The sequence below is a fragment of the Miscanthus floridulus genome, chromosome 4 (assembly GCF_019320115.1).
Source record: "Miscanthus floridulus cultivar M001 chromosome 4, ASM1932011v1, whole genome shotgun sequence".
In the NCBI taxonomy this organism is placed as follows: Eukaryota; Viridiplantae; Streptophyta; class Magnoliopsida; order Poales; family Poaceae; genus Miscanthus; species Miscanthus floridulus.
This window is the reverse complement of record NC_089583.1, coordinates 3,254,618-3,326,706: the sequence shown is the minus strand read 5'-3', so window position 1 is coordinate 3,326,706 and position 72,089 is coordinate 3,254,618. Positions and strand designations below refer to the sequence as shown.

The following is a 72,089-nucleotide window of genomic DNA, read 5'->3' as shown; positions in this document are numbered from 1 at the left end:
TCTTTAAAAATAAAAACATCTAGCACTAGTTTCTTGTAAAATTCGGTATTCTGAGTTTTCAGAAACTGTTTTTACTTGCCTCCAAGTTATTTAAAGAAAACAAACATGGTTTTCTGGATAACAAAATAAAAATGGGATTTAAGGATTCCGGTTTTCACAAAACTTAAGATACATACAATCCCTAAATTTGTTATTAGAGCGTGCAACGGATCTGCCTAACTCGCTAAACCGATGAGCATGCACCCCACGCTCAGGTTTACTGGAGCCCACAACAAACCAAGGACTCGAGCTTAACTCAACTTAAAAGACTGGCATGTTAGGTGAAGGCTACCCCTACCATATATGTTTTGTCCTCCCCCACCAAATATCGATGTGGGACTAACACTACTACACAAAAGTTTTGCGAGGCGGGCATTTCGGATTAACCGAGGCGGTTTTTCCAACCGCCACCGATGAAAGGTCATGGTTAATCATGCCTTAACAGAGGCGGTTGGCCAACCGCCTCGGTTAATCGATTAACCGAGGCTGTCGGAATAAGGTAACCGTCTCGGTTAATGAATTATTTTTTTTTAAAAAAGCCCCGATCCCGCCGGTCAGCCTGTTTCGGAGCCCACCGGCGAGCTCACTTGCTCCGCGCGGCACAACGCCGCCACATCCCCGTGCGCTACCGATGCGTGCCGGATCCGGCGTCCCCGTGCCAAGTCGCCACCAGATCTGGTCAGGGGAGGAGGGAGGTGGCTTCCCCGCACCGCCGCCGGGAGGGAGCAAGGAGGTAGCTCCCCCGCGCTGCGCGCCACCAGATCCGCATCGCCGCCGGGAGGGAGGAGGGAGGTGGCTCCCCCGCGCCGCGCGCCACCAGATCCGCGTAGCCGCCGGGAGGGAGGAGGGAGGTGGCTCCCCCGCGCCACGTGCCACCAGATCTGCACAGTCACTGGGAGGGAGGAGGGAGGTGGCTCCCCTGCATCGCACGCCGCCAGATCCACGTCGCCGCTGGGCGGGAGGAGGGAGGTGGCTCCCCCGCGCCGTGTGTCACCAGATCTTTCCAGGGGAGGAGGGACGCCACAGCCGGGGCCACGAGCGCCACCGCACGCCGCACGCTGGGAGACGGGGCCGGGACGCCGCACGCCGAAGCTAGGAGCGCCGTCGCAATCCCAGGTAGGACGCGTGAGCCGCACGCTGCCCGCCTGGGTTGGCCGGTATGCTGGTTGTTCGTGGTTCATCGAGAGAGGTGAGGTTGAGAGAGAGGGATAGGAGGAGGCAAGTGAGAGAGAGGAGCTTGGTCGGGTGAGAGAGTGGGAGGAGCCACCGTCGGATGCGGCGACGTGAGAGGGAGGGAAGGAGTTTGGATCGGTGTGAATGAAACCCTAAGTGTGGTATATATACGCTGAGAGCGATATCGGACCGAGATGGGCTATCTGGGCTCTTAGCTGGGCAAGTATTTATCGAGGCGGGCCTTATAGTGTGCCCGCCTCTGTAAATGGATTTACGGAGGCGGCTGCCTTATAAAAACCGAACCGTGGTGGGCATTGTAACGTAACTGCCTCAGTTAATACATTAATCGAGACGGTTATCCTAACACAACCGCCTCGGTTAATAAATATTAACCGAGACGTTACAATGCCCGCCTCGGTTAATACATTAATTGAGACAGTTATTCTAGACGATTGTTTTAGGATAACCGTCTCAATTAATGTATTAACCGAGGCGGGCATTGTAACGCCTCGGTTAATATTTATTAACCGAGGTGGTTGTGTTAGGATAACCGCCTCAGTTAATGTATTAATTGAGGCGGTTACGTTATAATACCCGCCTCGGTTATGCATTAACCGAGGCGGTCGAGGTGGGCAACCGGGACGCCCTCCTCCGAGGCCATTTTGAAAATGCTGTGCAAAAGATTTTGTGTAGTAGTGCAAACCTGACAATCTATCCCGTCACACATCGAGCTCAACTCTTCAGATCACACAACTCTATGCGATCTCCGAAAGATGTAATCTAGGCTTTGAGTCAAACGCTCCATGTTACACACAAACCTTGTGATCCTCCAAGAGGTTAACGAGCTTCCCCCGTCACCATTTAACACCTGAGATTTTCTTGGTTTAATGACCATGGGCTTTAATACCACTAGTTAAATTGGGAGCAGATTTAGCCCATCTTGCTATACCCACGAGCTAGCAACTCTCAGTCGAGGTTAACAAACCAAGGCCTCGTGCCCGACCCAACCCAAAAGATTATATGGGTGTATGGCTTGTTGAATATGCTATTAAGATTCATCTCAACAAATATTGCGAAAATGCAATATCATAGCCGGATGCAATAATATTCCAGGGGTATAGAAGGTCATCAACGCTGAATCAAAATTATTTACTGGTGGTGAAGTAATAGTGATCACCACATGCAAATGAATGATATGATGTTGATCAATTGTTCATCATCGCCGGGTTGAACCACTGACTTGTGGTGACCAAACAGTGCACATCCAACCAGCAGTGATCGAATGGTCGTCACCACCGGATCATACTATAAAGCGACAACAATTACAAGATCTGCAACGTCGGTTCAAACTCCAAATGGATGATGACCTAGCCGTTGTCACAGCTAGATAAAATGGTGAACCGGCGGAGATACCAGATTACCACCACCGGTTTTGAACCGGCAATGATATCCAAGGCTATCACGGTTGACACCTTCGAGGGTCAGTACAGGCAGCAGTGGAGGTTTCCAAACCGGCAATGGTGACCTTTTTGTAGTACTGCACATATATACACACATTTTCATACTTAATCCATTTTGAGAAAGATTATGAGAAAGAATGTTCTCCTAACAAACGAACCCTATTGATAATTCATTTAAAATCATATTAATATATGCACCCTATGCCAGTAATAATATAATACAACTACGCATAAAATAAATGGTAAATTAATTTATGACAACTAGATAGGATTGTCGAGTCTCATAATCACCACTGAACTTTTAATACTCATATGTAATTAACAAGATTCTAGGCAGGAGTATGGGTTGATTAACCAGTCATAAAGAATTAGTTTGCCCAGGAAGGTTCCATCCCTCCGATGCATCTTATAAGCAATGCACGACCTGTGACTAAAAAACTAATGCCGATGGAGCTCATGGTGTGTTTAAGTCGTTGTCAGCAAGATAGAGGCATATTGTGATCAGCTAGACATTGATAAATGAAGTTATTTCATATTACAAAAAAGATATAGTAGTTATATTATACTAAAGCATGCACCATATCGTCATCCGGCCGGCTGGGCTCTCTCTCTGAACGTGTGTGAACGTGTCATGCCGTGAACTATGGATCGTGCTATGCAGGGCACTCTTGCATGCATTGTGCGTTCCACGTTCATAGATAAGCTGTCTTACCTTTACTATTTAGAGATCCTCTATGAGCCGTGATGCATCTTTATTGCAAGGTAGGTTTGCAAGCACTTCCCCCTCTTTGAGCCGCGTGATCCTCGTGCGAAGCAAAAGTTTCCTGCCCCCACGTTTAATTATTGTTAGATGGTGCGAAATGCTGGAGCAGAACCATTTGCTAACTCGCTCCACAGCTTGCCATATCAGCAGCGGCACGACGGCCATGGTCACCACCACCATCTTTTTTAGAGAAAAGATTTCCCCCTCTTTATTATGCAATTAGAGCTTGATTGACTGCTTTCATATCCACCTCAATTCACGTGTGTTGCAGTAGATTGGGGTAGAAATGAGAGACACCCCATTTATTAACATGTATTCTAGACACGACTGTAATGTATGATTAGAGACACGTGTTTATGGAACATGTCTCATATGAGTGGTTCTAAACGGACAGTAGACATAACGTGTATGTGATGACTGCACCTCACATATGCATGCGTTTCAATACAATGTCTGCCGCTATCAAGAAAGACGACATGTCCCAATTAAACGTGTCTGTGAGATAATGTCATCACAGATGTGTTTTAGTACAATGCATCTCTGATGATTAGCGTAGTCATCAGAGACTCATTTTAACTTGACGTGTCTATGATGTAAGAAGTCACCTTAGACACGTGATTTGTAACCCACATCTCTGATGTCTACCTGCATGTATGATTACAGGGGGCAGTATGGGGCCACAACGAGTAAGGAGGCATTGTGCGCTGCACTGTTCCAATACAGGAGCCACCATCCGCTGCCGGCCAATCAGTGTGTTGCCACTATTCATACCATTGTCATCGTCCTTGGGACCACACGCGGCAGTGCAGATCTTTGCCCTGCCCCCACGGGAGCTCCTCGGCTGCCGGGTGGCTGAACCTCCTTGCTCCTGGCCACCATCACACTATTTTGCAATTTCTATGCCCAGAGATCGATAGGTACTCTTCTCCTACCCTTATGCTCTCTCCTTACATGTAGGACTCAATGCTAATTCCTCATGGACACGCTTCTATATTTAGGAGCACTCCTCCGCTATCTTGCCAAGATCAACAACCTGCATGGATCATTAATAGAACACATATCTAGCTTATTCTGAAGAAGCCTGCTTAGAGATCAGAGGTAGACATTGTTTATTCATGCTCTCATTTAATATGGATTATTTGCTCATCAGATGCTTGAATATTGTTGAATAGTCATTTCTTTCATTGTCGTTTTTTGAATTATTCTAGAGTATGGAGGATTGGCGGTGGTGTCTTGTGACGACACTTTGATGGGAAAAAATTAATACCGGGAGAGGTCCCACCGGGCAGCTATATGGTCGCGCGTCACAAGTCACGTAATTTTTCACGCAAAAAACATGAGCTTTGCGGCCACCGGCGCTCGAACCCCTGACCTCCTGCTTCGCGTCTTCGGCTCCTAACCGCTCCACCTGCAAGTTGTTTGTGTCCAAATGAGATTTTCTTCCTAGCCATTTTATGGTCTTAAATCATTGATCACAGTTGCAAAGGTGGATATGTTGAATCAACACAAAACAACTCTGTGTTGTCTATGCTATGATTGTGTGAATGAACAACAGTAGGGCCCCTCGCTAGCGCTTGCGTGCTGCAGCATGTGGCACCATCGAGTGACCAGCCTCTCGGTCGGTGCCCTTAGCCGAAGCACGCATGCATGAGACAAGCCATGCCAGCAACACGACTCTATTGACCGGCGGCGAGCTCGCGCAAGGCCGGAGGGCCATAGTCTGCTGTAACAAAATCATATGAAACATCCCCGAACGCAGAAAGACTCATCGTCACTACATCCTATGTGTACAAAGGAGACACCTCATTTATTATTGACATGTATTCTAGACGCGACTGTAATGTATGATTAGAGACACGTGTTTGTGGAACATGTCTCAATTGAGTTGTTCCCCACGGGTTGTAGACATAGCCGCGGCGGCCGTAGCCCGCTGGGCGCTTGCCAGCAAGGAACACCTCGTATGTGCCTTGACCTTCCTTGTCCGTTTGCTAGCGAAGTAGCATGGGAGGCGCTAGTATTGAATTAGCAGAGCCAAACAATCATTTTGGTTTATATTTAATAAAGAACATATCATTATTCCAAGAAAGGGGAAAAGGAGAAAAAACATATAGAGCCAAAAGCAATTATACAGATTTATTATTGTTTTCAAAGGATCATATAAGATCATGGAGCATGGCTGTTTTTAGCATTAAACCGGCTGAGGATTTGACGTGCCCATAATTTTCTGCCTCATTTGGTGATCCCTCATTCTCCAAGAGCAAAGGCAGCGGCATCGAAGGTCCTGGAGAGGCCGTTGCTGGACTTGAAGGTGACCTTCTCCGGCAAGGTCTCTGGGACGAACACCTCATTGATGCTAATCCACAGCATCATCGCATTGGTCTTGATGCCAGTGATCTTCCTCAGCTTGCCATTCTCGATGAACGCCGTAACCTCTGCGTCGTACGACACCTTCTGCATGATTTTCTTGAAGGTGTGCTCCACCTTCTTTCCCTGCACCAGCCAAATGAAGCCCGAGTCGCGGTTGTACCCAAACTCCTGGATGTCCTCCAGTGGAAGGAGGCCCTTGGGCAGGCCGAGCTCCTCCAGCAGCTCCACGGACTTCTTCCTGCACGTGGCATCTCCGGTGAAGACCTCTGCACCAGCACGGTGGCACTCCATTGTCAGGGACGCCATTGTTTCTTTGCTATCTGCTTTTACAGATGGAGCTGTGAGTAGCGGCCGGCAATAAAGAGATTGTAGTTGCAAAATGTAGCTGGCAGCTTTTAATAGGGATGAAGTGGTTTTGTGTGATGGGAGATGGAGCAACAGCGCATATATATAGGCACGCAGCTTGTACAGACAGAGAAGCAGTGCAAGACGACGTGCACTCTTGTAGGACGACGTTGATAGCCCACGGAATCATTGGCTCAGGTGAGTCGACCACTCACTAGTCTTGTCGACCACGGTCGAGCATGACTGAGACTGTCCGACCACACACACTATGGCTCGAGATTGAAGAAGAGGGAGAACAGAGCATACACACAGTACACGACACTAGTATTGGCCGAAGCCATATATGAGAGATGGCAATCTGAACTCTCTTTACTGAGTTGCCGTGGTAGTCTATTTATACAACTATATCCATCTAGTCCCTGCATGTGGCTACAGTGTGGTAGGTGAGCCATTCGGCGTCTGCCTCTGCAGCGGCTACAGTACTACAGCATGGGGGCCTTTTCGGCACCGACTTCCCTTGATGTGTGTTCACACAAGGAAGCAGTAGTTTATTCTAATAATTCTTCCCCTAATCCTACTGCTATCCCTTGTACCCACTCCATGCCGATCATCTCCTTCAGCTCCGTGAGTCGAAGACATCCAAGCGGTTTGGTGAGGACATCCGCGAGTTGCCAACCAGTTTCGACGAACTCGATGACGATCCGCCCTCCATCAACACAATCTCTGAGGAAGTAGAACTTCACGTCGATGTGTTTGCTCCGGCCGTGCAGAACTAGATTCTTCGCGAGGGCGATGGCGGGATGATTGTCCACCATCAGTGCTGGTGGGTGAGCTTTCACGTCGGTCAGCTCGCCCAGTAGCCAGCGTAGCCACACAACTTGGCACGCTCTGTGACCGCCGCTACGTACTCTGCCTTGCCCGTAGATAATGCCACCACCTTCTGTTTCAGTAATAGCCATGAAATTGGGGCCAACTCGAGGAAGACGAGCATGTCAGAGGTGCTCCGTCGTCCGTCGATGTCCCCCGCCATGTTTGCATCGCTGAACACAGTGAGCTACAACCTACTCCCACCGGTCTTTGGGATGATGATCACATGATCTACCATCCCCTTGACGTAGCGTAGTAGCCGCTTCACCGCAGCCCAGTGATCATCTCTGGAATCCTCCATGAAGCGACTGACGTAGCCCACGACGAACACAATGTCCAGCCTCATGTGGACTGGGTAGCGCAGACCATCGACGATGCTCTGGTAGAGTGTTGCATCCACCTTGGCCACGGTGCTGGCCTTCGTCAGCTTCAGCCGCTCTTACATCGGAGTCACGCATGGCTTGCACTCAGCCATGCTGCTCCGCTCCAACAGCTTGGACGCATACGCGCTCTAATCGAGCGTGAGTTCCTCCTTCCCCTGTCTCACCTCGATGCCAAGGTAGTAGGAGAGTGCATCGAGATCGCTCATTCGAAAATGAGCTGTCATCTCACGCTTGAAGCTGTTGATGTCCTCCGTGCGCGCGTCGGTGACGATCAAGTCGTCCACATACATGCCGACGACGAGCTCCTCCTTCCTCGTCGCCGCGTGTAGAGCGCATGCTCAGTTGCGCACCGTTGAAACCCAAGCTCGCCCAGCGTGGCGTCAACCTTGGCGTTCCATGCTCATGGGGCTTGCCATAGCACGTAAAGCGCCTTGTGTAGTCAGAGCACCCTATGCTCCTCTCCCTTGACGACGAAACCTAGAGGTTGCCTAACAAAGACCGTCTCCGCTAGCTCGCCGTTGAGGAAGGCCGATTTAACGTCCAAGTGATGGATGCGCCAGTCCTTTGCTGCTGCCAAGGCTAGTAGCAAACGGACCGACTCCATGCGTGCTACTGGCGCAAAGACCTCCTTGAAGTTTATGCCCTTGCGTTGAACAAAGCCTCGGGCAACGAGGCACACCTTGTGCTTGACAATGGCACCGAGCTCATCCCGCTTGACCTTGTACACCCACTTCAGGCTGATCGGACGGCATCCTGTAGGTGGATCGATGAGCTGCCATGTCTCATTTTCCTCGATCGCCTTCATCTCCTCTAGCATCGCCCGTCGCCAGTTTCTGTCACGCTCGGCCAACGCGAACGTGGGTGGTTCCTCTGGGCTGATGAGCCGCATCTCTTGATCATTGAGCAGCCGACCAGCTAGTGTTGAGGGTCCTGTGCCGCCGACGATGTTGTCCAGCCTATGGAATCGCACCTCCTCACCTTTGTGGAAGGTATCCACGAACTCAGTGATATCACTTGGAGGTGAGGCAAACTCGATCGGCATCGATGGAGTTCCCTGTTCCGCCAGAGTGCTCGGCACCCCAGTTGCATTGCTCGGCACTACTTCTGGACAGCTCATCACTACTCCTGCAATGCTCGGCACCACTGTAGGAGTGTTCAGCCTCAGTCTTGGAGTGGTTGGTACCATTGCAAGCCCTCTTGGCTCTACCACAGGAGTGCTCAACACCCATCCTGGAGTGGTCACCACCACTACAAAACCTCCCGGTGCCACTCCTGGCGTGCTCGGCATCCCTCCAGGAGTGCTCGGCATCCCTCCCGAAGTGCTCGGCACCGCCCTAGGAGTGCTCGGCTCTGCCGCTGGAGTGCTCGGCATCCCTTCCGGAGTGCTTGGCACCTCTTCCCCAGCGTCTTCACCACCGTGGATGACCAGGTGCTCAATGACAAAGGTGCTGGTGAAGTTGCCAGCTTCCCCCATGCTCGGACTAGTCCAATCCCAAGCCGCCTTCTCGTCAAACATGACGTCGTGCGAGACAAGCACCTTGTCTCCACGTGGGGCGTAGAGCCGGTATGCCTTGGTACCCTCCATGTAGCCCAGGAACACCATGGGTGTGCTCCTATCCTCTAGCTTGGTGAGGTTCGGCTTCGTCTTCCTGACGTGGCCGATGCAGCCGAATGTCCGGAGAAAGGACACACTTGGCTTGCGCCCATACCAAGCTTCGAACAGCATCTTGCCCGTCAGGGCCTTGGTCGGAGCGCGGTTGAGGATGAACACCGCCGTGGTCACTGCCTCACCCCAGAACCTTGCCGGCATGCCTTTGGCCTTTATCATGGATCGGACCATGCTGACCACCGTCTGGTTCTGCCTCTCCACCATGCCATTCTATTGTGGTGAGTACTGCACGGTGTGGTGTCGCACCACACCCTGATCCACGCAGTACGCAGTGAATTCACTGCCGCGATCAGTCCACAGCACCCAGAGCTTCTTGCCGCTCTCGGCCTCCATGCGCATCTTGAACTTCTTGATCGCCGCCGCTGCTTCGTCCTTGCTCATCAGGAGTTGTAGTCACATGTAGCGACTGTAATCATCCACAAGCAGGAGGAAGTACCGCCGACCACCGTTTGTAGCTGGCGTGATCGGCCCACAGAGGTCGTCATAGACAAGCTCGAGAGCGTCCTTCGTGTGATACATGGCTGCCTTTGGGAATGGTAGCCTCCTTTGCTTCTCAGCTAGGCAGCTATCACACAGCTCGCCTCCTTGCTTGATGTGGGGTAGCCCTCAAACCATCTTCTCCAGCCGACCAAGCGCGTCGAAGCTGAGATGTCTGAACCGAGCATGCCACATCCACGGTTCCTCGATGTGCCTTGCCGCCAGGCACACTGGCTGCTCTACCTTTAGGTCAAGTAGGTACAACCAGTTCAGGGACCTCTTCACCTTGGCAAGAAGTCCCTGCTCCCGGTCCCTGATCCTAAGGACTCTGTCCTTGATCAGTATCTCGCTACCGTGCTCATCCAGCTGACCAATGCTGATGATGCTGGAACGCAGCTATGGGATGTAATATACATCCGTTAGCGTGCGGTGCTCCCCATTCTGACACCTGAAGATGATGGTGTCTCGCCCTTGGATAGCCACCCTTGAGCCGTCACCAAACTTCACTGTACCGGTAACATCGTCGTCGAGCTCGAAGAAGGATGCCTTGGAGCCCGTCATGTGGTTACTGGCACTAGAGTCTAGATACCACCGCTACTCCTGGTCAACGCCCACACATCCGAGGTGGACTTGGGCGCATGGTTCATCGAGGTTGACAGCCTTCATGACCTTCCCAGGTCCTTCCACCGTCATTGCCTCTTCCTTCTCCTTGGCCTCGACGTCGTGCAGTGCACATAACATCGTCATCAGGATAGTGGCCTCATCATCATCATCAGCGTGCGCTAGATGAGACTCAACCTTCTTCTCCTGCTTGCGATTTGGGCACTCCCGTGCCCAATGGACCATCTTCACATAGCGTCGGCAGGCGTTGGAGTCGACCTGCTTCTTCTTCTCCAAAGAAGCCTTGACGTGGCGCTCGCCATCTCCACCACGGCTGGAGGAGGCTGCCTTCCCGTAGTTCTTGCGAGCAGCCCACTCCTCTTCCGTCAGCAGCAGTTTGCCACTGTCCTTCATTGCTGTCGCTTGCTCTAGGCGCTCATCCACTGCCCGCAGATGGCCTGTCACATCCTCAATGGTGAGGGTGGACAAGTCCAACATTGTCTCTATAGAGAGAGCGATCTGGATGTACTTTGCCAACACGGAATGGAGGTACTTGGAGACCGCCTCCTCTTCGTCGATGGTGACGCCAGGGCTCTTCAGCTTGCTGATGAGCGTCTGCAGGCGGAGGGTAAAGTCCTCCATTATTTCACCATCCTTGAACTTGATGATGGCGTACTCCTGCTTCAAAAGCTGGGTTGTCGCCTTCTTTGCGCGGTCGGAACTGACGCGCATCGCTGCAATAGCCTCCCACGCCTCCTTAGCAGAGCTCTTCGTCCCCAACGGCTCCTTGTACTCCACCGGTACAGCAGCGAGGATAGCCTCCAATGCTGACATGTCATCTTCCTCATTGTCGGTGCCCTTGTCAACAACATTCTAGAGCCATCGGGCTCTGAGCTTGACCTTCATGGTCACCGACCACTCTCCATAGTTGGTGCGAGTTAGCGTCGGCCAACTGGTGCTGCCGACCTCCCGCACCGTGCGAACAACGACCTCTGGTCGTGGCTAGGTAGCCACAGTAGTGCCACTGCTGTCGCCTATTTCCGAACCACCCGTCATCGCTAGCGGTTAGTCTGGCGACGGCACTTGTACGACTCTGATACCACCTGTTAGCTCACAAAATCACCAGCTCAGGTGAGTTGACCACTCACCAGTCTTGCCGACCACAGTCGAACATGACTGAGGCTGTCCGACCACACACACTATGACTCGAGGTTGAAGAAGAGGGAGAACAGAGCATACACACACAGTACAAGACACCAGCGTTGGCCTAAGCTCTATATGAGAGATGGCAAATCTGAACTCTCTTTACTAAGTTGTTGTGGTAGTCTATTTATACAACTCTATCCATCTAGTCCTAGTACAACGCACATGCTGTAATAGTAACTAGATAGCACAGCACGACTGACTTCTGTGCCTATCCCTGCATGTGCCTACAGTGCGGTAGGTGAGCTATTCGGCGCCTGCCTCTACAGCGGCTACAGTACCACAGCAGGGGGGCCTTTTCGGCGCTGCCTTCCTTTGCTGTGTGTTCACACAAGGAAGCAGTAGTTTATTCTAACAGACGTGCACTCTTGTATTGACCATATATTTCTTCCCACATCCAGCTGCAATAAATCAATATTTGTAGGGTTAATTTTAGCCACAGAATGCAATTAAAGACCTTCGAAGTAGTATGATTTAGGACCTGCTGCCCATGAAAACGTGTCAATGATGTTAAGTGGTTGTTTAGGTATCATCATTTGAAATCTGTTTTTAGAAAATAGGTTTTACCATGAATTTTAGGTTGACCTGCTTTAAGTAGGTATTCTGTTATTTTTTAGTTATATATTATGCTTTTCTCTTTAAATCAAATAACTATGAATATGTGAGATTATGGCAGGAGAAACAGGCTATGCTTTCCAGTTTCTATAAAAATAAAAACATCTAGCAGTAGTTTCTTGTAAAACTCGGTACTCCAAGTTTACTAGAAACTGATTTTACTGGTCTCCAAGTTAGGGCCTGTTGAGATTCCAAAAAATTTTGCGCAGTACTCGTCACATCGAATCTTGCGGCACATGCATGGAGTACTAAATGTAGACGAAAAAAAAAACTAATTACACAGTTGGTCGAGAAATCGCGAGACGAAACTTTTGAACCTAATTAGTCCATAATTAGACACTAATTACCAAATACAAACGAAATGTTACAGTGAGCCAAAATCCAAAATTTTTTGGATCTAAACGGGGCCTTAGTTAAAGAAAACAAACATGGTTTTCTGGATAACAAACTAAAAATGGGATTTAAGGATTCTGGTTTTCACAAAACTTATATAAGATCCAAACAATCCATAAACAGCCTGTTCGGAAGGCCGTAAACGATCGTGGATTATTTACTGCTGGCTGGTTTGGTGTGAGAGAAAAACACTGTTCCTGGCTGGAAATTTACGATCGTTTACGAGCAAGCGAACAGGCTTAAGGTGCGCAACAGATCTGCTTAACTCGCTAAACCAACGAGTGAGCACCCCACGCTCAGGTTCATTGGAGCCCACAACAAACCAAGGTCTCGGGCCTAACTTAACTGAAAAGACTAGCGATTATCGATGTGGAACTAAACCTGACACTCTATCATGTCACACATCGAGCTCAACTCTTCAGATCACACAATTCTGTGTGATCTCCGGAAGATGTAATCCAGGCTCTGAGTCAAACACGCTCCATGCTACACACAAACCTTGTGATCCTCCAAGAGGTTAACGAGCTCCCCCATCACCATTTGACCCATGAGATTTTCTAGATTTAACAACAATGGGCTTGAATACCACCGGTTACAGTCCAGAGCAGATTCGGCCTATCTTGCTATACCCACGAGCCCGCGCCTCTCAGTCCAGGTCAACAAACCAAGACCTCAGGCCCAACTCAACCCAAAAGATTATATGTGTATGGCTTGTTGAATTTGCTATTAGGATTCATCTCAATAAATATTGGGAAAATGCAATATCATAGCCTCATGCAATAATATTCCAGTGATGTAGAAGATCATCGATGCTGAATCAAAATTAGTTACTGGTGGTGAACTAATAGTGATCACCACCTGGTAAATGCATGATATGATGTTGATCAATTGTTCATTATCGCCGGGTTGAATCACTTACTGGTGGTGACCAAACGCTAATCACCACAAGAGTGCACAACCAACCAGCAGTGATCGAATGATCGTCACCACCGGCTCATGCTATGAACCAACAACGTACAGGATCAGCAACGTCGGTTCAAACTTCAAACCGACGATGACCTAGCCGTTGTCACAGCTAGATAAAATGGTGAACCGGCAGTGGTAGCAGATTACCACCATAGGTTTTGAACTGGCAGTGATATCCTTGGCTATCACGGTCAACAGTTCACCGCCGAGGGTCAGTACCGGCAGCGGTGGAAGGTTCCGAACCAGTGGTGGTGACCTTTTTGTAGTAGTGCACATATGTATATATTTTTCTTGCTTAATCAATTTTGAGACAGATTATGAGAAAGAATGTTCTCCTAACAAACGGACTCTATTGATAATTCATTAAAAATCGTATTAATATATGTACCCTATTCCGATAATAAAATAATACCACTACATATATAAAATAAATGGTAAATTAATTTATGACAACTAGATAGGATTGTCGAGTATCTTAATCAGTTAAATTAATCACTGAACTTTTAATACTCATGTAACGAGATTCTAGGCAGGAGCATGGGTTGATTCATTCGTACCCTATAAAGAATTAGTTTGCCCAGGAAGGTTCCATCACTCCGATGCATCTTATAAGCAATGCACGGAACTATGACTAAAAAAACTAATGCCGAGATGGAGCTGATGGTGTGTTTAAGTCGTTGTCAGCAAGATAGAGGCATATTGCAATCAGCTAGACATAGATAAATAAAGTTATTTCATAACAAGATATAGTAGTTATATTATACTAAAGAAGCACGCATCATATCGTCATCCGGCCGGCCGGCCTCTCTCTCTCCGAACGTGTGTGAACGTGTCAAGCCGTCAACTACGGATCGTGCTATGCAGGGCACTCTTGCATTACTCGATTATTCACGGGCTTCGTACATGGGCTGTCCTACAGAAGCCAACTTCGCAAGGTTTGGTTGTAGCGGCATCTTAACATTTGGCGTAGGTGGCCAAGGAATTTTTTACCCGGGCACATGGGTGGCAGTCTAGTCTTCGGATTAAGCGTTATTAGTGTGCCTTTTTGTTTTAAGATCTTTTGTAAGGCTGTGTGTATCCTTGTTATACAGAGGCCGGAAGTGTTTCAAGGTCTTTGTATCATCTTGATGTAACGATCTTGAAATTAATAAAGCTTTCCTTATCAAAAAAAAAGGGCACTCTTGCATGCATTGTGCGTTCCACGTTCATAGATAAGCTCTCTTACCGTTACTTTTTAGGGCTTGTTTAGATCCAACTCAGGTAAAGTTTAGCTTGCTCCAGCTAAAGTTTAGCTAGCTGGAGTGTTTGGATCCATCAGCTAATTCAAATCATTAGACCATGCTACCCCTCATTTACACCCTAGTTGCCTCTCATTTCTCTCCAGCTGTTTTCTCTCTCCTCTCATACTGGTGGCGGTCGTGCCCCTCCAAGCCTCCTCAATAGACGGCGAGATCCTGACCCCTTCGCCGATTTCGACGACTGCTCTGGTGGATCTTCCTGCCACGGCGGCCACGACGTTTCTTCCCCACCTGATGGCATCCATGGCGCACTCCCCGAGGTGGCGCACGGGCAGCCTAGGCGGCGCATCCGAAGCGCCGGACGTGCACATGGCGGCGGCGCCCCCCGCGGTCCTCTCCCCATACACCAGCAATGACACATCTGGGCGCTCCCTCTCTCCTTCACCCATGACGGCTAGTGCATCGGCGGTGCCCCTCACTCCCCCAATAGCGTCGTCCCCTCCCCCGCCCTGACGGTGGCTGTGACCGTCCTTCTCCACCTCGACGGTGACAGTGGCGACTCCCCTCCGCCGGTGGCGGCGACCATCTCTGGTGGTGCCGACCTCCCTACGGTGGCGCATGGAGAGCCCAGGCAGCGGATCTAGCATCCACAGCGTGCGGATCCAAAGTTCCAGATGAGCGAAAGGGAAGAAGCGAGCGATGTGAGCCACCACCACCATCGCCCCTCGTGGTCCTAGCTCTCAATCCACTGCCGGACAATCGATGTGTTGCAACCATTCATCTTGTCGTCATCATCCTTCGGACCACACGCGACAATGCAGATCTTTGCCCTGGCCCCCCATAGGAGTTTCTCAGCTGCCGACTGGCTGGCCCTCCGTGCTCCTAGCCACCATCACGCTCTTCTTCTATTGTGGTTCCACGTTCATAGATAAGCTTTCTTATCATTACTATCTGGAGATCCTCTATGAGCCACATGATCCTCGTGCGATGCAAAAGTATCATGCCCCCGCGTTTAATAATATTGTTAGATGGCGCGTAATGCAAGAGCACAACCATTTGCTAACTCGCTCCACAGCTGTTGACATATCAGCAACAACACGACCATGGACACTACCGCCACCATCTTTTCTAGAGAAAAGATTTCCCCCCTCTTTATTATGCAATTAGAGCTTGTTTGGCTGCTTTCATATCCACCTCAATTTACGTGCTTGAAGTAGATTGGAGTAGAAATTAGTTGATTTTTCACCTCAATCCACCCCCAATACATGCGGATTGAGATGCGTTGGAGTGCAGCCAAACAAAGCCTAAAGCTTTTAAGATTTTCATATATCACTGGAAGTTCAAAACGTATCTTAAGCATGCCCGCCAAAGCTAGATTAAAACCCATCCACATTTTGCATTCATGAGCTCCTTGTAGCTGATGCTGAACTTGCCAGTACTTGCAAACGTAGTATCCACGTAATAGTTTACCAATAGGTTGTTGAACCACTACATGACATAAATACACAATCGATCAGAACATATAGAGAGCATGCACGATATAATAGCACACACGACTTTTGATATCTACCGAGAAGTTGTGCCTGACTTTTATTCTGTTGCCATTCTTCTTCTCGGATCTTAAATCGAGGGATTCTAGAATCTCGAAGTACATCTTGTAAACACTATACGAAAACCACGGGAGTCAATGACAAATTTAACATGTACCCTTCTTTTGGAGTATCCAAATAGTCATAACAAAATGGCCGCTCCAAACTAAGGATACATTTGAAATGCAATCTAGTGGCCCATGACACCCTCGCTGCACCATTCAAACAATACAAGTTTCAGATCTTCAAATATGAAAAGGGGTGATCCTAGTAGCTAAATATACGCTTGAAGTAGCCTTTTTACTTACCCGAACTGGTGGGCGGCAAGGACATAAATCCTTCGTCTTTCCCATGATGTCTAGCAAGACGTGAATTGTGCTTTCGAAGACATTCTTCTCCAGGTGCATGAGTCGATAGCATGGGGCGTATCCAGCTACTTCCAGTACGACAGTTACTTGAAAAAACTTGACTTCTTGAAAGGAACGATGACAGGTAGTTCCTCTATCTTATCCAACTTTCTCTTCCTTGTCGTGTTCCCCTCTTTTTTATTCTTTTTGAACTTGACCTCTATGTCCTTCACCATGCCAAACACCCGTTCCCCATACCTCATCTTTTCTTGCATTGGTTTGGCAGTTTGTGGCTCGTCCTTGTTGTCGAAGTACTCATTCATCACACCTGATCAGTACCAATGCCCTCTAACGAGGAATTGCATGTGCCTCATGTGCACCATCTTATTGGATCCCTTAAGGTAAGCGTAGCAGGTACCATCAAGGCAAACTGCGTAGCCGAACTTCCCTTTGATCTGCCCCAATAGTGAAAAGACTAGGGTAATCGATGATGGTGACAAACATGATGACTTTGAGAGTGAATTTCTTTATTATTTGGGATGCATCCATTATCTCAAGTCCTTTCTCCAATAGTAGCTTCATGTACTCCATGCTCTAGGAACACATATATATCAAAGCTGGGCTACTTCGGTCTGGAAATAAGCATGGTCAGCAAAGGATACCTGTGCTTCTGACACAACCAGGGAGGTAGGTTATAGATGATAAGGATGGCCGGCCAAGTGCTATGCGAACTGTTGAGGTCACCGAGCGGATTCATCCCATCGGTACTCATCACAAACCTGACATTCCTCGCCTCCTTGCCAAACTCTGGGAATGTGGCATCAAAACACTACCACTATAGGGTATTGGTAGTGTGTTGCAACTTGCCATCATCCTTCGTGAGATCACCAGATGCATGCCAGGACATCAGCTAGGCATCCTTGGGGTTCTCGAATATACAACGCAGGCGATCGATCACGAGCAGGTACCAAATCGATAGGGCAGGAATTCTCCTCTACGTGTAACCCTCTTCCCCTCATGAGACGAGATCTGCTTCGCATTACTCTTCTTGGCCACCTTCTTCTTTGGCCCACCCGAGGCTCCCTCGTCGTTCGCATCCACATGAACACTGGCATTCCTCTTATATCGACTCAAGCCATAGTGTGGATAGCTCTCCAAGCTCGCATACTGGCCCTGATACAGGATACAGTGGTTAGCGCAAGCTTGGAACCTTTGAAAATTCAGCATCACTAGCCGGATCAACTTCTTTGCCCGATAAGTATTGTTGGGCACCTTGTTATCCTTTGGAAGCACTAAACCAAGGATACGTAATAGGTCGTTGAAGCTAGTGTCAGACCAGCCAAAAAGAGCCTTTGGCATCAGCATTTGGATATCAAAATGCAACGCCCTCCATTGCTTCTGATAGTCCTTATAGAGCGGATCAATTGCCGCCTACTTCATCTCTTAAAAATTCTCTAGCCACCTCAGGCTCCCAAATTGAACATGGCCATTATCAAGGTAGTTAATTAATCCCTCAAAAGGCTCTGCATCCTCGGGCTCCAACATAGCCGGATCACCATCCACTTTTCCCCCACCGTCGACCATGTCTTGGACTAAATCATCCATCATGATGAAATCAGCATTGTTGCCAGCAACGCCGTGCCCGCCGGTTGATGATGATGAGGGTTCTCTTGCATGGTCTGCATTCACTGTCGTCAACGATGAGTTTACTCAAGATGCACTGCCACTCGCATCTACTTTTCCATGAAACCTCCAGACCATGTATTCATAGATGAAACCAAACCTGATCCTGTGAGATTGCACCACGCCGCCTTCATGGGCAAGCTTATTCTTGTTGTGAGAACACAGACATATGATTTCCTACCGCTTCACAATCAGACTATGCTTTCGAGTAGTGTCAACAAACTTTTTCACCCAACCTATGTAGGCCAATGATAGCGTCGATGTCTGGTACATCCATTCTGACCTTTCCATGCCATCGAACCTTACACATGCAGCGAACAAAACATAAGTATAGCAGTATTACAAAGAAATTACAGCAGATCAAGAACTAGATATGTTTTATCTCTCCTCCATGAAGAACTAGTTCTGATGTAGATCACCCAAATCTTCAAAAAGAGAGCAGAATAAGGATGTGGGAATGCATAACAACCTCCTGCGGTGTTCTCCTTCAAGGAATCCAAGAGCAAAACTCCTCCCTCTAAAAAATGGTGATTTTTTAGAGTTTTGGATCTCAAACACGTCAAATAGAGAGTTTGAGCTCATGGAGGAAGAAGGTGGGGGTGGCTGGGGGCTGCATTTATAGCCATCAATTAACGGAGGCAGGCATTATAAGGGCGGTCGCCTCCGTTAATCGCCCATTAATGAAGGCGATCGCCTTAGCTCAACCGCCTCCGTTAATCGGTTAACCGAGGAAGTCGTTCGCCTCCATTAATAGTCCATTAACGGAGGCAGTCTCCTTATGGTGCCCACCTCGGTTATTCGATTAACAGAGGTAGACGTCTAAAGCTGCCTGCATCTGCTAATGGTTAACGCACGCAGGCACTAGCCATGAGCCCTGCCACCAATTAACGGAGGCGGCCGCCCAGTGTAACACACTAAAATTTGTTCTTTTGAAAATAGGATTAAAATAATTTATTTATGAATTTTTGTGCACATGAAATATAGGAAAAAGAGTATTTTTCATTATATTAAAATTCACCATAAGGAGTAGCTACATGGATGTGCATACATGCTGGTGCATTTGATTTATTGCAATGAGTGGTTGAATCCAAAATTCAAAATGAATTCAAAATGCTTTTGAAAATGAATTTGAAAATGGCTTTGAAATAAAGAAAAGAACGGAAAAGAGAATTGGAAAATAAAAGAGTTTTGAAAAGTTTGCAAAAGTTTAGTTTTGGAAACCTCCCAAAAGTTCTCATCTTGAAAAGATATTTGAATTTGATTTGGATCATATTTGAATTTGGATTTGAAAATAGAATCTAGAAAAAGAAAAGAAATAAAAAGAAAAAAAAACAGTCAATCTCTCCTTTCTGGCCCAGCTGGCCCGTTCCCATCTTCTCCCACGTGGTTCACTTCTCCCCCGCGGCCCGCTTCTCTTTTTCCACTTCTCCACAAGGCCCAGTCGGCTGGCACAGCAACGCCACGTCGCCCGCTCCCGCTCCCGTGTGGCCCATCTGCTCACTTCCTCCGCGCACATCCCAGCGTCGCCCGCGCCGCTTTCCCTCTTCCCATGCTTTGTTGCTGACAAGTGCCCCCCCCCCCCCGAGTCAGCACCATCCCTTACCTCTGTCATAGTCGAAGCGGGCTCCGCACTCGAGAGTCTGAAGTTGCCCTGCCTTGTCCGCCTTGCCGTGCGCGCCCAGATGATCCCCAGGCCATAAATAGCAGTCGTCCGCATCGTGTCGCCTCCCTACCAAGCTCTAGAGCAAGCCGCATCCGCCGAGTCACTGCGCCGCCGTAGCCCTAGGCATCGCCGTCGACGTCGTCCGCCATCTCGAGCTCATAGCGCCGTCTCCATCCGCTCCATGCCACCGTTTTTTGTCGTGGTAAGTTCGCCTTGGCCTCCTCTTGCTCTCTGTATCTTTCCCAAGTCGAACCATGGCCCGTAGGCCATTTTTCCGTGCACCGCTCACCGCCGACCATGTCCTGCACCGCCTGTAGTCCTGTTTTGGCCACCTGTCGTTTCCCTCTCCCTCCTTGTTTTAATCTGCACCATCCACTTTAGATCCAACGGTCCAGATCTCACCGTACCCCTTCGCCTACTAATTTTGCATAAGAGCCCCTGCAGTTTCGCGTAATATAACCCGCAGTCCATGGCGCACATCCAGAATATGTTTTCCTATTTCAAAAGCGTAGTTTCTTTCTAGTAGATTCAAAATACGTTTTCTTTTTTCAAAAGCGTAAAATCCCTCCGTTAGATTCAAAATATATTTTCTTCTTTTGAAAACGTAGTTTCTTTGGTTAGATCCAAAATACGCTTTCATCTATTTACAATTTTGCCACTAATCTTGTTTTAGCCATAAAATCTTTGTTTTAACTCTGATTTGACCTGTTCAAGTTGCGTTAGATTCGTAATTGTGTAATATACATATTTATACTACTGTTAAATATATTTCCAACTTTTAAAATTTGAGGTTAAAATTTAATCTATAATTTTATTAAAAAAAATCTTGTTTAGTTCATAACTTTTCCGTTATAGCTCCAATTAGCGTGGTTTTCGCGTCTGTGTGTTCGTAGTAATGTGTAGAACATCTTTAAAACATTTTTACTTGTTTCATATGTTTGGTGTACTTTTCTAATTTATTTCTATTGTTTGCTTCGTATATGATTGCATGAGTGCTTGTGTGGTGCTTTATGATCATGTCCAGTCGGTGAGCTTTACGTGTTGATCAAGAAGGAGTTCCATTGAAGGTTTGAACTAGAAGAAGGATCTGAGTCTAAGGCAAGTATAGCATATGATCTTCCTTGTTGTCCAATTCACTTTAATAATTTAATCATATGCATGTGTCTACCTTGGCGATCATAGTAAGTTTCCTAGCTATTTAATATCCTAGATTCCTTGTTACCTATGTGGTATTGCATTGGGTAGTATGATGCTAGTGCTCAAACTAAAGCATGATCTTGTAACTTGACTAATGAATTATGCAATAAACACTAAAAGATGTTTTTTAACAACATGGAACAGGGGGGCTAGAGCATTGGACTATTTTATGGTGCTCTAGATTTCTCTCCCTAAGGACTTATCTGTAAGCGAACATCCGGGACTTACAATACAACTGTAAGGGCTACATGGCTCTAGCTTTAGCTCAGTATGATGACCTTTTTCTAGCTCGTTAGTGGTTATCTTTTTTGGCGTAAGAATGGCTTGCCGAATCAAGTATAGTGCAGCCTCTATCCCCTTGTGTATAGGTTGCACGTCATTGTGCCATCGGGAAGGGGGGCTCTACGTCTGTTTGCTGAGTGAATCTAATGACCCTATCTTGTTAGACGGACCTTTGAAAGGCTTCATAGTGAACCCTACTGACCTTCCTTGGTAGTGGGTCAAGAGGCTGATCACCTCGGGCGAAAGGGTAAATCATGACTTATAGTGAAAATGTACAACCTCTGCCGAGTGTAAAACTGGTATATCGGTCGTGCTCACGGTCACGAGCGGCCTTGGACCCTTACGGAATAGACGATGAACACTGATGATACTGATGATAAAGATGCTCAGTAATGGTTAATTGTTTATGCTATTCATTATTCATGTTTACCTGATCATGTGTTTATATGGGCTTGTGAATAAACTTGTTGCCACCCAATTGCTAAAAGATGACGCATTAAAAGCTAATTGCAGTTAAACCAGTGTCAGCCTTTTGAGCCTCATGAACTCCATGTTATATTTGTTGAGTACGACATGCACTTACACTTGCTTTACTTTTTAAATCTTTGGAAAAATCCCGGATGGGTACCAGATTGCTAGAGTTTAGAGGAATTAGGCTTGTGATCAACCAGTTAGTTGACCCTGTGGAATTGGAGTCTTCACCCGAAAATCTGAGTTGTCTTTCCGCTGTTTGTTGTCCAAGGTTATATTATTTATACGAAGTACGTTATATATTGAGCATTGTCTTTCGATATTACCCTTATTTATAGTTATATGTGAGATTTGACTTCCTGGGCTCACATATGGTGTGTATCTGGTTTTGTTCGTAAAACCGGGTGCTACACCCAGTCTTCTTGCCTACATTAATAAATGAGCAATGCCTCGTGAAATCATTTGTGTAGTAGCGATAATGAAAAATTACTACACATACAGTTCATGAAAAGATAATTTAAATGTCTTGAGAAGTGGGAGAGGTTATTGCAAACTATATGTAAGTATATCTACTTGGCCTTTGAAATTGTTTTGGAGCAAATAATAATCGTAAGGCTTAAATTTTAAGAACCTCCTGAGGTTAGCATCAGTACGCATCCAAGATCTTAGTTCAAGCTCTACTACTGATCTTAAGTGATGTGGTGCAGGTTTTAAATAACTGAATACTTAAGAGTGGAGTTTAGAAACTAAAGTCCTTATTTTTAATGAAATACACAAAAGCAGATTTGATAAAAGATATACCAAGCACAAGAGTTTCAACCTAACTTGAGGGTCAAAATTTTGTAGCAACAAACAATATTAAAATTTGAAAAACAAAATATAGATTCATGGCCTCTTAAGATATGGACAACAACAAAAGCCACAATAGTTTAACTAAACGCATACTCGAGAGACACAAATGTTCCATGTAAAGAGGGAATAAGGCATTGATAGAGGTGCAAAACCAATACATCAGTATATAATAAGTTTGTCAAAACTAGGTAGACACTACATAGTATCTATGATGCTTATTTTTTAGAAAATAAACAATGTGAAAAAACATGCAAATTAATATAATTGATTTTTATTAGTCATATATATTAAACAGTAAAATGTTTATGTCTTCTAAAACGCTAGCCCGTACAGGAGGACGGGTTTATGTACTAGTTACACGTAAAATCATTCATACAGATACAGATATATTACTGTTGTAAAAGCCATATATAAGGGAAATACTAACAAGGCACGACTTCATTTTTCATACAACGCTTCCTCTTGGCAGCTTTTGTTTTTAGCTCTGGGATTTCACTAGCATAAACATAGCTGTAGTAGGGTGGTATCTCAGATTTCCATGCTAGGACCTCAAATTTTCCCTGTGGCTTAATGCTTCCATACACAAGATCGTGGAGTTTTATCTCGGGAACATCCTCTTGTGAAGAGCGTTGATGCTCACAGTGAACAATGAAATCTTCAGAGCGTGCAGCAATTCTCTCGAAACGTGCAGGCCTATTTTGGTTCATAAGATCGATTGGATGATCGCCAAATCTGGAGACATGCTTCTGGTAAGACCCTCTCAAGAATGCCAAAACCTTGCACCAGAAGTGAATGTCAAAGTTACCCCTCAGCACAAGAGAAGTGACGTTTGCAGCAATGAGGGAACCATTCAGTGTCCTGGATATCTCCATGGCTATGCCTGTAAGCCTTGGATGTGTCTTGGGATCCAGGCTTCCAAATGTAAGTGTCTTGAAGAAATACCAATATGCCTCCTGGGATAGATACTTTAGAGTTAGTGCTTGTGTTGTTCCAAACTTTATGATCTTGTCAGACCGACTTGTGACTATGATTTTACTACTGCTTTGGACGCTCCATTTAAAAGCAGAATACAACCTTCCCCATGTATCTTCGTCGAGATCCCCAATTAACTCAACAACTAACAGTCTCCTCTCACTATTCGAGTTCGACAAGCTACTTTGATGCTTCATCCCACATCTTTCGTTGGAAAAAGGATGCTCACCATCTATAAAATCATGTTTGTGCAGGAAGAAGATTTCCGAGAAATGGTTGCGGATTCTTTCATCCTTACACACATGGGCAACAAGGGTGCTTTTCCCAACTCTGCCAGGACCGACAATCGGTAGGACCTCCAATTCTTCAGTACTACCAGACTCACTGTGAAGCAGGAAGTTGATGATGAGTTCTGTCTCCATCTGGCGCCCAAACATGCAGTTCCTCAACAGGATATGCATGCTGTAGGGCTCACGGTACATGCGGGGATAGCTCTCCAAAAAGAGGATCAGCTCACTGGCATCAAGGACCATGGAGCTCAAACTGTCGAGCACTCCATTCATTTCTTCCAAAATCTGTGTACTAGTTCCACTACTGGAGAAACAGAAGTTTTGGGCAGAAATTGCTTTGGAGGATTGTGAAGAGTGACTCACAATGTGATCTTTATCCTTCTCTTTGTTGTGAGATTGGCATCTGTAGGCTTCGATCATGTAATATCCTCGATGCATGGCGTCTCTCAGCATGTCAAGCTGCTGGAGCATAGCTTGGTTTGTGATGCGCCGCCCCATGGCCTCGTCGACAATGACCTTCACTCTCAGCAGGACCTTGTCCAGGCGATCCTCAACTTTGAGTGCTGGTGGCTTTGAGAGTTTTCTGAGGACAAAGTTTATGGATCTTGTAGTAAGCTCACCCAGAACTGCAGAAAGGCAAATCTCCATTTGGGGCTCTATCTTCTTAGGACGAGAAACAGAAGATGGGCAGGACAGCAGGCAGTAAGTTTGGTGTTTCTGAGACTGTGTTTTTCTATGTTTCTTATCAGAACTCCAAGGAGAGCAAAGACATATATATAAGAACTAACCTGAGAAGAAGTCAATAGCCGACACTGGGGCTGCTATGAGTTGTCCGGACATTGGGGCTGCTATGAGTTGTCCGGACATTGGGGCTGCTATGAGTTGTCCGAACATTGGGGCTGCTCAGCCTCAAACTAAATGTTGTGATTGACATTGTCTGTGTCATTGTCAACAACTATTACCCAACCTTTGCTTCATGGGACACTGCACCATCACCATTTATGATCTATGCAATTGGGTTTCCATGCAACATACTGTACTTACGTTGATTCCTTACTCTCCCCTGTTTCTAGTCTTCTATGTCAGGCAGAGGGTCTCGATCAAATACTAACTCAGTCTTCCAGTACCTTCACATATTGGGATGCCACTATCTGCCAATTTTAGATTTTTTGCCACAAAATATTGGTCACACTTCCTGATCATGATATCTCCAACAGTAAAATATTATTTCGAAAGGCTATAGTTCTGCACATATCCCTACACCTAAAAAGCCTTCAGGGAATCGTCCACAGGGCAGAAGCAAAACAATCCGCAAAAACACCGACAGAGAACAAAATTAGAGTCCGATCCGATCTTGTATGTAGATATCCCGAGTCTGCTCCAAATCTTCGATCTTCGAACACCGGTCGATGCACCTGAACACGAAGGGCGCAGCCTCGCCTGTTCACCGCCGCGCTCCCGGGGTCACGCCGCCGCCTATGGGTGCAACCGGCAACGCGCAGCCTCCTGCAGGCGCTCCCTGCCACACTCCGCCTGCTGACGCTGCGCCTGGCCACGTGCCGGCGCCTAGTCGAGCAGCAGGTACCCCAGACACGGCAGACTTGGAGATGGCCAAAAACACTTGTTCAGTTGGTTGATCATCAGAGTGTTCTGCAGCCGGCACAACATCAGGGTCCAACGATTCCCAAAGAGCATCGACCGCATGCAGGACTTCGGGGGCACACCGGTGATCCTTACTCCACTTGGCGTTGCACTTGTAGCATAACCCCAATGTCGATGGTACGCTTTGACAGCAGCCAAAGCACCAGAAGCTGAAGATGTTGCCATGGGCTCGGCGGCTGCAGGCTTCGCCACGGGCTTGTCGACACGAGGCAGAGGTGTGGGTAGCGGCAGCGCGGTCCGTGGTGTGGGCTTAGAAGACCACTCAACGGGTGCCGACGAACAGAACAAAGACGGTGCGCCCGCTTGGCCAGCCACCTCCTCCTGCACAAGAGCCATGCAGATAGCAGCATCGAGTGTTTGTGGTCTAGAAACCAGAATCATAGCTTTGAGGTCGGGCCGAAGGACATCGATAAAGCTCATTGTATAGAACAGGGGATCAGTAGAGGCAGAATAAGATTTGAGGTGATCAATTAACACTAAGAAACGCTCGACATATTCCGACACCGTAGAAGTTTGTTTGATGTGGAATAAATGACGGATTAATGCTTCCTTCTGATCTCGATCAAATCGATCGTGCAAGGCTTGACAGAAGGCTGTCCAATTTGCAGTGGCTGGGGTGCTTTCGATGGATTCATACCAGCTAGCAGCGGCGCCTTCCACATACATGGTTGCGACGCTAACCCAAAGTGAGGGATCTACGGCGTACATGATGAAGTAGCGCTCGCAGCGGGAATGCCAGAGGCGTGGGTTTTCGCCATCGAATTTAGAGAATGGAAGTTTAGGAAGACGTCCAGTTGGATGTGGAAGGTCATGGGTGTCGTGCGGGGTTGGATGGCGAGGAATGGAAAGTGGTGGACGAGGAGGTATGTAGAGCGGAGGGGGCGCGGTTGATGCAGAGAAGGGTGCGGATGCGGAGGAAGGTGCGGAGAAGGGTACGGTGGAGCAGGTGGCCGGTGCGGAAGCTGTGGTGTCGAGCGCGGATGAAGGGGAGGAGGAGGAGGAGGAGGAGGCGGGGGGTCAGATTGCTTACCCATGACTGGGACATGAGTCCAGACCGCCCCGGTCCCGAACCCACCATCCCGGTGAGATGATGCCTCGCCGTGCCCACTGGGCGCAGAGGAAGAAGAGGCGACGACGGTAGGCCATTGAGGCAAAACGTCGAACACCTTAGAGTCGCGACCTTGGGAGAGCTTCTGCATCTCGAGTCGTAGGTCATCGATGAGCGCCTCCATCTCTGGGCGCCAACTACCGAGGTCCGTGGCGGCCACCTCAAGGGCGATGACATGGTCGTCGCACTCATCTTGGAGGAGATCGATGCGGACGGCCTCCAAATCGGCAACGCGACGGCCGATGGTGTACGCCGTGTCGGCGCCCGCGAGCTCGATGGAATCGAGGCGTTTGTCGACGGCGGCGTCGCGGGCGGAGTGGCTAAGCTCGAGATCGGCGAAGCGCCGCTCCCACTGCTCGTTGTGCTCGTCGAAACGACGCCCAAAGTCCTCCTTTGACTTCTGGATCTCCTCCAGGACCAACTTGAGATTCGGCTCCATGGCTCCCAGAGAGCGTTGCAGACGGGTAAAGTGGGTATGATGGGGATCGGAGGCCAGGACTCGAACAGAAATCTGATACCAATTGTAAGGGTAAACTACTAGAAGGAGAAAGTACTAGAAGGAATAACCGAAAGAACAAGCAGTGAACGGCGCGATGGCCGGATTTTCTCAGAAACAAAGTTTTGTTTTGTGTCTATCATCCGTGCCCTCCCTCTCTCCTTGCTGCTACTTAATACATTTACTAGGCTTGCCACATTGGGCCAACAATCCTTGTATTGGGCCGACGCAGTCTCTTAGGCCGGACAGCCCGAGCAGCCCCCTCTTCAGCTTCAGGCGCGTCAGCCTCCTCTTCAGCTTCCAGCGCGTCGTCCTCAACTGTCACAGGCACGGGTAGGGGCAGGCTGCTAACACACCAACCCGGGGCTCTCCCAGCCATGAGCTGCCGCCTAGAAACGCGCCGACGCTCGCGGTCGGTGCCGGCCAACCAGGGCGTGCAACCGGCCACGCGCCACCACCTGGGGCCACGGCCGGCCAAGCACCGCCACCCCTGGCCGCGCTTGGCGGCCAGCTGATGGGGCCGGTGCCCGCGGCGAGGCCGGCACCGAGGGCGCCAGGAGCCCAGCAGCGGGGAGGACAGCGTGGAGCTAGAAACAATGCTATGCAGAGCAAAGAAGAAATATTTCCCCAAGATTCAAGAATGGATAAACCATTTAGACTAAAGAAGAGAGTTATAGTTTCCTCCATTCTCCTTTTCTTTTTCCCTTTCATAGTCCCCTAATCTTTTAGGTGTTTTTTTCTTGGGAACGTATCCTGTGCAAACCAAGCAAGCTGTAGGATCCCCGTTCGATGGCTAGGGAGAGAGGTGGGGTAATTTTACAAAAAAACGCCCGCCATTAGCCTTAGTAATCTCATTTTTTTCAAATGACCCCTCCCTAATCACATTATGTGAGTCGCTTCGTTTCTGCCCCGCCGCCTCTTTGTTCTCCCGTACACGATCGACCCCATGAACTCCGACGGCCGCGAGCCGCCCTCCGCCCTCGACGGCCGTGGGCCGGCGCTCGCCCTCGAAGGCCGTGAGCCCCCGCTCGCCCTCAATAGCCGTGAACCCCCGCTCGCCCTCGACAGCCGCGAGCCGCCGCTGGCCCTAGACGACTGCGAGTTGCCGCTCGCCCTCGACGGCCGCAAGTCGCCGCTCGCCCACGAAGCCATGGACTCTGGCATGCGCGACGCCATGGACCGCACGTACGCGCACTGTGGACTTGGAAGTGGCAGCCCTTCATGGCGTGGTTAGTTTGTTCTTTAAGATTTTCATCTTCATTTTGATAGAAATTGATCTGATCTGATCAGTGATACTGTCCTTGCGTGTAGTGGACGGTGAACATTTGAAGCCTATGGTTGGAATGATATTTGATACACTCACAGATGTGGCGATATTTTATAAATCGTATGCACACGAAGCTGGTTTCTCTGTTCGTGTTGGTCAGCACAAGAAGCAAAATGAGGAAATATTATTCAAGCGGTTTTGTTGTTCAAGGGCAGGGTACAGAAAGGAGATCGTACAAGATGTTAGTGATCAATCCAGAAAAAAAAGGAAGACACCAAATGTGATGGAAACCAGATGTGGCTGTGAGGCACATATTGTTGTCAAGCTTTGCAGTGACAAGAAGTATCGAATACATTCAATGGTTGAGGAGGATTTGTGTCGCCAGATAAAAGGCACTTGCTAAGATCCAACCGTAAAGTTAGTGAGAGGGCAAAGAGTACTTTGTTCAATTGTCATAAGGCTAGCATTGGCACATCCCAGGCATTTCGACTTCTCCAAGTCAGTGACGGTGGATTTCAGAATATTGGTTGCACGCTGAGGGATTTGAAGAACTATTATCGTGACTTGAGGAGCAAAATCAAGGATGCTGATGCACAAATGTTTGTGGGACAACTTGAGCGGAAGAAGGAAGTAAATCCTGCCTTCTTTTATGAGTTTATGGTGGATGAGCAAGGACGACTTGTTCGTGTCTTTTGGGCAGATGCCACATGCTGGAAAAACTGTAGTGTTTTTGGTGATGTGCTTTCGGTAGATTCAACATATACCACTAACCAATATAATATGAAGTTTGTGCCATTTACTGGAGTCAATCATCACTTGCAAAGTGTTTTCCTTGGGGCAGCATTCTTGGTTGATGAAAAGATCGAGTCATTTGTATGGTTGTTTCAGACCTTTCTTAAGGCTACAGGTGGAGTAGCACCTCATCTAATCATAACAGATGAAGATGCGAGCATGAAGGCTGCTATTGCTCAGATTCTACCAAATACAGTTCATAGACTTTGCATGTGGCATATCATGGAAAAGGTACCTGAGAAGGTCGGGCCCTCCATAAGAGAGGATGATGAGTTCTGGCGTACATTACACAAGTGTGTTTGGGGCTCCGAGAATTCATATGAGTTTGAGACTCAATGGAATTCTATCATGACAACATATGGGCTCATGGGAAATGAGTGGTTTTCCACAAAGTTTGATATTCGAGAATCATGGATTCCAGCATACTTTATGGACATACCTCTAGCAGGAATCCTTAGGACTACATCACGATCGGAGAGTGCAAATTCTTTTTTTAACCGTTTCATTCATCGAAAATTGACCTTTGTTGAGTTTTGGCTAAGGTTTGACACAGCTTTGGAGTGCCAGCGCCAAGAGGAGTTGAAAGCCGACAATGCAAGTCTTCACACCAATCCTAAATTGATGACACCATGGGCCATGGAGAAGCAATGTAGTGCAATATATACACATGAAATTTTTAGTAAGTTTCAGGAACAACTCATAGTTGCAAGAGACCATTGCATTATTCAAGGGATTTCGGAGTCCGAAGATATGAAATTTGTCACCATTAGCAGCCTATCTGGAAGAGAGCGAGTGGTTCAGATGAACAAGTCAAACATGTTTGGTACGTGCTCCTATAAATTATATGAGTCCTATAGCATCCCGTGCCGTCATATTATACAAGTGCTTAGAGGCGAGAAGCACAATGAGATACCATCGATTTATATTATGAAGAGATGGGAGAAAAAATGTAAAAGGTGAGTTTATACGGCTGTTTTGTTTTGTTCTATGAATGTAATGTTTTTCTATGTGCAATAGTGCTGATCAGATCTTTATTTTCACAGAGAAGTGTTCTTCGACGACGAAGGTAACCTTCGGGATGAAAAGGCTGAAGATCCTAAGGAGGTGGCAATGCGAAAAAAAAAATTTCAGATTCACGCAACAAGTTTGAAGATCTTAACCAAATGGCCAAGAACTCTGAACAAGGGATGGAGTTTTTATATTCTAGTTTATCCAACCTTGTAGAACCTCTCCAAAAGATCATTCCTGCTGCTACAGTTACTAAACAGGATGAGTTTGAATCGTTCCTTGGTAGCAAAATTCCACATGAAGTCGAGATACATCCACCAAATGATATCAAGTCCAAAGGGCAGTGCAAAAGAATTAAGAAGAGCAAGGAGAAGAAGGCACCAAGAAAACGGAAGTGTGGAAAATGCAAGCTAGTAGTGGATCATGATGCACGAAATTGCCCAAACAACGTTGTTGGCTGATTGTAAACACCTTTTTGTACTAGTGCTAATTTTCAGTGTGTGAGTTTTGCTGAGTTTTGCTACAATCAGTATGCTCTTTCTGCGATTATTATGTTCTGCTGTCATATGTACTCCAGGAGGTAGCATGCTGATCACTGTATCAGTCCAAAACAGTTGTGACTGTACTCCAGGAGGGATTGCACAATTGATATGCAACATTCTTGCTTCAGAATCTATCCTATGAATCTTCTGGAATTTTAAACTGAAACATTTGACTGTACTCCAGTATGTTTGTTGATTAAAACTATATCTGATGCAGCAAAAGAGAGATTAGAAAACCAATCAGAAAACAAAGATGAAGTATAACTCTATATGAAAAAGAAAACAAAGAATCTGACATTGGCATTTCACAGGGTTACAAAACAATATGACAAGGAGGAATGTAGTACATATTAGCTTTAGCTTTAGACAAATTGGACATCAAAACATCCTTTTGTTCAGGCATTACACACAGAAGGCACAATTGCCATTGGCATTACATAGCACCGAGCAACTGAGATACAGTTTTTACATGTACTTCATGGTCGCAGAACCTGCACTTTCAGGCAACCCTACGCAACCTTGGCTACATCCAGAGTCCCCGAGCGACGCAGAGCCCGACTCGACGAAGGAGACCCCAGGACCGGCACAGCGCCTCCGACACGGCGTCATGGCGGGCGAGGTGGAGGTGGGTGGCCGTGGCCAGGCGCGGCGGAGCCTGCTCGTGGTGGAAGCTGGAGCCCCGCGGCGTTGAGGCGGGCGTGGCAGAAGGCCATCTCCATCCGGCGAAGCCTGTGCGGACGGCGAGCACGGGAGCGGCGGGCGGCGTGAGCGGGCCGGCGGAGGGCACGAGCGCAAGGGGGCGGCTCCTCTGGCGGCCGGCTGGATCGGAGGACCGTCCCCAATCGCGACTCGCGAGACGGGGGAGAAGAAAGAGGGGATCGGCGCGTTGTGACTGAGGGCGTATGGGGTCTTTTTTGCAAAACGGACTGAGTGCTGGCGGGCGTTTTTTTGTAAAATTACCCCACCTCTCTCCCTAGCCATCGGATGGGGATCCTACGATCTTGATTGAAAGTTTGCAAGTTTGCACAGCTTGCTTGGTTTGCACAGGATACGTTCCCTTTTTTCTTTCCGTGCTTTGCTATGTACTTTGTACTCTGCTCTCTGCTCGCTGTGCTCCTGCTGAACCCTTTTTGGTTTTTTTCCGTTTAATATATTTTCAGTAGGTGCTCCTTGCCCCTCCTGTTCCCTCAAAAAAAACGTGGACCTCCGCCTCCCTTCCTCCGTGCGTTGAATCGAGAGCGCTTGGCCTCCTCCCGTTCGTGCGTGAGGTAAGATAAGGATGGAGCCATGGAGATTTTTTTTAACATTCTTTGTAAACTAATTTTAAATCGTACATTGTTTATTATTTTTTCAACACTAACACTTTTGGCCGCGCCTATTGCCATGGCACGGCGAAACGCCGGTGCCGCGCCATGCCTGGTGGCGCGGCGAGAGGGATGACGTGGCGAAGACCGGGGCGTTGACCGGTGACGTGGCAGGGTTTGCCGCGCCACCGATCTTGGCGCAGCAGGCCTAGGTAAATATCGCTCGCTAGCCACCACCCCTCCCGCCTGCCTAGGAGCTAGCCACCCTCCCGCTTGCCTGCCCGCCGCGCCCGCAACGCCGCCGCCGCCACGCCTGCACGCCGCCCGCCGCGCCCGCACGCACCCGCCACGCCGGCCGCGCCACGAACGAAGGCGTGCCACCCCCTCCGGCCACGCACGCCGGCTGCCTGCCGCGCCACGGACGCCCTCACTACAATTTAACCCTCGCTGAGGTGAATTTTGGTGCCTATTTCTTCATAATCAAAACCCTTATACCTTCACTACCCCTTTATATTAATTGTTAGCCATTAGATTGAGAGATTCTTTTAAAATATACTTTAGCCGTTAATTTATCTTATATTGTATTATTATTTATATACTTTAATTGTTAATTTTCTTATCGTGTATTATTAATTATAGCGAAAACAAATATCTAATTAAAAGACACGTGAAATATAAATCTATTTATGTGTTTTTTATGCACTGGACATACATATATATAGGGACAAATTTGGTTGGTTGAGTTTTTATGATTTAAATTGTTATATGCTTGTTTTCTTATATGGAAACATTAATCAAAATGATCATTTTACTCAAGCATATATTAAAAGCACTAGAACCTCCAAAATCATGCACAACATTGTTGATATCGTACTGCTATCAACATACACAAATCGTAAAACTTAGTGACCAAGGAGATAAAATTGTGACTATCCAAGATATCTCATATTTCTCACAGAAACACTGGTGGACAGCATATCCATACATAGAAGTTGCTCGTTTTCCTAGTAAAGTTGTTTAATATATCTGTTAATGTTACTTTGAATATATACATGTGCTTTCATATTGTGTTCCTATTGCATAACAAGTAGTTCAAATTTTACAATGCTACATAATGTTAATTTGAATATCGTTAATTTGAATACTCTAACCCTTTGTTTATCAATTTGTAATAGGATGGCCCCTCCCACGGAGCACCCGTTGTACCCCCTTCTTGAGGTGGAGTAGGATGAGCCGCACCGAGCACACTTCTTGAGTGACACCGACGCAGAGGTGCCCTTGCCTCTTTTGAGGCTCCGCACGCACACCAGGGCGCACCAGTGGGACCAACGTTATGCGCCGTACATATGGCATGTCGGCTTCCTCGAGTTTGTCCGTGTTGTCAACTACGGTCTTCTGCCCCTTGATCCAGCACTACTTACTGCAGCTGTAGATAGGTGCAAGTGCCTTCATTGTACGTAAACATTCTTATAACAAATTTGAGACAACTAACAGTCGTTCTATTCTTATAACATGTTGAGGCATGAGACCCACACGTTCCACCTATCTTGTGGCGAGATGACCTTGACCATGCAGGACGTGAAGGCTATCTTTGGCCTTCGGTTGGGGGGACTTCCAGCGACAGGTATAGTTGACAACGATCATTGGAGGGAGCTGGTGGCTCAGTTCACTGACTTTCTTCCACCGGACGACGAGGTTTCCAAGAAAAATAAGTGGGCTGTAGGGGACCAGGACGCCTAAGAGGGGGGTGAATTAGGCAACCTAAAAATCTAACCCTAAACTATGGCCACTTTTTCTAATCTTAGCAAAACCTATGCAAAAGATATACTATCTAAATGTGCAACTACGGTTTTGCTAGTGTGTTGCTATCTCTACCGCAAAAGGAGTAATGCAATTAATGTAAATGCGGAAGCTAAAAAGCAAGGTAGAGATATGCAAACTCCCATCGACGACTCCGGTACTTTTACCGAGGTATCGAGAAGCGCGCAAGCTTCCCCCTAGTCCTCATTGGAGCCCCTCGCAAGGGCCAACCTCCCGATCGGGTAACTCCGTGGATAGCCTCGGGCCTTCCACACGTGCAAGTGGGTCTCCGACATGCCTTCCGGCAAGCCTCTCCCGGATGCTCCCCGTCGTCTTCACTATCAAGCTTCCGGCCGAAACACCATGGGCCTTGTTCCCTCCGGTACACGGTGGCGGCCACACCACAAACTCGGTTGGTGTGATCTTGCAAGACTACAGGCCCCTCCGATGTACAACAATGGTGCTCGCAAACATCGAGTGGTAAGAGGTATGCAAACCTCACTAAACACTAGGCCTAAACCTAGAGCAAGCGGTGGTCTAATCAACTTAAGTACTTCGCAAAGCACCTACACTAATCACCTAATGAAACACTAAGCACTATACAAGTGGAGATCACTAAAATGGTGTGTCAACACCCTTGGTTTGTTTCCTCAGCTCCACTCCCTTCATTTGGCCGGTTGGGGTTGTATTTATAAGCCCCACTGGGAAAGTAGCTGTTGGGGAGGAAATCTCGCTTTTCTGCTACTGACCGGACGCTGATCACGTCCTAACCTAACGCGTCCGGTCGTCCCGACCGTTGGAGCCGTGAACAACTGATCGGACGCTGCTAGCGTCTGGTCGCAAGTTTGCCTCTCTGGAACCTCTCTGTACTCGATCGGATGCTGTTGTCCTGCGTTCGGTCGGTTTGCCACCAGCGTCCGGTCACATGCTGAGTGTGTTGTCGGACTGATGAACAGTGTCATCGGTGCGTCCGGTCGATTCACTTGTTCAGCGTCCGATCACTGTTGCTGGCGCCTACTGTTGTCGAGCCACTGATCGGAGCGTCCGGTCACTTTCTTCTTGCGTCTGGTCCAGCGTCCGGTCACTTCTGTGATCTCGTTTCTTCGCGATCTTGCGTGCGGCTTGGTTCCTATCTTCATGCTTGGACTTTGCTTGATATCTTGGGTCTTCTCTTGTGCTCTTAAGGTCTTGCTTGAGGTGTTGATCATCGGATCATCATATCGCCTTTGTCCAAGTCACGTCTTGCATCCTATTGAACTACAAAACAATCACTTGCAAATTCATTAGTCCAATTTGGTTGTGTTGGTCATCAAACACCAAAATCCAAAGTAAATAATGCTTAACTTCGGGACTTCATTTTCCTTGCAATGACACTACTACACACATCATAAGCTTAAAAAGGTGTTAGTCTCAAAGCATCCAACTTGTAGAGTAACCTCCCCCTAAATTTGTGCACACAAGTATGGAAAACTTGTAGGGAACATGCACATTGATTTTAGAATCAAAAACACCACTTGAAAGATGACATCACATGAATGTGAGGGTCATTTTCGAAGGCGATATTCAGCAGAAATTATCTACAATTTGGACTTTGGCACATATTAGATGAACAATTGAAGGATAAGCTATGTGTCGTGCTCCTAAAAAATTAAACCATGTAGGATTGCTCCAAGGAATAAGAATGAAACCGAGCAAGCTTACCATATGAAATACCTAGTGTATGCATGACCAAATATATAAGAATGCAAATGCAAACCTAGGCATGAGGAGTAACTAGATGCTAAAAGATTCCAATTGTAGGAAAATTTAAATCTAATACCAATTGAAGTAAATTGAATCTAGTTACCAAACATGGGAAGGGGAATTTGGGTCCATAGTATTCACTAACCCACTTGGCAATGATTTTGTCCATCATGATGCACCCCATGAAATGCATCCATACTTTGCCAAGTCTCCAAATTCCTCGAAGTCCATTGAACTTCTGACTTCTCTTTCGGGATCCAAACCTTCTTGGTGCTCTTCATGTTGGAAATGATTTCCTTTGACACCCAAAAATGTTTGACCCTTTTGTTGGTTTGCTTGTTCACCTTGATGGCCACCACCTTGTCATTTTTCTTCTTCTTCAAGAGATAAGGTGTGGAGGCCTTCTTGTCCACCTTGTTGGTGTAGGTGTTGGGGAGCTTGCTTGTTTGCTTTTTCTCTTTCTTCTTTTCTCCTCCCCCATTTTTCACCTTGCACTCATAGGACTTGTGACCTTCCTTGTGGCACACGTAGCAAACAATGATTTATCCTTCATCAAGCTTCTTCACTCCCTTGATGGTGTTATCTTGATGAAGTTGGGCTTGCTTCACCTTGCCTTTCACTTGAGTCAAGTCCTTGGTGAGGCGAGCTACTTCTTGCTTGAGTTGCTCATTCTCCTTTGCAACCTCTTGTGTGCATGTGTCTACAATAACTTTCTTAACACAAACTTGGTTGCACAAGGATGAGTCTAAACATAAATCATTACAAGAAGTAGAGGCATATTTTTTAGACATGTTAGAACTTTTCCTTTTAGATGCCTTAGTGGGGGTTGTACTAACGGCTTCAAGATTAGCAACTTTATTAGTTAGCTCATCACAATGTTTGCACATGGTTTTCATTTTAGCAAGCAAACTTTTATAAGCATCTTGTGAGCTAGCTAATTTTTCTTTTAATTTTTTATTTTTCTTTACAAGTTGCTCATCATTGATTGTGCATGCATTTGTTGTTGCAGTAGCCTCAAGTTGCTCAATTTTAGTAGATAGTTGAACATTAAGATTAGCAAAATTCTCATATTGTTCAAGCAAAGTTTTGTATGTTTCTTGTGAACTATCTAGCTTTTCTTTTATTTTCCCGCGCTTCTTTTCTTGACTAGTGCAAACTTCAGCATAATTAAGGTTTGTTGCACAATTTCTTCATAACAAGGCATTTCATCGTCACTATCACTCTCACTAGAGGATGAGCTTTCGTTACCTCGTGCCATAAGGCACACACAAGAAGAGCTTTATGATGAGTGCTTGCGCCCTCGCCTCTTGTGATGGTCTTCTTCTTCACTTGAAGAATCATCCCATGTCCTTATTGATGTGAGGGCTTGTTTCTTACATGCCTCCTTTGTCTTGGGTGTGGGCTTATTTGGACAAACTTCCACAAAGTGCCCTATCTCGCCGCATCCATAGCATCCTCTCTATCTTTGCTCATTTCTTTGATTGGTGAAAATGAGATCTTGAATTTGGATGGGCACAACCTTGACGTTGAGCTTTTGGATCATCTTCTCCACCTTGTTGATTAGTTTGATTGATTCTTCATCAACATCATCATCATCCTCATCTTCTTCTTCATCTTCACTTGAGGAGCTTGAGCTTGAGCTTGTCTCAACTCGCTTGCCTTTCATCTTCTTTTTCTTGCCACATGCAAGAGCTTTGCCTTTGCTTGATGAAGAGGCCTTTTCTTGACCCATCTTGCGTGACATTTAAAATGCCACTATCTTGCAAATGACTATGGCCGGGGTCATGGTGCTCAAGTCCTCCATATTGTGAAGGATGGTGATGATGCTTGCATATTTCTTTTATGGTAGCACAGAGATGATCTTCCTCATGATGTCTGCATCATCTAGCTTTGTTAGTCCTATTTAATGGAGCTCATTGATAGTTAGATTCAAACAAGAATACATATCATGAACAAGCTCATCATCATTCATTGTAAATGTATCATAATTTTGCTTAGCTAGACAATGCTTTTGCTCACAGACATTAGATGTGCCATCATGGAGCTCTTGGAGTTTTAACCACATTTCATTTGCCGTAATTAAGGTGAATACTTGGTTAAACACATCTATGCTAAGAGATTCAAACAAGCAATTTTTTGCTCTAGCATTGAAATGAATCTCTTTTTCATCACTCTTCGTAGGTTTATCAGGATTCTTAATGGGTTTCATCCCATCATGAGTGACTCTCCAAACTCCCAAGTCAACCGCCTCAAGGTAGCAAGCCATTCTAGCTCTATAATAAGGGAAGTTAGTGCCATCAAAGTGCGGAGGCCTAGAGGTATCCATCCCAACCGCTCTAAATAGCGTCGACTCAACGGCGGTTAAGCCAATGGTCCAAATTGAGCCAACCTGGCTCTGATACCAATTGTAGGGGACCGTGACGCCTAAGAGGGGGGGTGAATTAGGCAACTTTAAAATCTAACTCTAAACTATAGCCTCTTTTTCTAATCTTAGCAAAACCTATCCAAAAGATAAACTATCTAAATGTGCAACTACGGTTTTGCTAGTGTGTTGCTATCTCTACTGCAAAAGGAGTAATGCAATCAATGTAAATGCGGAAGCTAAAGAGCAAGGTAGAGATATGCAAACTCCCGTCGATGACTCTGGTATTTTTATCGAGGTATCGAGAAGCGCGCAAGCTTCCCCCTAGTCCTCATTGGAGCCCCTCGCAAGGTATCCCTCGCAAGGGCCAAGCTCCCGGTCGGGTAACTCCGTGGATAGCCTCGGGCCTTCCCCATGTGCAAGTGGGTCTATCAAGCTTTCGGCCGAAACGTCGTGGGGCTTATTCCCTCCGGTACACGGTGGCAGCCACACCACAAACTCGGTTGGTGTGATCTCGTAAGACTACAAGCCCCTCCGATGTACAACAATGGTGCTTGCAAACACCAAGTGGTAAGAGGTATGCAAACCTCACTAAACACTAGGCCTAAACCTAGAGCAAGCGCATTAGCCGTGGTCTAATCAACCTAAGCACTTCGCAAAGCACCTACGCTAATCACCTAATGAAATACTAAGCACTATGTAAGTGGAGATCTCTAAAATGGTGTATCAACACCCTTGGTATGTTTCCTCAGCTCCACTCCCTTCATTTGGCCGGTTGGGGGTTGTATTTATAAGCCCCACTGAGAAAGTAGCCATTGGGGACGAAATCCCGCTTTTCTGCTACTGACCGGATGCTGATCACGTCCTAACAGGACGCGTCCGATCATCCCGACCGTTGGAGGAGTGAACAACTGATCGGATGCTGCCAGCATCCTGTCAGTTGCCACCGAACACGTCCGGTCGCAAGTTCGTCGCTCTAGAACCTCTCTGTACTCGATCGGACGTTGTTGTCCTGCATCCGGTCGTTTATCGCCAGCGTCCGGTCACTTGCTGAGTGTGTTGTCGGATTGATGAACAGTGCCATCGATGCGTCCAGTTGATTCACTTGTTCAGCGTCCGATTGCTGCTGCAGATGCCTGCTGTTGTCGAGCCACTGATCGGAGCGTCCGGTCACTTTCTTCTAGCGTCCGGTGGCTTCTGTGAGCTCGTTTCTTCACGATCTTGCGTGCGTCTTGGTTCCTATCTTCATGCTTGGACTTTACTTGATATCTTGGGTCTTCTCTTGTGCTCCTAAGGTCTTCCTTGAGGTGTTTATCATCGGATCATCATGTCGCCTTTTTCCAAGTCACGTCTTGCATCCTATTGAACTACAAAACAATCACTTGCAAATTCATTAGTCCAATTTAGTTGTGTTGGTCATCAAACACCAAAATCCAAAGTAAATGGGCCTAGGGTCCATTTTCCTTACATGGGCAATTTAAGCCTATTTAACTTGCATTGCTTTCCTGCAACCATCGGGTCTCATTTTCTTTGGTGAATTTTGGGAAAAGTTCTGGTGTTTTGTCCTCATGGATCACAGAGCGCTTTGATTACTTGGACCCATAGGCTGATGAGGCTTAGATCGACAGGTTCGCTAGAGTGTGGCTCTGGCACTTCCTTGGTGCTTTCCTATTCCCAGACGCCTCGAGCAACACCATTAGCTGGATCTTTCTTGACATACTACACCAACCGTGGGATAACATAGTGGCATACAGCTAGGGCAGCATAGTCCTGGCATGGACGTATCGATAGCTATGCATTGCCTGCCATCGCACCTCAAGGTATGTGAAATTAAGGGGTTGCTCCTACCTACTCTAGGTTTGGTGTTGGGAACGATGGCCCGTTGGTAGGCCCCTTGCTACTGGTTTACCGGTAAGTACTTCGGTTCACTATATTCTTCGAGGCAGTTACATATGATTAAATTATTTATGGCTAATTCATTATCGTGTTCAATGCAGCATTGGAATGGGCAGGATACACTCCTTACAGCTCTGTATATCTAGACGCAAGCAGAGTTAGTTAGAGGGAATGCGAGGTGCAAGTACATGGAGTACACGGATGGTCTCGACGTCCTGACATAGCACCAGGTTATGCTATCTTTACTATCATACATGTGTCTTGTTCGATGTACATTATATCACAACCTAACTCAATTAAGTAATGTTCAGGTGCATTGGTGTCCTTGGGATGCTCTGGAGCTCGAGTACTATCTGAGTCCTGTCACTAGAGATGAGTCAGACGAGTATCGCTGCAATGTCCCTCTTATTTTCTTCCATGTGGTCGAGATTCACTTGCCCATCAGGGTTTGCAGGCAGTTTGGAAGAATGACAGGCTACCCACCGCCGCTTTACTCCACCAACCAAGAATTGCATGGGTGCGTTATCGATTAATAACAAAGCTATAATTCAGAGGTGTGTATGGTACAACTAACAATCGTTTTGTTGTAGGTATGACCGCAGGAAGAGGTACAAGACCAAGGATTGGTGCGTGACACACAACGTGTACATCCAGTTGTGGTATGAAGGGGACCGTGACGCCTAAGAGGGGGGGGTGAATTAGGCAACTTAAAAATTCTAACTCTAAACTATGGCCTCTTTTTCTAACCCTAGCAAAACCTATGCAAAAGATAAACTATCTAAATGTGTAACTACGGTTTTGCTAGTGTGTTGCTATCTCTACCGCAAAACGAGTAATATAATCAATGTAAATGCAGAAGCTAAAGAGCAAGGTAGAGATTTGCAAACTCCTATCGACGACTCCGGTATTTTTACCAAGGTATCGAGAAGCGCGCAAGCTTCCCCCTAGTCCTCGTTGGAGCCCCTCGCAAGGAATCCCTAGCAAGGGCCAAGCTCTCGGTCAGGTAACTCTATGGATAGCCTCGGGCCTTTCCCACGTGTAAGTGGGTCTCTGACATGCCTTTCGGCAAGCCTCACCCAGATGCTCCTCGCCGTCTTCACTATCAAGCTTCTGGTCGAAACGCCGTGGGCCTTGTTCCCTCCAGTACACGGTGGCGGCCACACCACAAACATAGTTGGTGTGATCTGGCAAGACTACAAGCCCCTCCGATGTACAACAATGTTGCGTGCAAGCACTGAGTGGTAAGAGGTATGCAAACCTCACTAAACACTAGGCCTAAACCTAGAGCAAGCGCATAAGCAGTGGTCTAATCAACCTAAGCACTACGCAAAGCACCTACGCTAATCACCTAATAAAACACTAAGCACTATGCAAGTGGAGATCACTAAAATGGTGTATCGACACCCTTGATATGTTTCCTTAGCTCCACTCTACTTATTTGACTGGTTGGGGGTTGTATTTATAAGCCCCACTAAGAAAGTAGCCGTTGGGGACGAAGTCTCGCTTTTCTGCTACTGACCGGACGTGTCCGGTCGTCCCGACCGTTAGAGCTGCGATCAACTGATCGGACGCTGCCAGCGTCTGGTCACATGCCATCGGACGCGTTCGGTCACAAATTCACCGCTCTAGAACCTCTTTGTACTCTATCGGATGCTGTTGTCCTACGTCCGGTTGATTTGCCGCCAGCGTCCGGTTAGTGCCAAATGTGTTGCCGGATTGATGAACAGTGCCATCGGTGCATCTGGTTGATTCACTTGTTCAGCGTCCGGTCGCTGCTGCTGACGCCTACTGTTGCCAAGTCAATGATTGGAGCGTTCGGTTACTTTCCTCCATCGTTCGGTCACTTCTGTGAGCTCGTTTCTTCATGATCTTGCGTATGGCTTAGTTCCTATCTTCGTGCTTGGACTTTGCTTGATATCTTGGGTCTTCTCTTATGCTCCTAAGGTCTTGCTTGTGGTGTTGATCATCAGATCATCACGTGGCCGTCGTCCAAGTCATGTCTTGCACCCTATTTAACTACAAAACAGTCACTTGCAAATTCATTAGTCCAATTTGGTTGTGTTGGTTATCAAACACCAAAATCCAAAGTAAATGGGCCTTGGGTCCATTTTCCTTACAATCTCCCCCGTTTTGGTGATTGATGACAACATGACCAAAGCAAGATTATATGACACTAAAAGATACTACTTGTAAGACTACATAAAAACTTATCTTGCCCTTGCAAATGTCCCCATGTGGTATTATGGATTTTAAGCCTTGCTTCCTACAAATTCTCCCCTTTTCATAGGCTAATCCATAATCCTTGCTAGGATTCAATGCAAGGGGCAAGATTATATGATGCTAAAAGATACTACTTGTAAGACTATATAAAAACTTATCTTGCCCTTGCAAATATCCCCATGTGGTATTATGGATTTAAGCCTTGCTTCCTACAAATTCTCCCCATTTCATAGGCTAATCCATAATCCACTATCCTCCCTTTCTCGGACCATTACCACTTGTAGACACCACTTGTAGACCATTACCACTTGTAAATGATCTAGCTTTTGGTCCTACAAATTAATGGTTGCTTTTGGTCCTCTAAATTCTTCCCCTTTGGAATCAAACACCAAAAAGGAAGACATTAGTAGCACAAGGGAGGGTCAAACTTTGTGATCCTTTGTGAGTAGAGTGAAATAGATCATAAAATTTGACTCTCACATTATATAGACTAAGCTCCCCCTTAATATATGCATATATATGGTGGAAGACAAAGCATATGCATAATTGGCAAACTATTGCTCAAGGGAATTTAATCTATATAATGCATGGAGAAAGCATAAAAATATCAAAATGAAATCAACATGATGATATTGGTTTAGAAATACCACATATAAAAAATAATTTGAATTCTACCACTTGCAATAGGTGGTGGATATTTGAAGTATGATGCTTAACTCCGGGGACTTCATTCTCCTTGCAATGAGACTACTACACTCATGATAAGCTTGAAAAGGTGTTAGTCTCAAAACATCCAACTTGTAGAGTAACCTCCCCCTAAATTTGTGCACACAATTATAGAATACTTATAGGAAACATGCACATTGATTTAAAATAAAAAATACCACATGAGAGATGACATCACATAAACATGAGAGTCATTTCCAAAGGAGATATTCGGGAGAGATTATCTACAATTTGGACTTTGGCACATATTAGATGAATAATTGAAAGACAAGCTATGTGTCGTGCTCCTAAACAATTTTAAACCATGTAGGATTGCTCCAAGGAATAAGAATGAAACCAAGCAAGCCTACCATATGATATACCTAGTGTATGCATGACATAAGATATAAGAATGCAAATGCAAACCTAGGCATGAAGAGTAACTAGATGCTAAAAGATACCAATTGTAGGAAAAATTAAATCTAATACCATTTGAAGGAAATTGAATCTAGTTACCTAACATGGGAAGGGGAATTTGGGTCCATAGTATTCACTAACCCACTTGGCAATGATTTTATCCATCATGATGCACCCCATGAAATGCATCCACACTTTGCCAAGTCTCCAAATTCCCCTACGTCCAATGGACTTATCACTTCCCTTTCGGGATCCAAACCTTTTTGGTACTCTTCATGTTGGAGATGATTTCCTTTGGCACCCAAAAGCGTTTGACCCCATTGTTGGCTTGCTTGTTCACCTTGATGGCCACCACCTTGTCATTTTTCTTCTTCTTCAAGAGATAAGGTGTGGAGGCCTTCTTGTCCACCTTGTTGGTGTAGGTGTTGGAGACCTTGCTTGTTTGCTTCTTCTCCTTCTTCTTTGCTCCTCCCCCATTCTTTCCCTTGCACTCATAGGACTTGTGACCTTCTTTGTGGCACACATAGCAAACCACGGTTTGTCCTTCATCAAGCTTCTTCACTACCTTGACGGTGTTATCTTGATGAAGTTGGGCTTGCTTCGCCTTGCCTTTCACTTGAGTCAAGTCATTGGTGAGGCGAGCTACTTCTTGCTTGAGTTGCTCATTCTCTTTTGCAACCTCTTGTGTGCATGTATCTACAATAACTTTCTCAACACAAACTTGGTTGCACAAAGATGAGTCTAAACATAAATCATTACAAGAAGTAGAGGCATCCTTTTTAGATATGTTAGAACTTTTCTTTTTAGATGCCTTGGTGGAGGTTGTATTAATGGCTTTAAGATTAGCAACTTTATTAGTTAGCTCATCACAATGTTTGCACATGGTTTCCATTTTAGCAAGCAAACTTTTATAAGCATCTTGTGAGCTAGCTAACTTTTCTTTTAATTTTTCATTTTTCTTTACAAGTTGCTCATCATTGATTGTGCATGCATTTGTTGTTGCACTAGCCTCAAGTTGCTCAATTTTAGTAGATAGTTCAACATTGAGATTAGCAAAGTTCTCATATTTTTCAAGCAAAGTTTTGTATGCTTCTTGTGAACTATCTAGCTTTTCTTTTATTTTTTCGAGCTTCTTTTGTTGACTAGTGCAAACTTTAGCATAATTAAGATTTTGTTGCATAATTTCTTCAGAAGAAGGCATTTCATCATCACTATCACTCTCACTAGAGGATGAGCTTTCATTACCTCGTGCCATAAGGCACACATGAGAAGAGCTTGATGATCAGTGCTTGCGCCCTCACCTCTTGTGATGGTGTTCTTCTTCACTTGAAGAATCATCCCATGATCTTGTTGATGTGAGGGCTCGGTTCTTGCATGCCTTCTTCTTTGTCTTGGGTGTGGGCTTGTTTGGACAAACTTCCACAAAGTGCCCCAACTCGCCGCATCCGTAGCATCCTCTCTTTCTTTGCTCATTTCTTTGATTGGTGAAAATGAGATCTTGGATTTGGATGGGCACACCCTTGACATTGAGCTTTTGGATCATCTTCTCCACCTTGTTGATTAGTTTTATTGATTCTTCATCAAGGTTGGAGGTGGAGGAGGAAGATTGATCATCACTTGAATCTTCATTATCATCATCATCCTTATCTTCACTTGAGGAGCTTGAGCTTGAGCTTGTCTCAACTTGTTTGCCCTTCATCTTCTTTTTCTCGCTACATGCGAGAGCTTTGCCTTTGCTTGATGAAGAGGCTTCTTCTTGACCCATCTTGCGTGACATTTCAAATGCCACTATCTTGCCAATGACTATGGTCGGGGTCATGGTGCTCAAGTCCTCCATGTTGTGAAGGATGGTGATGATGCTTGCATATTTCTTTTGTGGTAGCATGGAGATGATCTTCCTCACGATGTCCGCATCATCTAGCTTTGTTAATCCTATAGAATGGAGCTCATTGATAATTAGATTTAAATGAGAATACATATCATGAACAAGCTCATCATCATTCATTGTAAAAGAATCATAATTTTGTTTAGCTAGACAATGTTTTTGCTCACGAACATTAGATGTGCCATCATGGAGCTCTTGGAGTTTTAACCAAATTTCATGTGTCATATTTAAAGTGAACACTTGGTTAAAGACATCCATGCTAAAAGATTCAAACAAGCAATTCTTAGCTCTAGCATTGAAGTGAATTTCCTTTTCTTCACTCTTTGTGGGTTTACCGGGATTCTTAATGGGTTTCATCCCATCACGAGTGACTCTCCAAACTCCCAAATCAACCGCCTCAAGGTAGCAAGCCATTCTAGCTCTATAGTAGGGGAAGTTAGTGCCATCAAAATGTGGAGGCCTAGAGGTATCTATCCCAACCACTCCAAATAGCGTCGGCTCAATGGCGGTTAAGCCAAAGGTCCAAATTGAGCCAACCGGCTCTGATACCAATTGAAGGGAACCGTGACGCCTAAGAGGGGGGTGAATTAGGAAACTTAAAAATTCTAACTCTAAACAATGGCCTCTTTTTCTAACCCTAGCAAAACCTGTGCAAAAGATAAACTATCTAAATGTGCAACTACGATTTTGCTAGTGTGTTGCTATCTCTACCGCAAAATGAGTAATATAATCAATGTAAATACGGAAGCTAAAGAGCAAGGTAGAGATATGCAAACTCCCATCGATGACTCCAATATTTTTACCGACGTATCGAGAAGCGCGCAAGCTTCCCCCTAGTCCTTGTTGGAGCCCCTCGCAAGGAATCCCTCGCAAGGGCCAAGCTCCCGGTTGGGTAACTCCATGGATAGCCTCGGGCCTTCCCCATGCGCAAGTGGGTCTCCGACGTGCCTTCCGGCAAGCCTCTCCTGGATGCTCCCCGCCGACTTCACTATCAAGCTTCCGACCGAAACGCCGCGGGCCTTGTTCTCTCCGGTACACAGTGGCGGCCACATCACAAACTCGGTTGGTGTGATCTAGCAAGACTACAAGCCCCTCCGATGTACAACAATGGTGCGCGCAAGCACCGAGTGGTAAGAGGTATGCAAACCTCACTAAACACTAGGCCTAAACCTAGAGCAAGCGCATAAGCGGTGGTCTAATCAACCTAAGCACTTCGCAAAGCACCTATGCTAATCACCTAATAAAACACTAAGCACTATGCAAGTGGAGATCACTAAAATGGTGTATCGACACCCTTGATATGTTTCCTTAGCTCCACTCCACTTATTTGGCCAGTTGGGGGTTGTATTTATAAGCCCCACTGAGAAAATAGCCGTTGGGGACGAAGTCCCGCTTTTCTGCTACTGACCGGACGCTGATCACTTCCTGATCGGACGCGACCGATCGTCCCAACCATTAGAGCTGCGATCAACTGATCGGACGCTGCCAGCGTCCGGTCACATGCCACCGTACGCATCCGATCGTAAATTCACCGCTCTGAAACCTCGCTATACTCGATCAGATGCTACTATCCTACATCCAGTCGATTTGCCGCTAGCGTCCGGTCAGTGCTAAATGTGTTGCCAGATTGATGAACAGTGCCATTGGTGCGTCCAGTTGATACACTTGTTCAGCGTCCGATCGCTACTGTTGACGCCTGCTATTGCCGAGTCACTGATCGGAGCGTCTAGCCACTTTCCTCCAGCGTCCAGTCCAGCGTCTGGTCACTTCTGTGAGCTCGGTTCTTCGCGATCTTGCGTACGGCTTGGTTCCTATCTTCGTGCTTGGAGTTTGCTTGATATCTTGGGTCTTCTCTTGTGCTCCTAAGGTCTTGCTTGTGGTGTTGATCATCAGATCATCACGTCGCCTTCGTCCATGTCACGTCTTGCACCCTATTGAACTACAAAACAATCACTTGCAAATTCATTAGTCCAATTTGGTTGTGTTGGTTATCAAACACCAAAATCCAAAGTAAATCGGCCTAGAGTCTATTTTCCTTACATTGTAGAACACGGACCGACAGCCGGTTGATGCGGGTCCCCCACACGACCAACACACATTCGACGAGTACCTGCGGTGGCTTCATAGGTCTACGAGGACACATATCAAGCCTCCGTACACTGAGGAGGTGATTAACGAGGACGACGAGGAAGATGTGATCGAAGATGTGTACGACGTTGCCACTAGAGATGACACACAACTACAGAGAGCCCCGCTTCAAAGATACGTGGTAAGATACTCGAATGGAACAATTTGTTATCCATTTGGTATTAAGTATGTCTACTAAAACTATCCAACCGCGTTTCTGTACCTAGGCGACACAATTATCAAGGCTGTATAACGAAGCTGCGTTTTGGCTTCATGAGTCTAGAGGCCTGGGGCCAAGCGTTCTCGAGGCTTTTGTGGAGGTAAACATAAACTTTTCCGTTTTAAAAATGTTTCTTTAGTGTATATGCGTTTGGGAAATGCACTAACCTCAACGTCTATTTATGCAGAAGGTGAAGCGGAGCTATAGGAAGCTAGCTCAGAAGCTGAGCTGCATGGATACTCCTTGGGTGGAACCGGCAGTCCTGGCGTGGTCGAGTGGCACGTCTTTTGGCTCTTTGAGGACACCAGCTGGCTCTTCTTAGCCGGTGACAGGTGCCACTTCCGCAGTGCGTACACCACCACATCATACCGCTGAGAAGGACCCTGCAAACGAGGACAACAAGGACGGCGATGACAACGACGACAACAACCCCCTTGGCTTCCGCAGACAGCACCACCAGTGGAACGATTGGCCGCAGCACGAGATCAGCATGTGTCCGCTAGGTGGTGCCCCGCTTGGTACCCAAGGAGCCTCACAGGTAGTAACAAAGGTAGTTTCTTTAAATATGTAGGCTCCATGAACTAACAATTATAAAGATTATAAGTAATCGTGCATATCATATACTTATAGGGTATGAGCCGTACGCACCGGCAACGTGACCACACCGACGTTGGCTACACTCCCAATGTGTTGCCTACAAATCCAAAGAGATAGAGGCGTCCGAGGGATCCTTACACTCCTGGGACTTAGTTAGTTATGTCGAACTTATGTCGAACAAATATTGTCGTCCGAAACTTGCAAACTTATGAACCAATGAAAATGTTATGTGGCAACTTGTCAACTTGCGCACGGACTCCATTTATTTGCTTCATATTCGTTTCAATGCGCCGCGGCAGCACTGCCGACGAGATTAACTAGCAACTAGTTCGGGAACCGGCAGTCCCGGCGTATCTCGCCGCCGGTGGCCGGCATCATGACCTTGATCCTCCCGAGCTTGGTCATCGCCACCACGAAATCGCCGAAGAAGACACCCTGGTTGGACGCGTAGTAGTCGACCGTGCTGCGCGACCTCATGTCAGAGTAGATCACCTGGTCGGAGCCCAGGAGGCCCTTGCCAACATGCAGGTTCCGGTAGAAGGCGTTGTCGAAGCCCACCGGCGAGGGGTCGAGGAAGGCGAAGGCGTTGGAGTCGGAGCTGCAGGTGCCGTTCAGCTGCGACGCGAAACCGGGGTCCATGGTCGTGTCGCTGCCGATCCTCACCGACAGCAGCTAAGGCTGGTCTTCTGTCTGCGTCCAGGTCCTGCTGCACCATGGGCTATGGCGTGTTAGTACCGCACTAAGATCGGTGGCGCGGCAGACCCTGCCACGTCACCAGTCAGCGCCCCGGTCGTCGCCATGTCACCCCTCTCGCCGCGCCACCATGCATGACGCGGCATAGGCGTTTCGCCGCGCCATGGCAATAGGCGCGGCCAAAAGTATCAGTTTTCAAAAAAAAATTAAACAGTGTTAGATTTAAAATTAGTTTACAAAAAGTGTTAAAAATAAAAAAATCGCCATGGAGGATGAGTGCGACCGTGCGTTCGTGCGGTGGTGATAAGGATGAGGATGCGTGTTGTGGAGATAAGAGGTGATAGAAAATAAAATAAAATAAATATAAGAAAAAATATTATTGACATTGTATCGGTTTCAACTATTAGGAAAGGCTATTTTTAACAAATGTTTTTTCTAAAACAACTTGAGCTCCACGAGTGGAGCTGCTCCACCGACCACCAGACAAAGAAAAAAAACTGCTCCACGAGTGAAGTAGAGTTGTACCAAAGATGTTAGCTCGTGAATATAATACTAGATCATGTTAATAAACGCCAAGCTGGCAGGAAAAATTGATTTGGAGAGTGAAAGGGCCGGATCAAGCTTGCTTTAATTGGTTGTCCAGAGTTCCGACCATATAGCTGCACCGGATATCCTCCTAGGCTCCTTTGGCGTCATTAAGGGAAAAAACAACGCCGAACCTCATTATCCTGTGATACGAATCATCCTTTCCTCGGAGCTTACGTGTCCGCATCCTACGTGTTTCCGCTATGAAAACCGGAATCATGTGTCCGCGTTCGATATGATTCTTATTGTTTCTATAAATCCGTTATCGTAAAGTGTCGACAAAAATTGTAATGGTTCCGGTGCAACGCACAAGCATTTATCTAGTAACTAAAGAATTATGGATAGCCATGAGCCTCTTTTCCAAATTTGAGGAATATCTGAAAATTTGATATCTTGAGTCCACTTCTCTAACAGTTCTGCCCAAGAGTAGAGAAATCTTTCTTTACCTAAAAAAGATACAGAGTATGAAGGATTTTTTTTTTAACAAAAGTCGATATGTTTGCTGTGGTCGGCAGATGTTTCTCCTCAACCTTTCAAATCTGCGATATTACTGCCAGATCAGTCTCTGTGTTCAGGTACCCTTTCAGCCTTACCATGAACTACTCATCCATTCATCATAGCAGTAAGGGGTACAGGCCCAAAAGCCTTACACAAAACGGGCCGGCAAGTGGCCACCACAAAGACAATACAGAAGTACTACAACCTTGATTTTCTATTTCTTTCCCCTTTATTTCTCTTTTTTGTTTCTTTTCCCTTTCTCTTTTTATTTTCTTTATTTTTATTCTATTCTAAGGATTTTAGTTTTGTTTAACCTTTATATTTTGATTCATTTGATCCTAATTATTTTTCCTTCATTTATTTGTTAGCTTGTGCATTTTGCAATGTTCCTATTGTACTCCTAATATGTTACATGCTATATTTTTTGTTGTTGTTCGCACGATATCCATAAGAGATTCCAAGTTGTACTTGATTTTGTTCACGCAATATACATGTTATATTATATGGCATTGTGAGTTGTTCACATAATATCAATGAGATGTTTCTTGAAGATATTTTCATTGTTCATATAGTGCGCATGGCATTTTTTCTATTTGTTTTCCTTTTTATTTTTGTTTGTTTCTATGTCTTTTTAATGCCAACGGAAGCTAGTCCGGTTGGTCTAGCTCTCCTGCGACACCCTGCTGGCCGGGGATCGAGCCCCCTCGGGGGCGATTTATGCTGGTAGGTGCGAAAAAATCCCCTCACCTGCCCTGCGTTTCCCAAAGCACATGTTGTGGACAGGACCACTCACAGAGTTATTGGCCCTAGTGTGCGGCCAGGGTAACGGGGTTCGGGGGTTTTTCTCGACCTGTGTGAGAGGTCTCCTTCTTAAAGCGCAAAGCTCTGGGGTTGTCTAGTCATTCGAGGGTTGAATTTTTTTATTTGACTTTTTAATGTTATTTTTATTATGACTTGGGCCCATGATCATGGTGCCCAGCTATGTTTTTGTCCCCGGACTAAAAATATATTTTGCTATTTTTGGCCTTTTTGTTTGGTAAAACTCGTTAATAGATGTAGATTTCTTAAGAACACCACCTCTATAAATGTTACCCCCTCCATCTCAAAATAAGTGCACATCTCGCACTTTAAGAAGTTAAACAATTTTAAATTTGACCAAATATATATATATAAATACTAATGTTATGACATCAAAACATATATTATTAGATTAACCATGTCATATATTTTCATACTAAATCTTTTTAGAGATTCAAATGTTAATACTATTTTCCGCTAATTCGGTCAAATATAAGATATGTTGATTCCTCGAAGTACAAGATGAGCACTTATTTTAGAACGGATGAAATACCGGCCTCTCTAGTTGGGCCACTGCATATATCTCATTTACATAAGACCATTTGGCAGAGTCAGTGTGCCAGTACCCATCTCCGTATATTAACAAGCACCACCTTTACATATAGTTCCTGTAGTAGTGCCATAAACCTTTAAATTAGTGCGGTTTTGAAAAAAAAATAATGTGCAATTTAGCAGCTGCTTACCGTGGAAACAATTTAGGATAAAGACAATGAACTTGCACTCTCAGTTGAAAGGAGTTCATGATTTCACACAAGCACACATGGGGCAACAGAGCAGGCATCAAATTATAAAACTGCAGCACTAGTACAGTACAGGTACTCAAAAAAATTGCATGATTAGGTAATACAGCTAAAATCAAACGGAAATGAAACCATTCAGTTCACCTAACTCAATCTCTCTTTCCAGATCTTTCTGGAACAGTGAGTCGTAGACTTTTGTTGCCACACAGCAAGACGAAGCTGGGAACTTGCCAAACAACCTAGCAAGAGTCACAGCCGACAAAAATGACTACTTCCTTCGGCCAAAAAACTGCACGTGTCGTCTTCTAATTTGACCAGTTTATAAAAAAATATAGTATCAATATTTGTATTCTCAAATAAACTTACTATAAAAATATATTGCATGATTAATCTAATAATATTTATTTGAATCATATATATTAGACTTTTTTATGATTTTGTCAAGTTTTAATTAGTTAATTTTGCAAAACAAGATGTGCACTTTTTTTGTGGGACAAAAGGAGTAGCAGACTAGCAGGGGTTCAGCTGGAAACATAAAGAAAACACAAGTCGTCGATCTGAATGCCCAGATCCTGAGGCTTCTATCTAGAGTAGTAAAACCAACGCCAAGCATTTCATTTTATCTAATGTAGAGGTATCCCTCAACATCATGTAAAACTAAAAATACTCCGGGTTGGTAATTTGCGACATCCTATCAACACTATCAGATATGATCCTCCTAAATTAACCAGAATTTTTTAATGAAAGCTTTATTAATCTTAGAGAATTACGTCAAAATGGCAAAATCGTATTAAGACCACTTCTGTCTCTGCAAAGCTAATATGCATGCTGCATATAATTATGACAAAAATAGAGAAAACGACATGACACCAAATAATACGCACCAATACTTTTTTGTTCCTGCGTAACAGACCAAGTATAGACATAACTATAGTATGGTGGAATCTGGGACGACCTTAGTAGGATATCAGAGTTTTCAAGAGTAACGGTTCCAAACAACACATCTTTCATTGTTGTCTCAGGGATTTCCTCCTGTGAAGAGCGTTCATATTGAAGACAACCAAAAAATGATTCAGAAGGTATAGCCATTCTTCCAAACTGTGCAAATCTATTTTGTCTCAGAAGAGCGGATGGATGTTCTCTAAATTTGGAGATATTCTTCTGGATCAACCTTCTCGTGAAGCTACGAATCTTGCACCAAAAGTCTATATCAAAGCTTGCTTCCGGTTTGAAAAATTCTGGTTGCGTCATCCTGGCTTCCATGCTGCAATCTGTGCTGCTTGGCGCTCGCCTAATCTAGCCTCAGGCGGCCTTCAGCTCACCCGACGGATCAAGGCATGTCGGCAGGAGTGCAAAGCTTGGGCAAAACGCATGAAAAATCCTGATCAGCGGGAGCTAGACCTTCGGGCCTTGGTCGACGCTTTGGATATTTTGGAAGAATGTCGCCAACTCCACAGCTCAGAGCTTTCCTTGCGAACAGAAGCCACCTCTGCCATCCAAGGAGTCCTCAGGGACAAGCTGTCCAATTGGCGCAAGCGCTTCTCTCTCAAGCTCGCCTTCCATTGGGACGAGAACTCCCGCTTCTTTCATGCCTCTGCTTCAGGCCGCAGAAGGAAAAATTACATCCAGTCCCTGGAGGATGCCAATGTTAGCCACTCCACTCATGCGGTTAAAGCTGTGCTCCTTCACAACTTTTACTCCGACCTCCCTGGCCAACCGGTTGAAACCACCTGGGATTTCTTGCTCTCTGATCTGTACACCTCTGCCTCCATCCATAGTGACGGTCTCACTGCCCCGTTCACGATGGCTGAAATCACTGAGGCCATCTTTGCGATGGACGTGAACTCTAGCCCGGGGCCGGACGGCTTTGGCCCCAGCTTCTACCGCACCTTTTGGACTCAGACCAAAGGTACTCTCCTAGGGCTCCTACACTACTACACAAATGATTTTGCAAGACGGTGCCCTTTTATTAACGGAGAAGGTCACAAAATCCAACCGTCTGGGTTAATGCCTACGATTAATAGAAGCTGTCATTTTTTATTTAAAGAGGCGGACACTTTTACCCACCTCAGAAAATGGATTTACGGAGATGGTCATCTTAAGGCAACCGTCTACAAAAATAATCTATTTTCGGAGGCGGTCGTCTTAAGATACCGTCCTCCAAAAAGGTCGAGGCCCAACAGAACCCAGGCAGCCCACTACTGTGAAAGCATGTGTATATATACCAAAGTTAGGGTTTGGGCAACCCCATAGCCACTCCTCTCTTAGCCTCAACCCCGCATCCCTCTCTCTCACTCCCGCAAGCTGCGCGTCGCTCTCTATCCCTCACCCCCGCAGCCAAGCGCGTCTCTCTCTCTCTCTCTCTCTCTCTCTCTCACCTCTTCTGGCGTCCGTGCACAGCTTGGTGGCTGCAGCTCCTCCAGCGGCGTGACCATGCACCCTGGCCACCGTGCCTCTCTCCCTCCCTTCTATCCCTCACACACAGCGGATCAAGGTCCCGACGCCGTGGAGGGCCCGACGGCGGTGGCCACGCGCCATGGCTGGCGGCGGTGGCCACACGCCCCGGCCAGCGGCATGGAGGGCCCGGCGCAGTGGCTACGCGCCCTAGCCATCGTGGATCTGGCGCAAGGAGGAGGTATGCCCCTCATCCTCTGTCTCCTCTCTCAGATCTAGGGCGGATCCGTCCCTCCCTCGTAGATCCGCGACGACGGGGTCTACGGCGACCTTCGGTGGCGGCGGCGCGGTTGCTGCGGCGAGCTCCCCGTCAGTGGCGGCGGCGCAGGAGGATCGAGATCCAGCGACAGCAAGCCGGCCCCCTCCACCTCCTGCGACGGCGGGCGAGATCCAAGAGGCGCAAGGAGTCTGGACCCGGTGGGGAGGAGGCCGGCCGCGCCCAGATTCGGCGGCGGCGACAGCAGCGGGCTCGATTGGGCCCGGCGGCGGACTCAATTGGACTCGCTAGGGTTTTTTATTTTTTTAAATCGATTAATGGAGGTGCGCAGCTTAATGCGACCGCCTCCGTTAATCGTTTAACCGAGGCGGGCAAAGCAACCGCCTCCAAAAAAAAGGTTGGATTAACCGTGACCTTTGATTGGATGCAGTTGCAATGCCCGCCTCTATTAATCCAAAATGCATGTCACCATTAAGTTATTCTGTACTAGTGCTTGACTCCTTCCATGCTGGTGTGCTGGAACTGGACGGCCTGAACAGAGCCCACCTCGTGCTACTCCCCAAAAAAGATGGGGCGAACACTGCTGACACTTTCCGCCCACGTACACTTCGCACGGCAATCTCAACATAAGATGTCCTGATTTTTTATAAGCATCGTACAAGACAACGTGTACGAAATCTTTTGAAATTTTTATCATAGCCTCCACATACGATATCACGACATCTCAATAAGTTTCATGATTTTTGGACTTCGTTTGCTTTTTATAGAATTTAAAAACACTTCGCACGCAAGTTCGCGGTCATGTTTCGTGAACAAGATGTCCGAAATTTCGGGGCCGTTCCTGAATACGGCCTTACACTACACTCACTAACATGACTATCAAATTTTGAATCATTAAATTCCATTATTCGTACCACGTGCAGTTCAAATTTATATTTTTCGAAAAAAATCAAGTAAACAAAATAAAGTAACTAAATATATCAAAAAGCCATAAAAAATCCCCAAATTCTAATTAGGAGTTTCTGGTACTTTAAAAGGACTGCACAAAAAATTTGGAGGCCAAAAACAAAAAAAAATAAAAAAACTTTGCCGAGTGCCGGGGCATGGCACTCGGCAAAGGGGGACTTTGCCGAGTGCCAAGAATAAGGCGCTCGGCAAAGAGGTTTTTAAATTTTTTTTAGAAATTTTCTCTTTACCGGGCACTCGGCAAAGCCATTTCAAAAAAAAAAAATTTTTGCCGACGGCCGGATCGGGGCACTCGGCAAAGTTGCCTCCTTTGCCGAGTGCCTCCCTGATCCGGCGCTTGGCAAAGGGGCGGGTGGGGGCACTTAAGCGAGTTTGCCCGGGCACAGTCCAAGCCACACACAGAGAGCCCCCCGCGCGCCCCGCTCCTGGCCGTCCCCGCGCCACCGCCCGCCAACGCCGGCCCTCCCCCGCGCCACGCGCCGCCCTCCCCTCCCCGTGCCCCCGTGCCCACCAGCCACCGGGCCGCCGCCGACGCCGCGCGCCGCCCGCCCGCAGCCCCTCCCCGCGCCCCAGCCGGATGGAGGCGTCAGCTTCGGCAGAAGGTGGGGGAGGCAGCGCCGCCACGCGGAGCAGCCCGGCGGCCGTGCATGCCACCAACGACGACGCCGCGGCCAGCAAGCTGTAATCCCCCTTCCCTTTTCCTCCCCTGTCTCTCCCAGAGATGCGATGGTTTCCGTTGTGCGGCTAATTTGTTTTCTCCGTTGCAATTGGGCGGATGGATGGAATGGAATGGAAGAGGCGCGGCTGGTTTGTTGGGGCCGCTTGTTTGTCGATAATTATACACTTTTGGTTGCAATGAATCGGCGTAGGAACTAGAAAGCACTTGAGCCAGGCTCATAAGCATGTAACACGATGCACGGTTCTCTTGTTAGGAAGATGAACTGGGGTAGCTTGTCACTCCAATTTTGATGTGAAAGTCCCTCCTTGCGGCAAGGGGATATACAGTGCTATAAAATGTTCCATTTTTATTTTTCTGTGTAAGAAATCAAGTATAAAGGTAAGCAAGAGGTATGCTGCAGTTACCAATTCGTTGTCAACTGAACTATCTCTTGTGTGGATGATTTGTGGATAGCGAGTTAGTCCTTTAATTCAATTATTATCCCTTAGTACATAGATCTAATTTGTGTTGATTCAACTGATACATTCCATTTTTGTTCTTGTTTTTTCCCCACCCCAAGGATGAAGGGATGGCTCCACACCTTTATGTAGAACTGGATTTCAAGGAGGTATTGGAATTTCTCATTTCTGTACTGAAGTGAATTTTACACCTTGATGCAATGTAATTCTTGTGTTTGTGATTTAGCATGCCAGTAGTTATCGAATCTTTCCCACTTGCATCTTCTCACCCTTGTGCACGCCACCTAGAGACGTCGGCTTTAGATTTCTTTGGATCCAATGGTTGGCTTTCACAAAGGCATGTTGGTTTTGTTTAATCAAAAACTTTTTACCTGTTCCGTTAGTCATGTGTGTGGTTGTAAGTTTTACTTCAACCGAACTTTGTGCCCAGGTTTGGAGTCTGTAATAATTGGTCTGATTCGATCCTTGGATAGATGAAGCCGGATATTTTATGCTTTATCTAAAAAAAGTAATATCTGTCAACTGCAAATGTTTGGCAGGTAACCAGCAAAAAGGCCGCCATCATTAACCATTATAGTGAAATGAAGGAAAAGTTAGGCTCAGAAGCTTCGATTTCAATTGGTACATCTCATTTACTCTCTGTGTGTCATCCCTTTTTGCAGGTTGGGTCCTTCCAATTTGTAATTGGATTGACCCAAACTCCTAAACAATTTCATGCACTATACTAAAATATCCTTTTAGAACTATCTATTTGTCAATTATTCACTATATGTCTGCCTCTTATCCTATTTCTGTTGTATCTCACAGATATTTGTGTTTAAACACATACAAGGAGACGTGTTGTTTACTGAGTAGCAGTAGTATCAAGTCTTATATTCCATACAGAAAATTCAAGTCACCTTTTGTCAAGTTCTCACTAATCTGTATCCACTGATTTATAGTAGCAAATAAATGGTCCTTGGAGAAGCATAAAGTACTAGTTACCATAGCAGAAAAAGTTCCTTTTTCGTTTGGTTTCAGAGGTAGCCGTTCCGTCCTGTTTGGAAGAAAACTCTCTTTGTCTCGTTGTGAGAACTTCAGAACTTAAAATGGATAATGAACTTTTGCAAAATATTACTTTCAGATTCAAGTAGAATTGCAAGTTAGAGTGACCACTACGTGTTACAGAATTGGACATTTCTTTTTCTTGATGTGCCTGTAGCCTGCGCAATAACTTATCCATCTATTTCAGAAAAAGGTGAAGTAATAAGCACGCATTACAAGCTATTTTCTTCTGATATTCGTGACATACCAAAACTGGATTCAGTTATTCGCATGGCTGAAATGGATCCTAGGTAAGCTTCTTTTCTCTTCTGATATGAAAACATGTTGAACTAGAAAATATGCCACACAATATAGGGACACCATCAATTAGGATACATGCATGATGTAGTTTCTATGCCTTTTTAATATAAACCAAGCTTTCAAGTGTTTGATATAACTTTCTGTTGTCATCAGCTTGCCAACCTTTATAATTGCAGAGTGTGTGCTTATTTACCTTGACCCGACTGCCACTGGTGCTATCGTGAGTTGGGCATCTCAAAGTTCTCCACTGCTGTCTTTTTCTTATATGAGCAGGTCGAATCATTCTCATGGTGTACTATATTTTGCTTCTTAGGTGTAGCCTTTGGAATTGATGGCTAATGTTTTGATGCAGATTCATCCTGATGATGCACAGAATTTTTTTTAAAAAAAAATTCAAACTTTGCCGAGTGCCGACCAGATGGCACTCGGCAAAGAATTTTTTTTAAAAAAAAATTCAAACTTTGCCGAGCGCCGGCCAGGGGGCACTCGGCAAAGAATTTTTAGAAAAAACAAAATAAAACATCTTTGCCGAGGGCCGGATAGAGGACACTCGACAAAGATTTTTTTAAAAAAATAATAATAAATCTTTTCCGAGTGCCTGAAGGGTTGGCACTTAGCAAAGCGACCGTCAATGGGGCCGGTGCCATGACGGTCGTTTTTCTTTGCCGAGTGCCCCTGGGGCTCTCGACAAAGCCTTTGCCGAGTGCCCGATAAAAGACACTCGGTAAAGAGGGCTTTACCGATCAATTTTTTGCCGTGTGTTCTTTGCCGAGTGCCGCACTCAGCAAAAGCTTTGCCGAGTGCAATTTAGCCTTTGCCGAGTGCCTCAGGCACTCAGCAAAAAACCTGAATCCAGTAGCGCAAGAGCATATAGGACAACGGTCCCTGTTCTAGATGCAAAAGGTCCCTGTTCTAGTGGCTGGTCTGTGCATGCCTCACTTCTATTCAATTTGTCTGCAACTTGCATGTCTGCTCTGTTCCAACTTGCGAGACTTGATCAAACATTACTTCAGTTTTGGCATAACAGAAGCCACACGCTGCACCTGCCTTTTCAATTACATGCCCTGGGAGATTTTTTTTATTTTTAACACTTTTTTAAACTATTTTTAAAACTGACACTGTTTTTTTTTCTTCAAAACTAACACTTTTGGACGCGCCAACTGACATGGTGCAGCCAAACCACTCTAACGCGCCATGCATGGCGGCGCGGCCAGGCTGCCACCATGGCAGCGACCGATGACGTGGCCCAGCTCTGCCGCGCCACAGATCACGGCGCGGCGGGCTAGATGCGCCATAGATCACGGCGCGGCACCGACGCGCCATCGCGCATGGCGCGGCAGGCCCCAGTAAAGGCCCGCGACGCCGCTCTCTCTTCCCTTTCTCTATCTCTCTCACTCGCACGCCTGCCGGCGCGCCCACCACCGCCCTCGCCGCCATATCTTTAGTGTACGGAGCAAGGGTGGCACAAGCTTGGGCGGCGAACATTATGGTGGACGAAACTACCGAGTTGATCTTGAAAAAGTAGAGTGCAGTTGCAATGTCCCTCAGATCATACATGCCCCTTGCTCTCATATGATCACGGCCTGCAGGGTTCGCGGGTACAACTATGAGGATCTGCCATATATATCACCCTTGTATCTCTGTTCGAACACCATTAGTATTTGGGAGAGGAGCTTCGAGCCATACCTTTACCCGACACATTGGCTACCTTATCATGGTTATGACTGCGTGCCGCATCCGGATCTAATGAAGGTAGGCAAGGGTAGGAGGAAGAAGAAGCGACTCAAGGGAGACATGGACGCTATGAGAGGGTACGGCGAAGACATGTACGGAGGGGGAGACTTCAACGAGACCCGTGGCAGTAATCTTTGCTCCGTTTGAAAAGAACCTGGTCACAAGGCTAACAGGCATAGAAGACAATGACAGCAGGTGCATATAGCATACATTTTATTATATTAATGTTAATTGGTTGCTATGCTATTTAAAACTACTATGTTAGAACATTGGGACCTTGGAGCTATGTTTATTATGATATATGTTTATTCTCTAATTTTATATAATAGTTTATTCCTTTTACATTTACTTTGTTTTTATGCACTAATGTTCCATCATATTATAGTACTCTTAATGTTTGTTCTAACATATCCATTTGAAATTTGAACCAGGATGGGGGATCATCATCCGCAGTACCCCATTCTTGAGGTGCACTACGACAAGGACAACCGAGCCAAGCGTCTGTCGGAGCTTTAGGAGGACTTGGTACCTCTTAGACTACGCACGCACTAGCCGCATCGCTGGGACAAGCGATACCGGCCGTACATACAGCATGCCAGCTTCCTTGAGATCATTCGGGTCTTCAACACTGGACTACCGATCTTTGACCCTGCACTTCTCACTACTGTTGTCGATAGGTATGATTTGATACACGTTTGCGATAGTACAAAGCATTGATTTGTCTCATTGTTTGAATTAAAAACTTCTTGTATTGAATTAAAAACCAACAGGTGGAGGTCAGAGATCCACACCTTCCACCTTCCGTGCTGCGAGTTGACTATCACGATGCAGGATGTGAAGATGATACTGTGTCTGCAATTGGGGGGCCTTCTAGTGACTAGGATTCTTGATAACGATCACTGGATGGATTTGGTGGGGCAGTTCTGTGGCAGAAGACAACTCGAGGACGAGAATGCTAAGAGAGCAAAGTAAGAATTTCTATGTTCCAAACATTTACCATTTTGACACCAGCACATATTTTGCAAATTATTTTGCTATTTAGATGGAGAGTGTAGTACATAACTTTTATGATGCATATTGTCTTTGTCTAATTTAATGTTTGTTTTTGTTCCCTCAGCTCTCATGTAACATCTGGTGTCAGCTCTAATTTAATGTTTGCAAAATATTTCAGGAAAACATCCGGTGTCAGTTCGGTCTGGATAACAGAAAATTTCGAGGTGCCGCTGCACCCAAATGCTCCAGAGCAGGAGATCGAGAGGTATGCTATAGTGTGGTTGTGGCACTTCTTAGGCGCCTTCCTGTTCCTCGACGCGTCGGGTAACACCATTAGCTGGGCCTTCCTCAACATACTGAGCCAGCCATGGGAGAATATAGGAGCGTACAGCTGGGGCAGCGCGGTCCTAGCATGGATCTATCGTCAGCTCTGTGTTGCCTACCAACGCAGTACAGAAGGTGCCAACCTAGGAGGTTGTTCCCACCTACTACAGGTTTGGTGTTGGGAGTGATGGCCAGTCGGGAGGCCCGTTGTTCACGGTTTACATGTAAGTGTCGACACAGAATTTTGTCCCGTGCCGAGGGCACACGAGCAAGCCAGAAGGGTCTGCTCGATGGAGCTGTAGATCCGTCTAGTTTCAGCGCAGGGATGGTTGATCTTGTGCACACCTCCCAAGACGTGCCAGTCAATTGACTCTACAATTGACAAGAGAGAAAGTTTATCAGTAATTTAGGGTGGAACTTGCCGGTGTTGCCAGACAGTTCTGAATGTACGGCTCTGAGAGCCGATATGAAAGGAGATCGACTAAATTTTTGATTCCAGCATATTCATACGAATAAATCAGTTAAAGCTCATGGGGTTGTGTAAGAAGAATCGGTAATTGTTCACGATGAATATCATTATTTGAACAAATATTGGTCAATGGTAATAAGATGTCAACAGTAATTAGTTTATGCTAAACCAATGACTGCGAGTAACTGAACCTCTTTTTATGTAAAGAAACAGCTCATCATCATTCAACCATTTAATAAAGATAAATCTAATGAACATGTTAGATCTCATCTATCGCTATGACCAGTGGGGCATGAGGCAGAATCATGTAGGCCGTAGAAACAACAATAGACTCGACGACCCTAACTTATCACTAATATCAGTGGGGCATGAGGCAGAATCATGCAGGCCATAATACAATAATAAGATCATGGGGCTAACACATCTTTCAACCTATCCCTACTTCAACGAACTCGTAATGTGAACTGTTCGTGAAAGCGCTCGATATCGGCTAAAACAGACAATTCAGGCATAGCGCACAGTTAAGGTCATGCCCTCTCTGGAACAGATCTACCAAATAACGATCCCCACTCCACGGTGCTAACAGTGGGGTGTGAGGCAGAATCACACAGGCCGTGATAACGGGCCATGGAACAGTTTTCGCTAGCCAATAGATATATTCAAGATCAGACATGCCTTAACCACACGCTATGCACGATCAAAATTGATATAAAACAACCAATAAAACATAACTCATCGTTTAAAGTGTAGATTAGATCAGTTTAGATTAACAAACGATGGGTTAAACAAGATATAAGGCCGATCTACATCAATCCTAATCGGGCGAAGTGATATTGTTGTAATTAAATAAAGAGATAAATGCACTGTAGGTCCATCAACTTTTTATGCTGTGTCATTCAAGTCCATTAACTTTGAAAGTGCAGGTTTGGGTACATGAACTTTTAAGTTGTGCCATTCAGGTCCAAATCTGTCCGTTTAGGGATTAGATCCTACGTGGCAATGCATGACAACACCATAGGTCATGTGAGCAGCACGTGAGGGCCCTTTGCGATTTGTTTTTTTTGCCGATAGCCCCCTATGCTTTCCATTCCCTCACTCTTCACCCCTTCCTCTCCCTTCCCTTCGAAGACATCGTCTTCAGACGACACCGGGGCGCTGGGTGGGATGATGGAGGCGACGCCGATGTTCCCTCAAGATTCGAGCTCCTCCGCTGCAGATCTGGATAAACCAGGTGATGTTCCACTAATTAGGTGCACAGAATGCCACAAGTGGCAGGTGGTTCGGCGTATTTCAAAGCAACCCTGGAGCGACGGTGAGGTTTTCTACTATTGCCCGGCCCACAAGGTGAGATTGAAACTGTTTTGATTCGACTAGGTGTTTACATTGCAGTTTGCAGTGAAGATTGATCCTTTCCTCTTGCTTGTAGCGCAAAGGCTTGGGCTGTCCCTTTTTCAAATGGGAGAAGGAGTATATCGAACATGTTGATTCTTTAAAGATGGAGGGCATGGGATTTCATCAGCATCTGATGCCACAGGAGCAAGCAAGTGCCTCCATTACCGAGCAAGTTGTGGAATCCAAGGAGCAGGAAGCAGTCGTAGGGATGAAGAAGGAAAGAGGCATTGCTGTTGATGCTGATATTGTGAAACATTTGAAAACCTTGGTTAGAACTGGTGACAACTTAGTTAGGTTGATGCAACTGACTTGTTTCATGGCTCTATGTATTACCTTGTTGCTGTTCTTGATCCTGGTTGTAATCAGCATTAAGGTCTGAATGTGTACGGATGAATGACTAAGTTATGAAGTTCTATGCAATTTGAAGGTGTATTGTCTAAAATGTGAATGTGATTTTGCAATTTTTTTTCTCATCTTGAAAAATGAAAGAAATCCAAACTGATTTCAACAAGCATAGAGTGTACACAGAATATGAACTGATAATCCAAAGATGCTTTGATATCATTCCAGTGAACTGGAGCATTGTTTTGCAACCAAAGCATACATGTCATTCACATACTTATACCTAACCAAAAGGTCATCTTTCTGCTGTACAAAAGGCAGAAAAGAAGAACATGCACTTAGAGTTTTTGCATGATTTACAATTTCACACACATCATTACTTGTCCTCTTCAACCAACAGCACCATCAGGATTGTTCATTGCAGCAGAAACCTTCTTGTGGGATGTTTCTTCGTGCCAGCCGCAGTCTTCTTTGTAGCAGTTGTTTTCTTCACAGTAGTGGACCTTGATCTCCCAGCCTGTGTTGCAGTAGTGGGTGGAACTGGCCTAGCTGCTGGTTGGTTAGACAATATGAAGCTTGAAAATGGAAGTGGTTTCTTTTTCCAGTAATCTACTCTGTGATGACTGAGAATGGAGATGATTAGTTTGAATAAGATGTTGGGTGATCTGGAGGAATTAAATGATAGTGACACTAACCTCTGCTTGCATCTGGGACATCATGGTACTTGATAACTGGGACATCATTGGCATGTCAGTTTCTTCAAACATGGAAACCTATAACATATATTTGATAACTTAGATAAGACATACTAGTACAATGTGCTAAACATGAGCAGTTACCTGACTAATCACTGGCATAGCAGTTTGAACTGGCATCATTGGCATGTCACTATAATCTTCAGTTGCAGCTTCCTCAAAAACCTCTTCAGTTTCAATGGCATAGAAGTTTGGCTCCTCTGTGCAGGTGTCTTGGGTGGAAGTCTAGCCTTTCTCATGCTACATGTAGCCCTGTTATGTCCTTTGTCTCCACAGTATCTACATGTCATTTGAATTCCATGCTTTGTCAACCTTGGTCCATGACTACCTTGTACCTCAGATGGCTGCTTCTTCCTTGATTTAGGAGGCCTTCCAACTTTCTTCACATATACTAGTGGTAGAATTACATTGCCTCCCACTTTCTGCCATGTGCTCTTGTCTTTACATGGCCACACATTGTGGCCATAAGCACTGAGATAGCTATTGGAAGAGTAACACTCAGGAACAACTGACTCTGGTGTGATCCTTTCATGCCTCAAGCATGAAATTGCATGAGAGCAAGGGATTCCAGTGAGGGTCCCACCTTCTGCAATCACAAGTCTTCATATTGATGTCCACTATGAACCTATAGTCCCTATCTTGTACGTGGAATATGCCCTGTCCAGCAGGCATTGCATAACATGTATTGGCCCATTTTGTGTTCCTATTAATTATCTTCTTTATCTTAGGACAGATGGGTCCCTGCCACTCTTCTCCCACCTCCCCTCTGTTTTTTGTAGAACCTGGACATTAGCTGTCCCTTGATCTGCTCTAGCATACTAAGAATTGGCATCTCCCTTGCCTCCAAGATATAACTGTTGAACACTTCACAGCTGTTGTTCAGCAACATGTCACACTTTGGAAAAATGCTGAAGTAAGCTCTGACCCAGGTGTTGAAAGGCATCTTCTGCAAACCACTCATAGGCCTTCTGATCCAAGGTCTTCATTTTCTCCATGTTCCTATTGAACTGAGGTATTGAACTTGACCTTGCACAACACCAAAGCTGGTTCTTGAGATTTTCACCTTTGAAGTGGTGTTGGAAGTTGGAATATAGGTGTCTGACACAGAACCTATGTTCAGAGTCAGGGAAAGACCTGTTGAACTGCTAGAATAAGACCCTAAAAACAAAAGTACAAACATATGAAAATGGTGTTTTCACCTAGCAAACAACTACAACAAGGATACAGTGCTGTTTTTACCTTTTGTTTATCTGTCATGATGGTCCAAGGATATGTGTTATCTATGCCAAGGTCATTTTTTAGTGTCTCCAAAAACCACTTCCATGTCACTAGTGATTCCACTTCCACTATTCCAATGGTAATTGGGAAGATACATCCATTTGGATCAATGCCCACAGCTGTCAGTATTTGTCCACCATACTTAGTCTTAATGTGGCATCCATCCAAGCATATGATAGGCCTACATGCAGTCAAGAAACCTCTTTTACATGCATCCAATGACATGTACAATGTGCTAAATACATTGCCATCCAGGTTCAGAAAGAAGCTGCTGCCTGGGTTACTTCTTCTAAGTTCATGACCATAATCCCAAAGTAACTTGTATTGCTCCACCTCATCTCCCATAACTTTCTTCATAAGCTAATCTTTTAGCTCTAGCAAGCTTGGACCTTGCTGGAGTTATGTTCCAGTCCCTCTGTACTGACCTAGCAAAATTTGTGAGGCTCATCTTCTGATCTGCCCTAAATGTTTCCAGATACTTGTCAGCAAGCCATCTTGATGTGCACCTCTTCAAAACCCACTTTTTCTGGCATGTGTGTTGTCCATTGAATTGCTTGATAACCAGACCATGAGATCTGCTATCCACTGAAGCATACAAGTTCCAAGGACAACCTTCTACATAGTGTGCTTCAATCCTCTTCTTCTCATTCCTTGGCAATTTAATTTCAACCCTATGCTTCAAACTGTATTCTGTAATTGCTTCCCTTAGAATCTCAGGGGTTGCAAACAATTGACCCAACTTAAATATTGGGTTATGCATATCCTGCTCTCTAAAAGTCTGAAACCTTAGTCTTCCTCCACTTTCATCATCTGATTCAGGCAACTGCAGCTCATCATCTTCTGTTGACATGTCATCTTCACTGTTATCTACAACATTGAAAGCTTTCTTGCCCTTATCTTTCTTCTTGCTTGCTTCTTCATCATCTGCATACTGAAAAAGGTCATCATCATCTGCATCCAGTTCGTAGTCAGAATCAACAAAATCAGGGTCCTCTTCACTGTTATCACCAGCACTGTCATCATCTCTGCCATCACCAAAATTAGGGTCCTCTCCACTGTTATCACCAACCCTCCCACTATCTGCATTGTCCATATGCATAGTCTTCATAGGACTAAAAACCTTGGGGAGGTGAGTTCAATGGGTTTGCAACATTGTCATCCCAAGGCATTCCAGAAAGGTTGTCATCATGGTCCAAATACAGCACAAAATTCTTAATTTGTGAACTAATGAGGACATTACCATTGTGTCTGTGTCAGACCAAATCAATCTCAACCCATTTGAAAGATTCTTCCCAGGTAGCAGCCAGAACACCTTCATGTTTGGATTTTTTGGTAGTGTAACTTAAAAAACAAGTTGCTCTATGAAAAGAGGAGACCATTTAGCAACTTCTACGTGGTCAAACCAACTAACTCTTCCACCCGGATAGGATTTGTTTAACCCTTGAGAAACAAAGCACCCCCATGATGCAATTTCCACTGAGAATTCTTCATCATCAGTGCCTACAGAAGAAAACCCCAAAATCTACAGCATAAATGACCAATACATGAAACCCTAGCCGACAAAATAAGATATTTTCTGCAACAAGCGACCTAAATCGACGTAAGAAATACCTCATAAACCAACCGATTTCAGAGTTCATGACATCGAAGAACTCACCATACTGTGGCGCCGTGCCCCCAGTGGTCGCAAAGAGGCCACCATCGCGCCGACCCGGCCGTGATCTGCGCGGCAGTCAGCGCTCGGCACCACCACCCCGCACAATCTTCACCGCCTCCACCGGCTATGTCGGCGTCCGGTCGACCACCCGCCGCCTCCGTCGTCCCACCCAACGCCCCGGCGTCGTCTTGAAGACGATGTCTTCGAAGGGAAGGGAGAGGAAGGGGTGAAGAGTGAGGGAATGGAAAGCATAGGGGGCTATCGGCAAAAAAAACGAATGGCAAAGGGCCCTCACGTGCTGCTCACATGACCTATGGTGTTGTCATGCATTGCCACGTAGGATCTAATCCCTAAACGGACAGATTTGGACCTGAATGGCACAACTTAAAAGTTCATGTACCCAAACCTGCACTTTCAAAGTTAATGGACTTGAATGACACAGCACAAAAAGTTGATGGACCTACAGTGCATTATCTCTTAAATAAACAATGGAAGCAATAAGCAATATCGGTAACTTAATGAATCTATCCGAAGGAACGCCACCCTTAGAGCCGATAACTTGACCTTAATCTAGTTCGAGCAGTGGAGGTCGACCGGATCGATGCAACCGTACTTGAACTAGACAAGAGTCGATAACTAGCTTATACCAGAGTCACAGTGGAGGTTGACCGGATCGATGCAGCCGTACGAACAGAAGTATAAGCCATGACGGAACTTATAGACAAGCAGTGGAGGTCGACCGTATCGATGCAGCCGTACTTACTGAAGAACTCGCTGAGATCTACTCTACTCCTACTCCTAAGGGGTGGCCGGAGCCAAAAAAGTAAATAACTTATATTGGATGATTGTGTCTTTTACAATAGCCGGGGTTTGATATTTATACCGGAGCCTAAACATGAATCCTACTCGAGCACGACTTGTTACAAACTTTGGCATAGAAGAAACATCCCCAATTTAAGATAACTTGGACCATAATCTTTCCCTTTTTGTAGAGGTCCAATATGCAATTTCCTGGTGCCAACTAGCTCATCATCGCTATCTGTTGATGTCATCCAAAGAGATCCGATTCTAGACCATTCTAAATTTTTTATGTCCCTACAAGTATTGATTTACTATATATGCACCAAACATGAATATAACTCTTGTTTCCATCTTTCATGGTTCATGTGTCAAATGTAAATTATTCAGATCATTTCTTTTTTATGTAGATGGCAACTGGAGATGGATCTTCATGTTTCAGCAAATCTGGACCACAATTGTGATGGCATTGACTAGTGATGGTTGGAAGTATTTCGTGGAGCCAGCATATTTGTTCATGGTAATATGCATTTGGGCTGCAACCAGCATGTTTGATCAGCGTGTGTGCTGTGGAGCAAGAGTATTTTGGTAGCAACCTTTGATCCTTTCTCGTGGCTGTCTTGGTTGTGCTGCAGCAAAGACTATTATAAATAGTATCTAGCTACTGCCATCTGGAATGTAGACTATTAGGAAGCAATAGCTCATGTTGCCTCTGATTTATGATTTTGGGAGGTAGTAACTTCATACCGAGAGTTGTATGGCTTATCTAGCAACTTAGGTTCTCTGCTGACTTGCAGTTCCATGTATGACTTAGGTTGGCAGTTTCATGTATGAATTTTTAGTGATGATGATATATATATTGAGACATTTGAATATAGTGCTTATGTCAAAAGGATCGGTTGTGAAGTTCAATGAGCTTATCGATATAAAAACGTGGTTTACTGGCAGGAAGCACGAACCTTTTCTGACGGTACCATAACCGACAAGGAAAGTCTGAATCTTCCCTGACGGGTATTTAGCTGACAAGGAAAGTTCGACCTCAGGGAAAGTGTACATTCCGTGACGTTTGTTTCCTGAGGGTAACCGTCACGGAAAGTCTTTCCTGACGGCTTGCTACGTCACGGGAAAAAAATTGCTGGGGTAGCGTGAAAGTGAGAATGACAACTAGTTTATACAAGTATAAAAAGATCGAAGGTCAAGTATTATATTATGAAACCTGTCGGTGACGATTTTCACCGTGTACACCCGGCCGACCAAGGAACGCGCAGCCAGCCGGGATATACATGCGCTAGCCACGGCACTACGTCCATCGATAATGATACTATCCTATCCTATCCAATCCAAATGATGAAATGAACGGAAATGGAATTGGCAACGAGAGCGGCTCGCGTACGTTACGTATCCTCTTGTCTTGCGTAAAGCCGCTAATTAGTTGGTCACAGCTGGATCGATCGACATTCCATTGTGGCGCGTGGCACATATGGTATGCGCACGCTATTTTTTCTTCCCGCCACTGGATTTGCAACCTCGGTTTGTTTGATAAGGAGTTTCGACGAAAGTTTCTTGAGAATTCTGTGGACGTTAAATAATAAGCTCACATGGCATAGTTTAACTAAAAAGAGAACGATACAAGTTTCATGGCATAGTTTAACTGAAAAGAGAACGATAGTTTACATTGTTTTCTACGTCTAAGAGTTGTGGAAACCAGAACATGAAACCCCACTGAGACTAGCCTAAATAACTAAGTGTACCTTTTGTTTAAGACACGTAGCTGTATTTTTTATTGATATTGGTGGCACATAAGATTTACCAAAGATGGAACGGAGGCAAGTATGTCGGCCTAGCCGACTTAGAGGTTGGCTCGGCCGACTTTGGTATTATTCATGGGCTAATAAGCCCTAAGCCGACTTTGGTGAAACGAAGTTCTCAAAATGCAAATTGAACTTTACCATTTTGTCCTTTCGTCGAGATAATAAAAAAACATATATAGAACAAAATTTGGAATCAGGACGAGAGGGTTATGGTCCCAAGAAAATTTCCCCTAAAAAGTTAGGATAGCCAACTTCGCCAGGAATGTTGGGATAGTCGACTTTCCCAAGGAAAGTTGGCGGGTTCCAAGTTAGAAAAACTAGGAAACTTGTGTATTGCGACATATGGGAAGATTTACTAGTGGGGTAAGACCCCCCCCCCCCACACCCTCTCCCTTATATATATGAGAGGATTACATGAGACGATTGAGGTATCAAACACAATCGAAATACAAACCAATCTATTCTCTACTTCTCTTGTGCCCTAATCTCTTCTAACCTCCATATTGTTGTTCATATCTTAATCCAACGACCAAGGATGGCACCTGACTTGCTAGCCAACCTAGGGCAACACGCCGATGCCTTTGCCCCGACGTTATCCCTCAGAGACGTGAGCTTTGATGGCTCCTTTGCTAGTTTGCATGGAAATTAGTTGTTTTTCATCATGTAAGTGTGTTGGTTATCCTTTTCTTGTTTGCTTGTAAACCATATCATTCTTCACCAAGTAAGTGTGATAGTTATCGTTCCCTACGCGAATCCTAGGGAATTTCTAATCTGTCCCCATAGCAGGTCAGGTAAGCCGACTATACAAGTCGACTAGGTTGGCTTTTCGCCCCTACTAGGTCCAGAACGACCACACAGGCTCTATGACCGGCTAGGCTAACCTTATGTACTTCTATTGCATTCTTCGGTCTGTTTGCGGCCCATGTTCTCTAACACTTTGGGTGTTGGACCAATATTTGCATCAAATACGATATTTCTATATACTCCCTCCATCCAAAAAGGATGCGATTCTAGATTAGTGTTATCTCAAAGTATATCAAGTTTGACAAAATTTATATATTATCATACTAATAAATATGTACCAATAGATTTGCCATAGTATTTTTATAATATATTTATTAGGCGTGTCACAAACATTAATAACTTTACTGATATATTTAGTCAAACTTTAGACACTTTAACTAAAAACGCATCTAGAATTTTATCTTTTTTGTGAACAGAGGTAACATTAGCTAAATATATAACTGTGGTATATGGACTATATATATATATATATATATATATATATATATATATATATATATATATATATATATATATATATATATATATATATATATATATATATATAGAATATGGCAACAGAAGGTGTGTAGGACCCATATGTCAAGTGAAAAGAAAAGACGCTAGCCTATCACAGGGTAGGATCTAATGACATAGAAGGAGGTCATGTACAAAATCGTGCGTTGAGAGGGTCTAAGGACAAATCTAACGGTTTACCTTTTGTTCTCTCCATCTGTCATCTGTGTATTCCAAATTTCAATGGCTCTATTCAAATTGCGTAGAGGGGGTACAAAAGAAGCATGGTACTCGATCGCTTGTCTCATCTGTGCACCCACATTTTTTCTCTTTCGCCTTACAATGACACTATAGTTCATGTTTATTTTACCATCATAATAAATCGAATATAAATACTCCATCATATAACATTCAACAAACAATTCACATTAATTTTGCCTTGTCATAGTGCGAATTTAAATCCAAAATTTGCACAAATTCATCATTTTTAAACATAAAAGCATAGTCAATATGTGTCTTGAATTATTGGACTAATATCAAGAAATAAGACCATACACCTTGTTTAAATATTGTATCCAGCCCTTATTTAACAGTGAAGGCCATTTCTCTACCCAAAAGTATGGTGACACATAGGATTGTGCAATTGGGGGATCCAAACCTCCCCAAATTTGAGAGAACGATTGAGGAGAAGGGTGCACAAATAGCTAGGAGAGTTGCATTGGTAGGGGATGTCATTGGATTGATGTTTTATGTAGACCGGGAGAGAAAACGGATGAGAAAGTGTTCGAAGGCTTCTTTTGGAGATGTTCTAATAAGGTGGAACCCGTTTGTTGATTTAGATTTTTCGTATTTATAATCACACTTCTCCTTTTTCAGTCACTTGAAAAATTGACAAATCCTTTAAGCGATGTTGAGAGCGCGTGACGTTAGAGGTGTTGCACCCTGCAGCCTTAAAAGGGGGTTTGGGGTAGGTAGGTCGGCTAGGAGAAGGAGGCATGTGCAAGAATGGACCGAGGAGAGATGATGATTGGGCCATGGAAGGGTGGCAGAGTCGTGGTAATGGCCTAGCAGCCATGTTAGTGTGGCGGGGGTGGGGGGAGGTGTAGAAGCAGGCTCGACAGTGAGGATGCTGCTAGGGATGCATGGGAGGCTACCGGCCGGAGGCGAGGGAGATGGAAAAGGGAGTGACTTTCAGTGTGAAAAGAAGAGAGTGAGGTTGAAGAAGAACGGTAGCAGTGTTGAGCTAGCAACCGTTGATAGACAATCCATTGGCTATTGTTTTTTGCCCGAAAAAAATGGAAATACGGATGCACGTTGGATAGCGATTCCCTTATAATAATTAATTAACCTGATGAGCAAGTATTAGTAGCACAATACTCCTTCCCGTACTAAAAAATAAACAAGTTTTGGATGGTGCGTCTGTTGTTTACAAAGCCAAAGGGCCTCTAGTCCAACTGGTTAGAGCGTCCCGGCGGCACTCCTCAGGTTCTGGGTTCGACTCCCCGTGGGAGCGAATTTCTGGCTATGGTTAAAAAAATTTCCTCGTCTGTCCCATGCCAAAGCACAGGTCTAAGGACTGACCCGTTCTCACATGGCGATGGTGCCGTTGTGTAAGGGTGGGGCAGGGGTTCGGGGGTTTTCTGGGCCTGCGTGAGATGATCTTCTTCTTAATGCAATGCCTAGGGGTGGT

General features: G+C 45.7%; 3 protein-coding genes and 2 pseudogenes across 3 annotated transcripts; 1 reads left to right on the top strand and 4 right to left on the bottom strand.

Annotated features, from left to right (window-relative positions):
* Positions 1-5,679: 5,679 nt before the first annotated feature.
* Positions 5,680-6,108, bottom strand: LOC136550800 (uncharacterized). Its single transcript, XM_066542388.1, has one exon. It carries the CDS (start codon positions 6,106-6,108, stop codon positions 5,680-5,682), a length of 429 nt encoding a protein of 142 aa, XP_066398485.1.
* A 16,956-nt stretch (positions 6,109-23,064) lies between these two features.
* LOC136550799 (putative disease resistance protein RGA3) lies at positions 23,065-24,552 on the bottom strand. The gene has a single exon (XM_066542386.1). It carries the CDS (start codon positions 24,550-24,552, stop codon positions 23,065-23,067), a length of 1,488 nt encoding a protein of 495 aa, XP_066398483.1.
* Positions 24,553-28,116: 3,564 nt separating this feature from the next.
* On the top strand, positions 28,117-31,470 carry LOC136550729 (protein FAR1-RELATED SEQUENCE 5-like; annotated as a pseudogene).
* A 16,909-nt stretch (positions 31,471-48,379) lies between these two features.
* LOC136550728 (peroxidase 45-like) lies at positions 48,380-48,694 on the bottom strand. The gene has a single exon (XM_066542326.1). The coding sequence runs from the start codon at positions 48,692-48,694 to the stop codon at positions 48,380-48,382; it is 315 nt and encodes a 104-aa protein (XP_066398423.1).
* Positions 48,695-63,190: 14,496 nt separating this feature from the next.
* On the bottom strand, positions 63,191-65,927 carry LOC136550727 (uncharacterized; annotated as a pseudogene).
* Between the last annotated feature and the right edge of the window lie 6,162 nt (positions 65,928-72,089).

Bases quoted from the DNA above. Each gene is read 5' to 3' on its own strand.
- LOC136550728 (XM_066542326.1), bottom strand. From the start codon at position 48,694: ATGGACCCCGGTTTCGCGTCGCAGCTGAACGGCACCTGCAGCTCCGAC.
- LOC136550800 (XM_066542388.1), bottom strand. From the start codon at position 6,108: ATGGCGTCCCTGACAATGGAGTGCCACCGTGCTGGTGCAGAGGTCTTC.
- LOC136550799 (XM_066542386.1), bottom strand. From the start codon at position 24,552: ATGGAGATTTGCCTTTCTGCAGTTCTGGGTGAGCTTACTACAAGATCC.